The sequence below is a fragment of the Amphiura filiformis genome, chromosome 4, assembly GCF_039555335.1.
Source record: "Amphiura filiformis chromosome 4, Afil_fr2py, whole genome shotgun sequence".
NCBI lineage: Eukaryota > Metazoa > Echinodermata > Ophiuroidea > Amphilepidida > Amphiuridae > Amphiura > Amphiura filiformis.
In genome coordinates, this window is record NC_092631.1 from 2,603,115 (window position 1) to 2,675,203 (window position 72,089).

At 37.7% G+C, this 72,089-nt stretch overlaps 4 protein-coding genes across 4 annotated transcripts; all 4 read right to left on the minus strand.

The window, feature by feature from the left end:
* Positions 1-1,192: 1,192 nt before the first annotated feature.
* Positions 1,193-2,514, minus strand: LOC140149619 (carbohydrate sulfotransferase 1-like). The gene has a single exon (XM_072171699.1). It carries the CDS (start codon positions 2,462-2,464, stop codon positions 1,193-1,195), a length of 1,272 nt encoding a protein of 423 aa, XP_072027800.1. The 5' UTR covers positions 2,465-2,514.
* Positions 2,515-21,069: 18,555 nt separating this feature from the next.
* On the minus strand, positions 21,070-22,199 carry LOC140149621 (carbohydrate sulfotransferase 1-like). Its single transcript, XM_072171700.1, has 2 exons — positions 21,883-22,199; positions 21,070-21,643 (listed from the first exon to the last, which is right to left on the minus strand). Exons 1-2 carry the CDS (start codon positions 22,197-22,199, stop codon positions 21,070-21,072), a joined length of 891 nt encoding a protein of 296 aa, XP_072027801.1.
* A 7,056-nt stretch (positions 22,200-29,255) lies between these two features.
* LOC140149622 (carbohydrate sulfotransferase 1-like) lies at positions 29,256-30,470 on the minus strand. The gene has a single exon (XM_072171701.1). The coding sequence runs from the start codon at positions 30,468-30,470 to the stop codon at positions 29,256-29,258; it is 1,215 nt and encodes a 404-aa protein (XP_072027802.1).
* Positions 30,471-63,774: 33,304 nt separating this feature from the next.
* Positions 63,775-67,657, minus strand: LOC140149623 (GTPase IMAP family member 9-like). The gene is made up of 5 exons (XM_072171703.1): positions 67,532-67,657; positions 67,100-67,154; positions 66,337-66,405; positions 65,598-65,952; positions 63,775-63,922 (listed from the first exon to the last, which is right to left on the minus strand). The coding sequence occupies exons 1-5, from the start codon at positions 67,652-67,654 to the stop codon at positions 63,775-63,777; spliced, it is 750 nt and encodes a 249-aa protein (XP_072027804.1). The 5' UTR covers positions 67,655-67,657.
* Between the last annotated feature and the right edge of the window lie 4,432 nt (positions 67,658-72,089).

Below are 72,089 nucleotides of genomic sequence, written 5' to 3' on the forward strand. Positions count from 1 at the left end.
AACAAAATCATACTGACAACTTCGTGAAACCAAGGATTTTGAACTATGACTTCTTGAAAAGGTTGTCACGAAAAAGATGTTTCGTATTCCACACTTTTAACATTTTTTTTAACAATTGGAGCATTCGTTTGTTATGTTTTACTAAATAAAATCACCAAAAACCATGTCTCAAAAACTTGGTTAAATTAGTAATATTATTATGTCGTATTTGCAAAACGTTGAAATTGCTGTATCACATAACGACGTATTTGCCGATCATCTATACTGCGCAAACCCAGTATGTCAATTAGAAGAATTGCTGTTTCACATAGTGACGTATTTGCGCGACTTTATCATTGCACGGTAAAATTGCTGTTTTGTCCTAGCGCATCTGTTTCACATAGCGACGTATTTGCTCGACGTATTTGTCATTTGAACGGCGAAATTGACATTAGTCCTTTTCACATAGTGGCGTATTTTATTTAATATTGACTTTTTGCAGAATAAGTTATGCTCTAATAGTGATAAGTGAATTACATTGAAAATATGGTATACATGGTATATTTGCATTACTTTTAACCAGGCTTTAATCGACAACAATGTTTTAATCAAGAGAATGCAGCAAATGAAAATCGCTAAATTTTCACATTTTTTGGCTTTTGGCAGATCGCTTCCTTAACATTCCTAAAAAGAGGTTTAAAAAAGAAAAAAGAAGCTTAAAATCAACAACAGGTGGCAACACCAAATTGTCACGGGTAAATGAACAATTTTGCTCCGATACCGCAGCGATCTATCAATAACCCTCACTCAACAGGAGGAGGAGGAAGAGGAGGAGGAGGAGGAGGCCTTCACCCTATGGGCAGCAGAGACATACAATTATGTAATCAAAAAGTTTATCTCAAAATCAACACCATTTTAACAGTTCAATGACCAATTGTGACACATCTTACACATTTATGGAGGACAGCATTAATAATAATCACTCGTTTCATGCAGTGACGGATGTTTGACGTATGGTATACAAAAGACGTTAAAAGTTCCGTATAATACAGAGTGATTTCACACCATTAAATAGAAATACTGTTAAGTCCACGCTAATTAATAATTATTAGTCATAGGGTATTTTATTTAGGACATCGGTACACATCACAACGTGGAAATCAGGAAATGTAGCTTACTGTTGTTGCCTTGCAACCCGCCTTGCAACTGCTGTCTACTGTATAGTTATATCTCTTCCTAATGTGTTCAATCCTTGTGATGGAACTGTAAAATCAAGTAAGAATTTTTCTTTAGCTAAAAGTTTGTAGCCAAGTAACTCCATAACATCTGCGCATACAGATTGTACCTGCTGTAATTCTTCATTGTTCAAGTAGCGACGCCAATTTGATGCGGCTTTTACGGAGTTTTTAGAAAGTCCCATGTTGTTATCATTCTGGTATGAAGCATTTGTATTGGTGTTCAGCCATTGGATGACAACCTCTGGGGTCTGAAGTCCAAGAAAAGAGTAGAGTTCTTTAGCGATACGCTTCGGGTTAGCAGAAAAATCCTCGTACCTTATCAATTTATATCGATTTCTAAGTACATTCGGCTGAAGAAGTGCAAGTTGAATGTCGTCATGTAATTGATCACAATACTCATTAATTGATCCTGTCCGACCGATTCGCTTCAAAATATTCAAACTTTTCAATTGAGGCCTTACTTTCAATTCACCCCGTAAGTATGATTCAAAGTCCATGACAGCAGATCGCCCATAACTCATCATTCGTCGCGAGTTTGCCACACCCCGCGGGTCTCTCACATATTGGATGATCTTCACATTTTCATGGTGATCGGTGTTCTCTAGAAACTGTACGACATCTTTTAAAGTAGTTCGAATGGTTTTCGTAGCAACATAACCCTTGTAACTTAAACACATTTTTCTAAGCATCTGTGCTTGGCTATCAAATTTGGTGTCAGCATTAACTCTAACGACAGAAAGATTTTTTGTAAAATGAACTCCTACATCAAAGTTAAGAAAAGAAGAAGTAAACCGCTCGGAAAATTCACAGCGAAGAATCCGCTCTAGTAATTTTGCACTTGTATTTTCATAATTCTGATGTTGTCCGTTGATATCTGCTAAATTATTAAAAACTTTCAATGGTTCGAAAATATAAAACATGTCAGGATTCTTATTGAATAATTGTCCGATGAATGTTGAACCAGTTCGATATTGTGCCAAAATGATGACAACTGTCGAGCTGTTTACCAAACCTCTGCTGCTTGGCGTTGCGGATGTAGTCAACCTATCATGTGAAGATAAATGTCGCTGTAGATTGATGTCGTCATTATCATACCGACCCTGAGTTAGTGTCATTTTACCCAATTCTTGATTCTTGGAAATCCACCATGTTGCAGATATGAGAAAGAGTATAATTAAGATGGGAATTACCTTTTTTGCCCAAATCATTTCGTAGTTTGTAAATTTCGCAGACAGTTTACTTTTCATGTGGTTTAGCCTGTAGCGAAGTCTTGATGTGTTATCAGCAACAATTATTGTGAAATTACACCGTAGTGCGGATACGACACACACGGCAACGCAAACCATCAATCGGTTATAATAATGAAAATAATTATCGACCTAACGTTGGTGGCCGCCGTCAGTTTTGCGAATTGTGCCTGTTTTTTTTTAATAATAGGGCAAAGCGCCACCATACGAGTTTGACAAAAACCGGAAACGGCGAACTTCTGTGTCCCGTAAGCCATTATATTGGTTGTCGAGAAACTGTCTCCTAATTATTTGATACGGGAAATACTATTTGAAATAGTAATGTCGAATTACGACGGAAATGGGTGAAAAAGTATAGGGTCCAAAATCATGATGTGCACGAAATACTTAAAGGACCCAAGGCCCATTTATCCCTAAAGTGTAAAAGTGTGAGATAAGTCATTAAAACTTTCATCAGATATTTTTAGAATTAGAGAATAGGTAAAAAACAAGGAAATCTGTAGTTTTGACAAAGTTGAAGACCCATTCAAGAACATCTGGCTAATTTCTCTACTTCCCAGCAAACACAAAACGTTTTCGATACCATTTGCAAAAGGTTATAAAATGTTGTCAGAAAACGTTTAAATGTCGGGTTATATAAAGGGTATATAAAGGGTGCAAAACATTTTCATAACATTAAAAAACATTTGTTATAACCTACTGCAAATTATGTTATTTAAGTGTTGACAAAATATTTGGCAAAAACTGTTTGCAAAAAATAGTTTACAATAATATTTTGAAAACATTTAAAAAATATTGTTGCAGTGTGTTTTCGTCTTTGTGTATGCTGGGTTAGTACAGATATTACAGTTACATGTCATCATCATCAATCGGCTGCGGAGCAGGCGACTACAAGCCTTTTCCAACTATTGCGATCTTTGGCAAGTGCAGCATCCTTTCTCCCAGGTATCTCCCAGGTGTTGCTGGACATACTGTAAGAACAGTGTGCGCTGCCGTCCCGGTTTCCTCTTCCCATGTGGTGGAATATAAAGGGCATATTCTTTCACAGGCTCGTCGTCTTCAAGACGCAGTATATGGCCGAGAAATTTGAGTTGATGAATCTTGACTCTGGCAACCAGTGGAGTGGTGTTGGTCAAATTGTAGATGGTTTCATTTGGAATCCGATCCACACGCTTGCTGTTTAACATGACTCTGTAGCAAGATGCTGCAAATGCATTGATCTTGTTTTCCATGTCCTTGGTGATTATCCATGACTCACACCCGTACAGAAAGACAGTAACACATGTTGTCTCAAACAGCTTGATTTTATGATTGGCAGGAATGGACTTCATCAAAGGCGTTCCAGTTTCCAGAAAGCTGCCCAGGCTAGTGTTTCTTCTTTTTAGGCCTCCAGCACTAGATCCCATCTTGGAACCCAAGTACTTGAAGTCTGTGACATGGTTGATGGAAATGATGGTACTACCATAGACTTCAAGTGTTGGTTGGACGTTACAGTTTGCAGTCAGTCATATGTTTTGTCTTAGGTGCGCTGATGACATGGCCTAGATCTGTTGCTGCAGTTGCAGTCCTAGTAAGTTGCGACTGGGCCCGGACTGTGGAAGATTCCAACAGGGCAATATCATCAGCAAAATCCAGGTCATTCAGCATCCTAGCAGGATACCTGCTTGACCGACGTGGGTAGGTAACAATTTCAGCGTCAATTCCAGAAATTGATTTCTTCAGAAGGTAATGTATCAGGATAATGAACAGGAATGGTGCTAACACATAACCCTGAAGCACTCCAGTTGTTACTTGGAAAGGCTCTGAGATACTTCCATCTACCATAACGGCACTATCGGAGTCCTTGTAGAGCACCTGGATGGCATTTACCACAACCTTTGGTATTCCATAATGCCGCAACACTGAAAACATGACGGACCTGTTGATGGAGTCGAAGGCTTTTTTGAAGTCCACTAGAGTGAATGTCAAGGGAAGTTGGTACACCTTGAAGCCTTCCATGATCCTCCTCCTCAAAATGTGTATTTGCTGAGCCAAGCTGTGACCTGATCTAAAGCCGGCCTGATTGCTTCTCAGTAAAGGATCAATGTGAGTTCGGATCCTGTTCAAAAGGATCTTGTTGTACACTTTTGCGGCAATGGACATAAGCGAAATATCACGGTAGTTTGTCATGAGAGAGAGATCGATTTTCTTTGGTAGAGGAATGATTACATTTGTGACCCATTGACGTGGCGGTGTCAGCGTTGAGAATACTTCCATGCAGAATTCGAGAATCACATCAATCATGCTATCCCCTCATCCTTGAAGTGCTTCAGCAGTTATAGCACAGTCCAGTGCTGTTGCTATTGCTTAGACTACGTCTTCACGAGTTGGGGGCTCAGTGATGATAGGAAGATCTTCAACAGCTGGTGCAGGAAGTTCTGAAGCTGTTGTTCCACTGTCGTTGTTAAGGAGTGAGCTAAAATATTCCTTCAATTCCTCAAGCAGTTCATGTGGTGGTGTAATTCCCCATCTCGTCGGCCAGGTTCAGGTCTTCCATCTACTTATTGAGGGTAGCAAGCCTGTCAGCTTTATAAGAGTTGTTAAGGCTGGTGTTCAAATTCCTCCATCTTTCTCTAACTTGACGAGACTTTGAAATGGAGTTCCGCTTTTTGGCCTCATCCCTTTCAAGTTTAAGTCTGATGGTTGTCTGATACCCAACTTGGCAGTCCGCATGGCTCATGTTTTCCAATAACTTTCTCAGCAACTTCACGGAACCGCTGTTTCAAAGGTCTCATATCTATCAGAGATAGGTGTGGCGTCATCCATGCTCAAGACCTGGAATCTGTTTGATAGCTCCAGCTGAAATTCCTCCTTTGTATCAGGATCTTGCAACTTCTTCCAGTTGAATTTTGGTCTCTTGCAAGGTTTTCCTTTGCTTGTTTGCAGACTGGCAGCTTGACGGACGCTCACAATACGATGATCGGAGTCCACTTTTACTGAGTTGTATGCTCGACAGTTGCGGAGAGAATTTACCCACTTGCTGTTTATTAGAATGTGATCTAACTGTGCATGGGTTGATCCAGCTGGATGGGTTCAATTCAGAGACGGTTCCTGGGTTGGGGATCACATCTGGGCCGGTCTGAGATTGTACTCCTTGCAAGTGTTGACCAGACGCTCACCATTGTCATTGGTTGAATCATGGTAGCAGTATGGACCAATGACCCAAGGATAGGAAAGATGACTATCTGTTCCTATTCTGGACCTTGAAACTAAACTAGCCCTACCGGAAAAACAGCACCCGATCTTACCGCACTGTTCTCCAACAGTTTAAGGACAAAGTCCGGCCGGAACATAACTCACAAGAGCTCTTAAAAGACCTGGTATTAAACCTAACCTAACAAATGCCATGAACACCATGATATGAGTAACTATCTACCAAAAAAACGTTGACAACGTAAAGAAAGCAGCAAGTTTAAAAAAGCCCCACCTCGGCTCACTTTTTGAAACTTGGTCCCATTTGTAAAACGTACTGATTTCCTGGGACTGATTTAAACTTTATCATAATATTATCAACTTCAAACATTTCCAGATGTGTTATGTGTCTTTAATGTGCCGATGCGATATTAATTTGTAAGATCAGAAAGGTTATAATCTTGCTCTTGCATGGTAAGCCAACATCCTATATATGTTTTGTTTTATAATATTAATTTCATGATTAATGATCGAATTAAATGAATAACAAGTAGGCATATAATGCCAGTCATGCTATTATTAAAACGTTATAACTTGTTGGAAACGCTGTATTCTGTATTTAATAAAATAAAATAAAAACGCCGATTTTGCTGTTGATGTTCAAAATGGGACCAAGTTTCAAAAAGTGAGCCGAGGTGGGGCTTTTTAAACTTGCTGCTTTTTGTGTGTGCGGGTGGAAAATAATTATGTGAAATTAGGTAAAAAACATGTATTTGACTAAATTAATATTCAGCAGACTGTTTGCCCAAATGTTGAGCAACATGAAGTTGACTCAACTGATTTAGTCGAAATGTTTATTCATCATTTAGCAGCAGGTTATTCCTTCCCTTTTAAGTAAAATGTCGTTCTTGAACCTCTGCTCCGGATAGTTTCAATTTTAGTTTGACTTTATATTCCTCACCCTTCAAAAGAATGCAATCAAGATTCAGGTAATTGTGGTGTTGTTACCATTTAATTCACATAAAAGAACACAGCATCTTCAAGAACAATTTTTTGTCTTCTTTTCGTTCTCTGGTTTGTCGAGGAATCCAAGTGATACCACTTTATATGGTATGGCCCCGAAAGTGACATGTTCAAAAATCAGAAGTCCTCTAATGTCACTGTCACAATATGGTTATTGTCAAGGGTACAAAATTAAATTGCTCCAAAACTGTCTTACAAATGGCTACAAATTCTTCATCTATCATCAGAATTAAACTACTCAAGAAAAGTTTATCTGCAATATTACGTTACCAGAATATGGAGTGACAAAGATCAATACTAGCCATTAGCTCTTATGTGAAATTTAGATCACAAAGCACACTTAAACCAGACATCAGCGATTGTGCAAACTTTTTTAAAACAATTTGCATCATTTTCTATGCAAATCAGAGCAAATTTTATTTTCTGACCTTTGTACAATTTGGTTATTTACTTTTCATCTAAGTATACATTTGATAATGTTCATCATGTCCTCTACACCACAGATACCAGGTAGTCCACTTTGTTCCTTTCCCCCTCAGATCCCAGGTAGTCCAACTTGAGTGTCTAGAGTTACAAAACTCTCTTCCTGTATAAGATCAAAAAGGATAAAACAAAAAACTCACTGTGAGAACAGGGCTCTTGAGAGAAAAACATGTGAGTATAGATGAGTTGACTTCTGACGTCAATGCCTGACAGTATGCGCACACATCATCACAATTTCCATTGTTTTTTGCCTGGCAGTATGCGCGCGCATCATATTTTGTTCAGGGCTTGTGTTTTCAAAACTCCCGCCACATCACAATAAGGCTATTGAACATTGCAGTGGTTGCCTTGGGTTCACTCAAGTATATCGATATACCAGTCCCTTGTCTTTGTTGATAAACATTTAGGTCATCTCATCTATAGAGTGCTTGCACGAAAGGTCATTAGTTCAAATCATCCTCCAGACACGTTCCATAAGATATGCTAATGCATGGAGTACAAAAATTACTTTGATCAATGCCATTTAAACAGATGATTGGTATTGTACTACATGCATTTGCATGTGTTCTGGAGCGTGTCTGTATGATGATTTGAACTTTTATGATCTTCCGTGCAAGCACCCTATGTACTAAAATTGCCCCCCCTTTGACCGGCCAAAAATGCTTGCCCCCCCCTGGCTTGCCAAAAAAATCAAAGCCCCTCCCCCACCATTTTTTTCACCCCTGAGAGGGGGGGGTATAATTATTGGACAGCCCAACACGTACAAGTAGGTACTGCTGCATGGGCACAATTGGCTTGCCAAACAATCAAAGCCCCCCCCCCCCCCTTAATCCAGGGAAGGGGGCATAATTATCGCACAGGCCCTACCACATGTACATTGCATAATATGTGGCCTATACATATCTAAATGTTCAAGTAGCTATAGAGGGTAGTGGGCAAGTCGCATGATAATACAATAAAACAGGTGATAGGTATGAATGGTTGTGGAATCGATCTAGAGACCTCTGTCATCTTAAGCTATCTTAGAACTGTCACTTCAATTGTTATACCGTTCCGGTTGGTTTATTACATACACTCTGGGTCCTTTCATCTTTTCTGTTTCGGTTTCGGTTTCCGGTTTCGGTTTCGGATCTCATTGTTATTTTGAAGTGTTAGCATGGTACGTGTGAACAATCCTTTTATTCTAGTCTTTTGTTGACTACAGAAAAGTTGAACGAAGATAACTTCTGTTTCGGTTTCGGGAGTTATGTTAATTTCTGGCAGGAAAAAAAGTGAGATGAGAGGGTTGATGCTAATCTAGACAAAAGAAGTGTCTAAATTTTACGGTCGTAAATTCGCGATAAATTGTACGGCTTCAATTGACTTGCGTTGGGTGTATAGGTACTCCAGCCTAAGCGGGAGTAGATTGTGAAAATTGCCCAACGTAGAAATATATACATTAACACGAGTAATCAGTGTTGCTAAGAATTACGTACTTGTTCGTGCAATCGCGCAAAAATCGGTTATATTATGATTATGTAGCGATTAAACGGGGAATTGTTTTCGTCCCAAATACACCTTAAAACTTGGTAATATGCAACACCAGAGAAGTGCGTTGAAGTGAAACTAATAGGATTTCTTTCATTGAATTGGTAATCTGATAATTGCTTCAGGCAAAATTGCCAGACTCAAAATCTATTTTAAATGTATATTATATGAGAGAGTGGGGATGCTAGACGAGGAGATGATCTGGTGGAGGGGAGGAGAGGAGAGGAGAGGAGAGGAGAGGAGAGGAGAGGAGAGGAGAGGAGAGGAGAGGAGAGGAGAGAGGAGAGGAGAGGAGAGGAGAGGAGAGGAGAGGAGAGGAGAGGAGAGGAGAGAGGAGAGGAGAGGAGAGGAGAGGAGAGGAGAGGAGAGGAGAGGAGAGGAGAGGAGAGGAGAGGAGTGGAGATCGAGAGAAGAGAGGGGGCGAGCAGAGCAGGGAGGAGTTTATTCCGTTTATTTTGATTTTTCCACGTTGACCATAGGCCTACTGCTAAAACAGTGAGAGGGGGATAAGGGTAAAGGAAATACAACATCCAATATAATTCAGATATCCACATAATTCAAAAGATGGCACAGGTGAGAGTTGGGGAGGGGGAGAGACAGACAGACTAGAAAGAGAAGAAAGCGAGAGGAGAAGAGGCAGGGGTCCTTTTTTTTTTTTCAAGTAAGAGTGAGTAAGATTGCCCACTTGAGACGCCAGTGTTGCATATAATTGACTTATCCAACCTTTATTGACAGTCATAAGTGTGATTGACAGCACCTATTATTACCTCTTCAAATGAGAAACATGATGCCCCAAACGTAACAATGAAGTCAACTTACACACCATCCTACTTAATCCCTTGCGTTTTCGTTTCTGAACAATAGAGCTCCCGAAACAGAAAACTTGAAACGAGGGTCTATATTATAATATCAGCATGCTCGTATGCAGGGTAGGGTAAGTGCATTATATTAGCATACCTGACGAAGTAAGCTTAAATTCAGTTGCACTACGTTCACCAAACATGAAAAGACACACAATGACACAATAAGGTTCAATGTATCGGTACCGCGTGAACGTTGTAGTGCAGGGCGGTATAGTCAAAATTGTATTCATCTAGTGCTATGGTAATTAATCCGATTAACTACGTCACTTCTACGGCGTATAACAGATCAAAAACAAGTCTTTCAACTCGGCTGGACGCACGTGGTCGACAACGCAACGTTACATACGATTGAAATCAACGCGGAGTAACTCCACACCTGTCACTGCGTGCAACGTAGCAGTTAACGCAGCGTTGAGCTAGACTTCCAATCTGCTTTACTCAACATGATTTTTACTTTGCTCGGGCGAGGGGTTATACGGAAATTCGTGATTTGCACTTTGTTGACTAAACCTTTACTCAACTTACTACTCAACACGCTTTACTCCCAACCATGAGTGAAATAATTTTTGGAGTGTAGTCGAACTAGTGAAGTGAAAAATAGTGTAGTGTTGAGGTTAAACTCTTCAATTGCCTTCAGAGTCGTTTTCGTTAAGTTGTTTTTATTACACAGCCGTCACGTCACGGCTGTGTCTTTTTTCTTACAGGTTCTTACACAGCCGTGACGTTAGTCACGGCTGTGTCTTTTTTCTTACAGGTTCTTTCTTTGTTTCTGTCAACCATTACATTTGCTCTAGCACTCACATGTTTACATCGATTTTGACCTAACTTGGTCACAATGATCATTGACCGTGCCCCTACATGTCACATGAAACTCGTGGGGTCAAAGGTCACGCAGGGGTCAAAAACGTGATTTCAACTAAAAATGCATCTTCTCCCACAACTTACGTAGGACAGCGACCCCACTTGCACACATGCATTGTTATTACCCAGTGTCTATGTGGTGTACACAGATTTGGGGTCAAAGGTCATTAAGGGGTCACTTCGGTATAAAACGAAAAACCTTCAAAAATTTTATTAGCTAAGTAAAACATAGCACAGTAACGGTATGTTCACACATGATCTGCAGTCACCCAATGTATATGTGGTATTTTTTTTATTTGGGGTCAAAGGTCATTAAGGGGTCACTTCCGGTATAAAAAGAAATACCTTTAAAATGCATCTTCTTCCACAAATTATGTGGGACAGAGACGCCACTTGCACACATGCATTGCTATTACCCAGTGTCTATGGGGTGTACACAGATTTGGGGTCAAAGGTCATTAAGGGGTCACTTCCGGTATAAAACGAAATACCTTCACAAAATTTTATTAGCTAAGTAAAACATGGGACAGTAACGGTATGTTCACACATGATCTGCAGTCACCCAATGTATATGTGGTATTTTTTTTTTTTTGGTTCAAAGGTCATTAAGGGGTCACTTCCGGTATAAAACGAAATACCTTTAAAATGCATCTTCTTCCACAGATTCTGTAGGACAGAGACGCCACTTGCACACATGCATTGTTATTACCCAGTGTCTATGGGGTGTACACAGTTTTGGGGTCAAAGGTTATTAAGGGGTCACTTCCGGTATAAAACGAAAAACCTTCAAAAAATTTTATTTGCTAAGAAAAACATAGGACAGTAACGGTATGTTCACACATGAATTGTGGTTACCCAGTTTATATGTGGTATTATTTTATTTGGGGTCAAAGGTCATTAAGGGGTCACTTCCGGTATAAAACGAATACCTTTAAAATGCTTCTTCTTCCACAAATTACGTAGGACAGTGACGCCACTTGCACACATGCATTGTTATAACACAGTGTCTATATGGTGTACACACATTTGGGGTCAATGGTCAGTAAGGGTCACTTCCGGTATAAAACGATATACCTTCAAAATGCCCCTTCTGCCACAAAAAGCATAGCAAAGTGATGCTACGTGGACACGTGCATTGACATTAGCCAATGTCTATGGGGTTTTCATATATTTTGGGGTCAAAGGTGATTAAGGGGTCACCACACGGCTGTGTTCGTGGTCTTAGACCACAGCTAAGTCTAGTTTCTTTCTTCTTCTTCTTCTTTCTTCTGTCAACCATTACATTTGCTTTGCACTCACATGCTTACATCGATTTTGACCTAACTTGGTCACAATGATCATTGACCGTGCCCCTACATGTCACATGAAACTTGTGGGGTCATAGGTCATGCAAAGGTCACAGGGGTCAAAAACGTGATTTCAACTAAAAATGCATCTTCTCCCACAACTTACGCTGGACAGTGACCCCGCTTGCACACATGCATTGTTATTACCCAGTGTCTATGTGGTGTACACAGATTTGGGGTCAAAGGTCATTACGGGGTCATTTCCGGTATAAAACGAAAAACCTTCAAAAAATTTTATTAGCTAAGTAAAACATAGCACAGTAACGGTATGTTCACATCTGATCTGCAGTCACCCAATGTATATGTGGTATTTTTTTATTTGGGGTCAAAGCTCATTAAGGGGTCACTTCCGGTATAAAAAGAAATATCTTTAAAATGCATCTTCTTCCACAGATTATGTATGACAGTGACGCCTCTTGCACACATGAATTGTTATTACCCAGTGTCTATGGGGTGTACACAGATTTGGGGTCAAATTTCATTAAGGGGTCACTTCCAGTATAAAACGAAAAACCTTCACAAATTTTTATTAGCTAAGTAAAACATGGGACAGTAACGGTATGTTCACACATGATCTGCAGTCACTCAATGTATATGTGGTATTTTTTTTTATTTGGGGTCAAATCTCATTAAGGGGTCACTTCCGGTATAAAACGAAATACCTTTAAAATGCATCTTCTTCCACAGATTATGTAGGACAGTGACGCCACTTGCACACATGCATTGTTATTACCCAGTGTCTATGGGGTGTACACAGATTTGGGGTCAAAAGGTCATTAAGGGGTCACTTCCGGTATCAAACGAAAAACCTTCAAAATGTTTTATTTGCTAAGAAAAACATAGGACAGTGACGGTATGTTCACACATGAATTGTTGTTACCCAATTCATATGTGGTATTTTTTTTGTTTGGGGTCAAATGTCATTAAGGGGTCACTTCCGGTCTGAGACGAAAAACCTTCAAAATGCCCCTTCTGCCACAAGTAACATAGCAAAGTGGTGCCACGTGCACCCATGCATTGACATTAGCCAATGTCTATTGGCGTTTTCATATATTTTGGGGTCAAAGGTCATTTAAGGGGCCACAACACGGCTGTGTTCGTGGTCTTAGACCACAGCTAAGTCTAGTTCTTCTTTCTTCTGTCAACCATTACATATTTGCTCTAGCACTCACATGCTTACATCGATTTTAACCTAACTTGGTCACAATGATCATTGACCATGCCCTACATGTCACATGAAACTCGCGGGGTCAAAGGTCACGCAGGGGGCACAGGGGTCAAAAACGTGATTTCAACTAAAAATGCATCTTCTCCCACAACTTACGTAGGACAGCAACCCCACTTGCACACATGTATTGCTATTACCCAGTGTCTATGTGGTGTTTTTTTAATTTTGGGTCAAAGGTCATTAAGGGGTCACTTCCGGTATAAAACGAAATTCCTTTAAAATGCATCTTCTCCCACAAATTACGTAGGACAGTGACACCACTTGCACACATGCATTGTTATTACCCAGTGTCAATGTGGTGTACACAGATTTAGGGTCAAAGGTCATTAAGGGGTCACTTCCGGTATAAATCAAAATATCTTCAAAAAATTTTATTAGCTAAGAAAAACGTAGGAGAGTGATGGTATGTTCACACATGAATTATGTTTACCCAATGTATATATGATATTTTTTTATTTGGGGTCAAAGGTTATTAAGAGGTCATTTCCGGTATAAAACGAAATACCTTTAAAATGCATATTCTCCCACAAATTACGTAGGACAGTGATGCCACTTACATACATGCATTTTTATTACCCAGTGTCTATGGGGTGTACACAGATTTGTGGTCAAAGGTCATTAAGGGGTCACGTCCGGTTTAAGACAAAAAACCTTCAAAATGCCCCTTCTGCCACAAATAACATGGCAAAGTGATGCCACGTACACACATACATTGACATTAGCCAATGTCTATGGGGTTTTCATATATTGTGGGGTCAAAGGTCATTAAGGGATAACAACACGGCTGTGTTCGTGGTCTTAGACCACAGCTAAGTCTAGTTTTGTTTTGTTTTTCGTCTCTGGATTAAATTTAACTAATTTCTCCAGTTTTTTTTTTTTTTCAGATTAGGTTTGATTTATTATAGGTAATGTATCCTGTAAGATTTATCCCAAACGGTGGCCGAATGTTACAGAAAATCAAGAAAGTGATCATCTGACAGGGCGGTTTAGAAACCTGGGTCTCTCGCTTTCGCAAAAACTCCCGTTACTCAAAACCTGTATAACTATTCAAAAGGGTTCAGACGGTATGCAGTAAACAAGTGTGACACTCCCCATGTTTATCAAGACCCAGAAATAAATGTTGGTATTGATCATATTTTTCAACTCAAACCCCAGAAAAGATAATCTTACCCTTCGCAGAAACCTTAGCAATATGATACATCCCCAGTGGCGGCGCCAGGGGGGGGCATGGGGAAATTCCCCAGTCTTGCCCCCCGTATCTGAAAAAAACCCAAAATTACGAAAATGTCCACTTTTTGAGTAATTTTACGCAAAATTTGTACGCTATACGCCACTATGGAATGCAGCCGACGAATTAGCTATTTTAAGCATACAACCCAAAACGGAAGGGCCGCACTGAAAAGACAAATCATGATGGAAATATCAAATATTCAAATTCAATATGAACAAATTAGGCAGCTCCATTAGAATTTCGTACAACATCTGAGAAAGATTCAACATGAATCTTCCACAGAGGGAGGGTGAGCTAATGAAGCTGCCTAATGTGTTCATTCCATTTGAAATTTATACATCTACATAAATACTCAACAAAGTTGCATGAAAGCAATATCTAGTTGAGGTGATCAAAGGCGCCAGTTGAATACAACATGGCTATAAACAAAACTGAAGAAAAAATACATTAAATTACATATTATTAATACAACTCTTGAAGCAGTCAACTGATTTGGCAATATACACGGAAGGAGGTAGGGCGTTCCATTCTATGATTGTCCGGGGGAAGAAACTGTATTTGTAGGTGTTTATGTGAGGTGTCATAACTCTAAACCTTTGGGGATGGTATTGACGAGTTTTAACTGTCTGTGCTTGAACATATTCAGGAATGGGTATTGAAATTTCACCATTTTGAATTTTATACATTGTTGTTAATCTATGTTGTCTTCTTCGCTGCTCAAGGGAAGGCCACTCTAGATTTTGAAGGATACCAGTGACCGTACCCTCGGTTCTCCGGTAGTTGTTGGATACAAACCGAGCTGCCCTGCGCTGTATTGCCTCAATTCGTTGGATGTCGGACACATTATGGGGGTCCCATACAGCGCAAGCAAACTCAAGGTGCGGTCTTACCAATGCGAAGTACATTTGCTGTTTTACGTACTTTGGGCACCTCCAGAGATTCCTGCGAATAAACCATAGAGCATTGTTGGCTTTAACAGTAATATTGTTGATATGATTTGACCACTTTAGATTACTACTGATTTCAACCCCCAGATATGGGTGATGAGATACGGTTTCCAGGTTATCAGTGCCCATGCTATATGTATAAATGATAGGATTTTTCTTTGTAGTTACTCGCAATGTCTTACATTTACGTGTATTAAATGACATTTGCCACTTGTCAGACCATTCAACAAGTGAATTGAGATCTTTCTGCAGGGCCAGTGAGTCATGCTCAGATGTTATTGACCTATACAACAAGCAGTCGTCTGCAAAGAGGCGTATTTGCGTGGAACTATCAAGGTTGTTTGCTATATCATTAATGTAAATTAAAAACATCAAAGGTCCCAACACCGTTCCTGAGGTACACCAGACTTGACGGAAGTTGGTATTGAACATTCTCCATCCACAACGACCCGTTGTGTTCGGGTCGTTAGCCATTTTTTAATCCAATTCAAGATGGTGCCACGTATACCATAAAAATCAAGTTTCTGGATCAATCGCTGGTGGGGAACGGTGTCAAAAGCTTTTTGGAAGTCTAATATTAACATGTCAGTTTGGAGTTTGCTGTCAAGATTTTTAGCCAAGTCTTCCACAGTGATGACAAGTTGTGACTCACAAGAGTGCTGTGCTCTGAATCCGTGTTGGAAGGTGGATAATATTTGGAATTTCTCCAGGTGTGACATAATATGAGAAAATAGAATGTGCTCGAATAATTTACAAGATACTGATGTCAACGACACAGGTCTATAGTTGGCAGGGATACTCTTGTCACCTTTCTTAAAAATAGCTGTTATATTTGCTATGAGCCAATCACAGGGGTTGATGTACATAGACCGCTCGATCACTTGTTCAAAAAAGTTCAAAAAAAGATAACTAAGTCGAAGCCAATCAATTTGCATGTACTATATGAACGATGATTGTACAAGGATTACTTAGCGACTTCAAAATTTGAAGAAAAAATTCGCCTTCGGCTTAAAAATCCGGAAAAACTTGAAAATTTATGAAAATTCAGCTCAAAATCCAAGATGGCGGCCGTAAAGTGAAAATTGTCAGAAGAAGAAAACTAAATCAAAGCCAAGCCATTAACATGTCTCACATGATAGGTAATTGCATACAGATTAATTGGGGACTTTAAAAAATGAAGAAAAAATTGGTCTTTGGTTTCAAAATGCACAAAATGGCAAAAATCCAAAATGGCGGATATACGAACAAATGATCAGGGCCAACACCTGTGCAATCGGCAGGAACATCACCTGTATCAAGGGATTGTTGAAAAATGTGACTCATGATTGGTGCGAGTTCTTTGCTTAACTCTTTCAAGATCGTAGACGGAACACCATCAGGGCCACTTGCTTTCTTTGGATTTATATTATGAAGCAATTTTTCAACTCCCTCGGTATCTACTCTGAGATCATCTATGGTAGGTATAGGGTCACCTGCTACAGTTGGTATAAAAGACAGATTTTCTGTGGTAAATACACTACAGTACTGATTACTAAGAGCATTTGCCTTATCTTTCCCACTCACCATTTCTTTGCCATCAACCTGAAGTGTAGCAACGCCTGTGCCATCACGTTTCAGGTTTTTTACATGTCCCCAGAATTTTTTGTTGACAGATGGTTTTGAGTTTTCTTGATTGTTGTCTTCAAGAAGACCCATTAAATAATCATTTTTGGAATGCTTTAATTCTGTCTGCACGGTCTTTCTAAGCTTTGTGAACTTCTCCCAAGTTTGGCTGTTTTTATGACTCTTATAAGCATTGTATACCCTTTTCTTTTTACGGATGAGTCTACGAATTGGTTGAGTCATCCAGGGAACGTCCCATCTCTGCTTAACTACTTTCTGAGGCACATGAGTAGTTAGCAACTCATTGATATGTGATTTGAACAGCACCCAATTGTCACTGGCAGGACGTGTATTTTCAGACGCAGATTGTAAAAAACTATCCTGAAAAACCTTTGCATCGTTCTTGATACCTTCGACGTTCATTTTCCTAAAAATGAAAATTCTACGAGGAGGTTTCCTGCTTAACTTAGCCTTGATATTAACTGTGGCTGTTACAACAGAGTGATCACTCATACCAGAGGAGACAGTTACTTTTTCCACAAGATCAGGGTTAGTGGTAAATAGAAGATCCAATATATTATCTAAGCGAGTCGGTTCATGAACATGTTGATGTAATCCATGCTCGTTCACTGTATCTAGCAACAACCTATTGACAGCATAGCCATATTGAGGATTAGGTAATACAATATGATCATCCCAGTCTATGCTGGGACAATTAAAATCACCCGCAAGAATTACATTTGGCAGACCACCATTTTGTGATAACTTGCTAAGAGATTCATTAAGCTCATTTAAGGGCTCAAGTCTGTCATTAGTTGGCCTATAAAAAGACCCTATATACAATGGTTTACTTCCAACTACACTGATTTTACACCAAATGATTTCACTTTTGGAATCAAGGGTATATTCGGTTGTTGATACGAGCTGATCTGTAATTGCTACAAAAACACCCCCACCATGCACATCTCGATCTTTACGCGAGATAGTGTAACCCGATGGAAATACTTCAGAAGAGGAAAACGAAGCATCAATGTGAGACTCCTGCCCACATATTACATCAGGCCTGTGGGTTTCAACAAGATCTAAGAAATCATGTTGCTTTCTTTCGCTTTTAAGACTTCTGCAATTAACCAACATTACTTTGATAGATTTTGGTTTTGTGTTTGTACCTTGATCTTTTTTAGCTCTAGTATTTGGTGGTTTAGGGCTAGATGTTATCATCTCGTCCGCTATGAATATACAGGAGCTATCCATTGAATCATCCAAGTTTGAAAACACATTTGACAGTTCAAAGTCAGAAATAGTAAATAAGGAGTTTGAGACATTTGGGAGACAGCAGGCTGGACACTCCCAATAAGTCATTTTACCTGTTAGGGATTGATTGGTGAGAAAGACTCCTCCTTCGCAATTAGCATGAGTCCATTTATGGCACTCATAACATTGCAATGATGTATTTTCAGACTCGATATTGCTCGAACATATTGAGCATTGAGGAGTATTAGGTCCTGGATTGCATTGTATATCACCAGATATCATCAGAAACAACATCAAGAAGATTCGCTTTATCACAGGTTTCTGATTGATTTGCAAATTCCAATTAACGAATCTGGAATTTGAGCTCTTCAGTGGTATGGACATGGATATAATACAAAGACTTGGCCTTTGATTGATGAAACTTGGACATAATGTGGAGAGGCAATTGATCAGCGAATGCTGCAAAAACTCTAGATTTGAATCTATACACGTAGGCCTATATTTGTTCCTTTACATGAGGAAACATTTCTATACGCTGATTGATGATGTAAAGAGGCCCGGATATAGTTGACAAATACCTCATTGGTAACTTTACATGGTTCTTAGTACTACTACTACACAGCAATTTGCTGTTCAAGTACAAAAGAGTACAGTTTTTGTTCATATGTTGTTGGCATCCATACAAGTTCAAGTCACTGTGATTTCCGTTCATTGTTTGTTGGTGATGCCATGATTGTTTGTTCAAATAACTACAGTTATGGTACGTAGTATCTTGGGTAGATGACAACCAAAAGGCTAGTATGCCCAGTGAGGCTAACACAACACAGTGTTGTAAATTTGTGATCCTTCCCATGATGTATTAGGAACTGCTATACAAAATTACAAACGATCCTACCTCAATTATCTGTTGAAAACGTGCTTTTTAGAAGACTATAATACTCCAAGAATTGGTTGAGCCATTCACGGGTGTATCTTAACATGGATTGGTAGACGATTGGTATTGCAAATAACATGGATTGGTATAGAGAGATAAAAATTAAAACGATCTCACCTGTACTATCTGATGAATACGTGCTTTGTATAGGACGGCCTTGAAGAACGTGTACTGGGTGCGTGTACTGTAGTGTTGTTTGTACATCCCGCCACAACGAGCCAGTCACTCGTTTCCAAAATCTTCCACAGGAGTAGTGTTACAGTAGATCTTAAATGGAATAACCCATTGCTCATGAAATTTTGGTACCAAGGTCGATACACTTTGGGCAATATTTGAGCATTTTTATTCCAATTAGCTAATTTACAAATAACTCAACACGGGAAAGGGTCTAATGAAAAAAATAAATTGATCATGAAATTTGCCACATGTTGGTACCAGTGTCGATACACTTCGGACAATATATGTCAATTTGCATATACCTCCAAAACTGAAGGGCCCAATGAAACAATGAAGACAATAATATTACCAGTGTTTACATGTTGCTCGAGAAATTTGCCATTTTAGTACCAAGGTCGATACACTTTGGACAAGATTTGACAATTTTTATGCTAATTAGCATGAGGGCCTGTGGCCCATAATTAGATGACATAAGGCAAGAAAAAGCAAAAAAAAAAAAGCTTGTTTCCAGTAGCAGGTCCGAAAAGTGGAATGCACAATGTGTTTTTTATTTTTCATTTTTAAATATAAAACACTGTAATGCGCAATTTTCTAAAAAAAATAATACAAGAAGGAAAAATATAGCAAACTTAATAAATCCAATGTACTTAAAGTGTATGAAAAGCCGAAGTATGAAAAATGTTGACCTTTTGTATTGAAGATATACACGCGGTTTCCCAAAAGATCTGAAAGTTTAGGTCTATAACTAAACACAACAAATACAAATGCCCTGTTGCCTGGGCATAGATAAGAAGAAGGAAAAGACTAAACACAACAAATACAATATCTATAGGCCTACATATACCCCGTTGCACGGGCAAAGAAAAATAGTAAATTGTCCAATCAAGTAAATGTGTTTCTGTCATAATTTGTACCACGAGTACAAACGTATCAACAACCTTAAATGCAATATTTATTGGCCTGATGAGACAGATGTCAATAAAACTAATAATGCGATTTGACTAAAATAAGAGTACACTTGCTTTGTATTTTAATATGATAATTAAAATGAGAATTATCATACACTTTTTAGAACCATATGCCCAAATTTGATATTTATCTCAGCATATTATCATCAAACCATGACAAGTAGTAAATAATTATGCGTGATAATAGCACAAGCCGTATACAAAATATGAAACAGGAGTATGCAATATTTGGGAGGAAATGCATTATTTTTTGTCATTTTATCCAATTTTGACCCCCAAAAAATTACATGCTAAATCTGTAGAAATATAAGATATTTGAAATAAAATTACACCAATGTATTGATATGAATGCGTTAAAAAGTCATACTGACAACTTTCTGAAAGCAAGGAGTTTTGAACTATGACTTCTTGAAAAGGTTGGCATAAAATAGATGTTTTTGGTAGATCGCATCCTTAACATTCGTAAAAGAAGTTTGACTCAAACTCAACAACCTATTGCAACACCATTTTGTCACAGGTAAATGAACAATTGCTCCAGATCAACATTCGGCCTGAAGATGTACTAAGGATAAGAATCGATACCGTAACAATAACCCTCGCTCAACACGGGGAGGCCTCGGCCTTCGCCATAATTTGGCAGGGGCATACACCGGGGCATACAATTCTGTAATCAAAAACATTCTGTAATCAAAAAACGTTTGACTCAAAATCAACACATCTTAACAGGTCAATGACCAATTGTAACACATCTTACACATTTATGGAGGACACCTTGACGTCATACAAACAAAATTGTATACAAAAGATGTTGAATATGTTGAAAGTCAGAACCCGTATCATACATAGTGATATGCGGGAGTGATGTATGTCGGATTTCACACGCTAATTATATATAGTCATAGAGTATTTTATGACATCGGTGTACATCACAACGTGGAAATCAGGAAATGTAGCTTACTGTTAGTTCTACTGTTACCTTGCAACTGCTGTCTACTGTATAGTTATATCTCTTCCTAATGTGTTTAGTCCTAGTGATGGAACAGTAAAATCAGGTAAGAATTTTGCATTAGCAAAACGTTTGTAGCCAAGTAACTCCATAACATCTGAGCAGTAAGCTTGTATCTGGTGCAATTCTACATCATTCAAGTAGTGACGCCAATTTGATGCGGCTTTTACGGAGTTTTTGCGAAGTCCCATGTTGCTATATCCCTGGTTTGAAACATTGTATGAAGTATTTTCGTCCAGCCATTTCATGACAACATCTGGGGTCTGAAGTCCAAGAAAAGAATAGATTTCTTCAGCGATACGCTTCGGGTTAGCAGAAAAATCTTCATACCTTATCAATTTATATCGATTTTTCAGTACGTTCGGCTGAAGCAGTGCAAGTTGAATGTCGTCATGTAATCGATCGCAATACTCATTGATTGATGCTCCTTTACCATCAAATTTCAAACGTGTCAATTGAGGCTTAACTTTCAATTCACCCCGTAAGTATGATTCAAATGCCATAACAGCATCCCGACCAGAACTCACCATCCGTCGCGAGTTTGCTACACCCGCGGGTCTCTTACATAGTGAATGATCTTTACATTATCTTGGTGATCAGTGTTCTCTATCAATTCTACGACATCTTTTAAAGTAACTCGAATGGTTTTAGTCGCAGTATTACCCCTGTAACTTAAACACATTTTTCTCAGCATCTGTGCTGGACTATCGAATTTGGTGTCAGCGTTAACTCTAACGACAGAAAGATTTTTCGTCAAAGAAACTGATACACCAAAGTTAAGAATAGAAGATGCAAACCGCTCGGAAAATTCACAGCGAAGAATGCGCTCTAGTAACTTTGCAGTTGTATTTTCGTAATTCTGAAGTTGTCCGTTGATATCGTCTAAATTCTCAACAGCTTTCAATGGTTCGAAAATATAAAACAGTTCAGGATTCTTATTGAATAATTGTCCGATGAATGTTGAACCAGTTCGATATTGTGCCAAAATGATGACACTGACTGCAGAGCTGTTTACCGAACCTCGGGTGCTTTGTGTTGAGGATGTTTTCATCTTACCATTTAAAGATAAATGTTCCTGTAGATTGATTGGATTTCGAGCATGAGTTACTGTCATTCTAAGCCATTCTTGATTCTGGGAAGTCCACCACGTTGCAGATATGAGAAAGAGGATAATTAAGATGATAATTACCTTTTTTGCCCAAATCATTTCGTAGTTTGTAAATTTCGCAGACAGTTACGTTTTCATGTGGTTTAGCCTATAGGTAAGTCTTGATGTGTATCGTCAACAATTATTGTGCAATTGCACCGCAGTGCGGATATCACAAACACGGCGACGGCAAACCATCAATCGGTTATGATAATTAAAATAATTATCGACCTAACGTTGGTGGCCGCCGTCAGCTTAATAATAGGGCAAAGCGCCCCAGCCGAGTTTGACAAAAACCGGAAACGGCGAACTTCTGTGTTCCATAAGCCATTATATTGGTTGTCGAGAAACTGTCTCCTAATTATTTGATACGGGAAATACTGTTTGAAATAGTAATGTCGAATTCCGAAGGAAATGCGTGAAAAAGTATAGGGTCCAAAATCATGATGTGCAAGTACTTAAAAGCCCCAAGGCCCATTCATCCCTAAAGTGTAAAATAATTTTAAAAAAATTGTGCATAAATTGCTTAAGAGTGTGAGATAAGTCCTTAAAATTTTCATTAGGTATTTTTAGAATTAGAGATTAGGCTAAAGAAAACAAGGAAAACTGTAGTTTTGACAAAGTTGAAGACCCATTCAAAAACATCTGGTTAACAAAACGTTTTTCGACATCATTCGCAAAAGGCTATAAACCTGGGGTCATCAGTGGACTTCGGTTGTATATATAAATGCGCATATATAAATGCGCACGTGACCAGATGGCCAGTGCCATGTTCGTGTTACCTCACTGTCAATCACTGAAATTGCGACCACAGTTCCAGGTGGTGGCCGCATTGCATTCTCTAAATTCAGTAAATTTTCATCGTCAACCGTGTAATTGATTGGGATTATTTTGAAATTTTAAAACGCTTGAAATATCACAAACAAATAGGCCTATGTTGATAAATAATATAAATACAAGCTAAAACCGTTGGGGTTCGATGATGAACCCCACAAAATTAACCGACTATATTGGAAAATGCCATACGGCCGGGCGGTTTCACAAGTTGCCGGCTCGATCATGTCGTCCGCCGCCTGCACAGTTCTGACCTTAAAGCCAATCATGTCCCCTTTCATACTTTCATGCCGTTGCGACAAGAGGCATGACTTATCAGCGATTCACAAGTCTTGATTGTGTCTGTTTGTCTACAATGCGCGTGTGTCACGCCGCTCGGCGGCAAGCAGCATGATAGTATGAAACCAGCACTACGTCATAGATATGGCCAATTGGCACGCCCATTTAGCACGGAAATTATGAAATATAAGTTTGTAAATCAGCTATATCTAGCTTTTCCGTAGTTAATTTTTTTTCCGTGATGGAAAACGTTAATAAAGAGTTTATGTTTCGGGTCAAGTTATTTTACCCTTTGCAATCAATGCCACTATTTTGCAAAAGCAATTTTCCTTGCGACCTGTCATTTTCCCCTATACTTTTGCACGGGGAGTTTATGTACATCCGGGTACCTTATATCGTTTAATACGGTATGGCGACTTGTAGATGTCACGTGCGCATTTATATATGCGCATTTATATATACAACCGAAGTCCACTGGTCATGGATGTCTGGCATCAGCTGGTATAACAACTCAGTGGCTTTCTTGTAGAACACGCGATAGAAGAGGGTGGCTGCTCCAACTGCCCTTCGGTGGCTCAATGGCTGAATACGACGATCTTTATTCGTTGGCAGACCAATGACACGATTAGCTCTATTTTGGATGGAGTCTAGCTGAGCTAGTGAGGTGGGACCAATGCACCAATCCAAGCACTGCTAGTATATTCCATTTTTGATCTATCGTGGCCTTGTAGATGATGGCTCTCTGGGCAGGTAGGTAAAGGGCGAAGCTCTTCTGATGAGTCCCAGTCGCTGACCGGCTGTCTTAGACATTTTTGTGACTACTTGGTTCCAGGACAAGTTGTTATTCAATGTAAGACCTAGAAGGTCCACGCTGTCAGCTTCTTTAAGAGTAACATCGAAAAATTGGTATATGTAAAAATTGGTCAGTGTTTACTTTTATATACTTATCATCATTACTTTTAAAGATACAATACAAAACAATGTCTAAAATTTCCCACTTTGAGTGATCCTGCGTGCCACCTTAAGTTGTTCCAATCAGCCTTTTTATACATCCATACATGTCTTGCAGGGGATGGTCCAGAGAGAGGTGAAACCTCTAAGGCAGTTTTGACAAGGAAGTGGTCTGAACAGTGGCACTTCCCTGGTCTGAAGTACTCATGTTGCACCCGATCTTGGTTGGTTTGAATAGGTTTGGTGCATTAGTCATGATGAGGTCAAGACGATTTCCCAGTTGGTGGGTAGGTCCATTGACAATTTCGAATTTTTTTTTTCGATTTATATGGTGCAGACCGGATAAGGAATAGCAGAAAATTACAAAGCGCGGAGAGCAACTTTTCTAGGCATTGTTGACATGATGCATTCGGGAAAGAAAGTTTCCTACAATAAAGACTTTTGAGATGGTCTGTATGTTTGAAGGTACAAAATTACTAAGGCGACCGGTTTTACCGCCGCGTTCAGCAACTAATCATCACGACACACTTGTAAACAAACTGTGCTCGAGTTTGATTGACAGATGACGTCAGACGCATTGTAGTCTTTTTTTTTTTATCTCTGTCTTCATTTATAGGTTGTTGCTAGTCTTATTGCTTGCAGGTCATATTTGAACAAAACTGTTACAAAACTGTAAAAATCTGATTTCTGATGATTTCTTGATTTAGCGAATCAGCTCCAAATCAACGCCAGCTCCAAATATACTGCCAGACTGTCCCTAGCACACGTTTACCCATACCAGCAAGACTGTGCACGAGGGACACGATTTAACCGTTTCACGGTAAAAATCATCTTTCAATAAGTCATATTTATTTATTTCTGTGCTTTCACAGTGTCCATTTCAATGTTTTTCTTATCTTTTTTCCCCCATAGAGTACTTTGAGAAAAAAACCATCAGATCCACAACCTCCGCGGCTGTGGCTTTTCTTTTTTTCCCTTAGAGTACTTTGAGAAAAAACCCATCAGATCCACAACCTTCGCGGCTATGGCTTTGTTATGTCGACGACACATAATGTGCTGAGCACACACATGGAAAAGTTCAGTGTATTAGTATACCAAATCTCTTTGTCGGATTGTAACACCACTTTCAATGGAGAGTCAAGTAGGAAGCTCGAAAAAAAGGCTTGCCGAACATATAAAATAAAAAGCTACTCTCTCCAATTTGGCGGTACAAGAACAACCGCAAGGACACGCAATAGACATGGAAACGCAAAAGTACTGAAGAAAGAAACCGCTATTAAACAGAGACACGGGATTATAACTGGACACTGTGGACGACAACCTTATCAACCACAGTGACTAGAATCTGAATAGGTGGCTCCATTATAGCTATTCCAAGAACCTATCAGAGTCACCAACATCCCGAAAACGTTACAACGACGGCAAGCGAAATTGAAAGTAATAAAGAAGTTTAATCTAAAGTCTGCACAAAAAGTAACGCAGCTGTTATAAATACGCCTATAGCTTCAGAACTAATAATTGTTTTCACAATATTTTAACATAAAAAGAAGGATGATTTATTTACGCGCATTTTGATACCCAATTTGTCCAATTTTGTTCAATATTAACAATACAGCAGTGTTGTGAAAGAAAAATACCCGAATTAAAAAGTTGCAGTTATTTGTATTGATTTGAAGTAAACGGGAAGATAATGGCAGGCTTTACGTGCTACAGTGTTGGCATAATAACCATTGATCGCTGTAAACTGCAACTTTTTAATTCGGGTATTTTTCTTTAAAAGCACTACTGTGTTGTTAATATTGAACGACGTTTGACAAATTGGGTATCAAAATGCGCGTAAATAAATCATCCTTCTCTCTATGTTGAAATATTGTGAAAACAGTTATTAGTTTTGAAGCTATAAGCGTATTTATAACAGCTGCGTTACTTTTTGTGCAGACTTTATATAAATGATCAAGTTAATTACGGAATAAACTTTTTATTACAACAGTTACTCATACTCTTATTTAAACCACAAATACCAGTAGCGACATAATACAATGCACTCTCCTCAACAAATCAATCCCGTGTCCGCTCCGTTAATCTCACTCCCCCTATGAACCCTTCAACCAGTCCACTACCCACTCATCTCTCATATTCATGTTCTATTCTTGTGCTTTTTACTTTTTCTTTTCAATTTTTCTCTTTTCTTTTTGCCATTTCTTCTTCTCTTTCCTTTCTCGCGTTTCACGTTCGGTTCTTTTTAGGTTTTCATGGTTTTTTTCAACCGTGAAATTTACTCCTGCGATTTCTGTTCTTGGTTATTCAGCTGAACTTTGACCTTTTCAATCTTTTTTTATGCTGTTCGTTTTGATTTTGCAAACGTTCCATCTTTTGTTCCATCTTTGCCATCTTTGGAACTATGGGATCGACCTTACGACGACATTCTTGTTCAATTTCCTACTGACGACGCTTTTCCTCCTCTCTAATTTTTGCTCCGATGACTTCATATTGCTAGGAAGATAATCTATCATTATTGGATGTTGCTAAATTCTCTATCATACGTAAAAGCCTTCCCGTCTGCTCGTCTGCCATATAACGCCTGTTGCATTCTTCCAGCAAGTTTATTATATCTATGTAGATGGGATGAGCATCCTTCAAAGCTCAATGGTAATTATTATTGTAGTCGAGATCATCCTTGGGAGTAATATTACAATAGTGTACCTGACAATGAAGAATAGAAAGACAATTTGTTCAGCTACCAACTTTCATTGTCATGGGTGTTGTTCAAATTTGGCGTTTTTTACTATTTGTCTATTCTACATGTTTAGCAGATCGATACCAACTATAACAATAAGTTAATCTTTAAGACGGATTGGACTAGAATGCTTTCTCTTTTCGAATCTGACCACTGTAAAAAGAAAAATGTACATGTATGACTCTCTGTACATGGGACCAACAGTTTTAGCCTCCCCCAGAATGACGGAATACTATCATGCTACTCAAATCTAAATGTACCATTGTTTTAAACATGTGTCTCTTTGGTATATATCAATACTTCATTCTCTTGGTCGGACTGACGTCACAAAGGGGGAATAGCCTTGTAAAACCAGTGTGCGCATGTGCAGTTCCCCTTTCTCGAGCTGGTTCTTATGCGCGCACTTGTTCAAAGGGGACGAAGGGGACAATGTTCCCGGATGTCCGACCGAGTGAATGTTCATCGCAAACGGTACACGCATATTGCGGTGATTTTCGTATAGTGCCGAATACCGAAAACCCCCCAAAAAAAAACCGGTGCCGTCTGTAGTCATTATAATACAAAGGGGTGCGGACGCGGACGGTTTGTAAATAATGTCTGCTATGAGGTTTTTGTCGTATTACTTAGTTGTAATATGTGTTGATAATGATCATTCATTACTTGATGTTGCTTTATAAATTTTGCTGGGATTACCAACTCTCAGTTACACTAGGTCTTACTTCAGCACTTCTTCGCCAAATGTTTTCCTCAGAAGTCTGACGCTAGCTTGTCATTATTTTCATAGTGAACCTTTGCTCTGCAAATACGGAATGCGTTTGATAAACTTCAATTTACCCCATGTGAGACAACTTTGAGCGAAATCGGAGCATTTTTGGTTTTTTTACCCCTGTACATAATCATGGAGACCAAAATTGAACATTTCACCTTTATGCCTATAATTCAAGAACTATAAATCGTAGATAGGTCAAACTATACTTTTTCTGAATCCTAATAAGACCAATGCAATTATATGATTTTTATCCACATTCTCCCAATTTTGACATTTGAGGCCTGCATTAGCGGCCATTTTAGAAATATTCAAATGAATATTTTCCCATATGCCCTTATTTGGCCTTTTTGGATATGTTGTTCAGTATATATTAAGAGTCACCAGTAGCAAAAACATTGGTGTTCCATTTTTGTCTAGCTCATACGTAAATTATCTCGTTTATAGGTGAAGGTATAAAATACAAATCTCCACAGACCGTACTGTAAACGCCTTGCAACTGTTTATTGTTGTATACGCGTTCCTTCAGAAACTTCTCGAAGTCCGGGCTAGCGTTTGGGAGGATTACCGTAAGAATAAATAATTCCATAAAATAACTTATAACTATAACTAGTGGCGCACCTGAATGGGCTGTATCGATGAGTGTCTAATTATTAAACGTCCTCATGAGGGCTCAGTCACCACACGTTAGGACCATGGTCTTTAATCTTCGTGTACCCAGGACGAACAAGGCTGCCGGGGACAGGGCCTTTTCAGTGGCTGTACCTAACAAATGGAACTCAATCCCCCTGCTAAATATCCGTAGTGCCCAAACTGTCACCGGGTTCAAATCCCTTCTCAAAACATACCTTTTTTTCATGAAGTTGCTTTTGTTTGTGTTGTATTTGTTTTCCGTGTTTTCTGCGCTTTGTATCCTCTGGCATTAGGCGTATTATAAATGCCGAGTTACTTTACCGACCGCCGAAATATCATGGGTCTGCTTTATTTGCTGAGATATTATCCGGGCATACATAACTTAACACAACAAATATAATATCTATGCCCTATTGTCCTGTTGCCCGGGCATATAGATAAGAAGAAGGAGAAGACTAAAACAACAAAATATGCAATATCTATATGTCCCGTTTGCACGGACATTGATTAGTAGTAAATAATATGTTTGATACTACTAATAGTATCACAAATACTAAGGTATGCAATATTTGGGAGGAAATGCATTATTTGTAATTTAAACCATTTTTGACAACAACAAAAATAATTTACATGCTTTTTAAAAATATAAGATATTTGAAACAAAATTATACCAATGTATTGATCAGACCTGATGACTGTGTTAACAAAATCACACTGACAATTTTCTGAAACCATTAAAGGATTTTCGAACTATGACTTCTTGAAAAGGTTGGCATAAAGCTGCAAAAAATAGATGTTTTTGTTGTTACCTTGCAAATGCTGTCTACTGAATAGTTATATCTCTTCCTAATGTGCTGAATCCTAGTGATGGAACAGTAAAATTAAGTAAGAATTTTTTATTAGCTAAAGGTTTGTAGCCAAGTAACTCCATAACATCTGCGCATAAAGCTTGTACCAGCTGTAATTCTTCATTATTCAAGTAGCGACGCCAATTTGATGCGGCTTTTATGGAGTTTTTAGAAAGTCCCATGTTGTTATAATCCTGGTATGAAACTTTCGTATTGAAGTTCAGCCATTCGATGGCAATCTCTGGGGTCTGAAGTCCAAGAAAAGAGTAGATTTCTTCAGCGATACGTTTCGGGTTAGCAGAAAAATCCTCGTATCTTATCAATTTATATCGATTTTTCAGTACGTTCGGCTGAAGCAGTGCAAGTTGAATGTCGTCATGTAATCGATCACAATACTCGTTGATTGATCCTTTCTGATCAATGTTCAAGCTTTTCAAGTGAGGCCTAACTTCTAATTTACCCCATAAGTATTTTTCAAATGCCATAACAGCATTTCGCCCAGAACTCACAATTCGTCGCGAGTTTGCAACACCCCGCGGGTCTCTCACATAGTGAATGATCTTTACATTTTTATGGTAATCAGTGTACTCTAGAAACTGTACGACATCTTTTAATGTAGCTCGAATGGTTTTCGTCGCAACATTACCCCTGTAACTTAAGCACATTTCTTTCAGCATCTGTGCTTGGCTATTAAATTTAGTGTCAGCATTAACTCTAACGAGAGAAAGATTTTTCGTCAACCGAACTCCTGTATCAAAATTAAGAAAAGAAGAAGCAAACTGCTCGGAAAATTCACAGCGAAGAATGCGCTCTAGTAACTTTACAGTTGTATTTTCGTAACTCTGAAGTTGTTCGTTGATATCTTCTAAATTATCAACAGCTTTCAATGGCTCGAAAATATAAAACATTTCAGGATTCACATTAAATAATTGTCCGATGAATGTTGAACCAGTTCGATATTGTGCCAAAATGATGACACTGACTGTAGAGCTGTTTACCGAACCTCGGGTGCTTTGTGTTGCTGATGCAGTCAACTTATCATGTAAAGATAAATGTTCCTGTAGATTGATGTGATACCGAGCACGAGTTACTGTCATTCTATCCCATTCTTGATTCTTGGAAATCCACCATGTTGCAGATATGAGAAAGAGTAAAATTAAGATGAGAATTGTCTTTTGCGTCCAAATCATGCCGTAGTTTGTAAATTTCGCAGACAGTTAAGTTTTTAAGTGGTTAGACTGTAGCGAAGTCTTGTCGTGTTATCACCAACAATTGTGCACTTGCACTGCACTGCGGACAAGATAAACATGGCGACGGATCGATCGGTTATAAAATATTGACCTAACGTTCGTATGATAAACCCCCGTTAGTTTAGCGAACTTTCTTTCAACTTTGCCTGTTTAATGAGAGCTAAAAGCGCCCCAAACAAATTTAGCAAAAACTGGAGACGGCAAACTTCTGTGTTCTATAAGGCAGTATGCTTGTCGGGAAACGGTCCCCTAATTGTTTGATCAGGGAAATACTATTGGAAATAGTAATGTGGAATTACGAAGGAAATATGTGACAATTATAGGGTCCAAGATCATGATGTGCATGAAGTTTTTAAAGGCACAAGACCCATTTATCCCTGCATAAAAAAAAAAAAAAATTGTGTATAAATTGCTTAAAAGTGAGGGATAAGTCATTTGGGTATTTTTGAAAGTAAAAAACAAGGAAAACCGTAGTTTAGACAAAGTTAAAGCCCCCATTTAAGGGCTCGGATAGCAACTTTGGCAAAGTATTTTTGTGGGACATGAGAGCACATCAGACATTCTGAATACGAAGAATGTCTTTCTGGTATCATATAATTCAAATTTTATGGCAAATTATTAAAAATTGATATTTTTGATATCTAACAGTCCTCGAAGTATATATATATTATTAAATCTAAATATATTTACTTAAAGTGTATGTAGCTGGGACAATGTGGGAGGAAAAGGCGACGATCATTTGAAAATTTTGACTTTTCGTATTAAATATACACATTTTTTTTCCAAAAAGGCCTGAAAAATGTAGGTCTTTTTTAGAAAAAATATGTATCTTCAATACGAAACGTCAAAATGTTCAAATGGTCATCGGCTTTTCCTCCCAGCTACATGCACTTTAAGTACATATCATCATATAATAATATGAAAAATAAAAATATATACATTTTTGATAATTTGCCATAAAATGTGTTTTGTATTGCCAATTTCAAAAAATCAAAATTACTTGATATCAGAAGGACATTGCTCGTATTCAAAATGCAATTCGATATTTCTGATGTGCTCTCATGTCCCACAAACAATACTGTGCAAACGTTGCTATCCGATCCCTTAAATACATCTGGCTAATTTCTCTACTTATTAGAGTTTCATGTATACTGTCCTATTTCGACTCTTAGCATGAGCAAATCTCTGAATAGGCCTTTAATAAAGTCACAAAACCTAATAGTCAAACATATCGGTGCTTGGCGACCGGCATTTTTCAGAGTGTGAACAAAGGGGGGCAAGGTAACTTTCAGGGAGGGCAAACTTTGACAAAAATGGTCAAAAATGGACGGTCAGCATTTTATAGGGGGCAAGAGAGGGGGAAAGACTTCTCAGCTGCCCCTCTTTTCCCCTGGCTACGCCACTGGGGACACGGATTATTGCTTAAGGGCTGTGCAATAATTATGAGCCCTGGGAGGGTAAAATTGGGGGGATTTTTGGCCAGCCGAGAGGGGGGCAAGGGATTTTTGGCACACATTCATGGGGCGCCTTTTAAATAAAACGCTCTAAAAAGGCTTAGGAAACAGTACAGAAACGCTTTAATATGCCAATGTTCCTGCTCGCTCCGCCCGCAACATGTATCTAGACCATTTAATGTTTGCAAAATGGGATCCAAAAAATTTGTAAGGGGCAAAGATTTTTTGGCAGGCCGAGGGGGGGGGGTTGCAAGCGATTTTTGCTGGGCCGATCGGGGGCTCATAATTATTGCACAGGGAACACAGGGATATCTATGCCCGTGCCTTCCACCCCAACGCCCTTTAACCACCAAGACACCCCTTAACCCATCCCAACATCCCTTCACTACCTAAACCCATCCCATCCTGATTCCTGATACGGTTTATATGAACCCTGAGGGCACTGTCATGCATGAGCTAGAGCTATTTGTAATTTTACTGCTTAGTCCATGGGGTCTGGACTCGAGACTAAGATAGGCTAGCTCTCATCACACACTATAGGTGGCGCTATTCGTCCATAGGGAAGTGGAATGTGCATGTACGGTCCAAAAATGGCTTTGCTGTGGGGCCGGCTCAGTGGAGAAAATCACTAAAAATTAATTTTGACAACCAAAACCTAAGTGATGTTGACTTATGTTGGTACTGGCATGATACTGGATTCATAAACTATCCCATAGTGCAATCCATGTTCCACCAAGTCGACGCTCGATTTAGCTCAAATGCAATTTGTGTGTAAATCAAGACCATCCAAAACAGCTTTCTTACAGTAAAGAATAGGAGGTCATCTGGGGTCACATACAGTAGTGTGCATTGTACATGTGCCTGCTGTCACAATTTCACACACAAAATTTTGGGCAATTTGATGACACTATTTTTGTCTGTAACTTCAAAAGTATATGCACTAGAAACATGATTGACCCCTTATAGTTTAGGTAATTTAATTCTCTTTCAAATGAAAGAACTTTCAGCCAAAAATATTGAACTTCAAAATTTTATGAACATCCCCAACTTAGACAAGGATTATCTAGGTGGATGTGGGTCATCATTGTACCAAGTACGGATCCGAAAGTTATTTTAGTTCTTGAGCTATAAAGAGGAGAGCATGTTTTGGTAAGAATAAGAAGATAGGAGAGGAGAAGGTGCCCGTGGCTTCCACCCCAACGCCCCTTAAACCACCAATGACACCCTTTAACCCATCCCAACATCGCTACCTAAACCCATCCTGATACGGTTTGTATGAACCCTGAGGGCGCTGTAGTTGGTGAGATAGAGCTGTTTGAAATTTTACTGCTCCTTGTAGTCCATGGCGTTTGGGGTCGAGACTAAGACAAGGATCATCTAAGTGGACGTGGGTCACCATTGTACCAAGTACGGATCCGAAAGTTATTTTAGTTATTGTGCTATAAAGAGGAGAGCGAATCTTTGGTAAGAATAAGAAGAAGATGGGAAAGGAGAGGGTGAAAACTTAACACAATGTCTTTACCCCGTTGCACCGGCATAGATCAGAAGGAGAATACGAATCACAAAATATGCAATAAGCTGCAATATCTTTGGCCCGTTCCACTGGCATAGACAATATTGAATCCAAAGTACTTTGACTTACTGTTTATTTTAATTTTACACGATCTGGTCCAATCAATCCAAAGGAGGCAATGTGAACAATTGTGGTTATCATTATTAACTTGACCGGTCATCAAGCATGCTTTTGCTTAAATCCTTACATTCTATATATTACATTATTGGTTTCAAACATACTACATATAGGTATGAGCTTTAACAATGCAAACTTTCTTATATATTGGGTTGCTTTTGATTTATATTTTATCTATAGCTGAAATTCACAATAATGCTGTCTTTCACATGACTGGATTAGATCGCGTGACACATTTATAACCCCTCGTAATCATTGGTAATAATTGACACATCTAAAAGAAAGAAAGTCCTCACTACCATTATTTTGAGTACAATTAACTTACATAAAGATCTCATTCCACTCTTTGGTTTTCAAAATAAAGGATATTTTCAAATTTTTATCTATGTGTATGTATAAATATTCCATGGGACTGCTTCTATCTATATTCAGTAGATACTTCAATTTAATGCGAAACATTCATAATTACAGTACAAGATATATCAATAATTACCAACTGGCTAAAAATAACACCACTTTTTAATCTAAAGGTCAAATCACACTTTAGAAATGCGATTATCATGTCTTACTAGATTTAAAAGTCAGGAGAAGTATATATTTAGCAATTTTTCGTGGATCAATGTTCCACTTTCCCTATCAAACTTCCAACCATACCAGCAAAAACTGTGCACGAGGGACACGATTTTACTTCACGGCGAAAATCATCTCTCAATAAAATCTTATTAATTTCTTTCTTCTCTGCTTTCTCAGTTCCCTCTTCAATATTTCTCTCTTCTTTTCCATATTTCCATAATCCCCACCATTCACAGCTGCAGCGTCGTTATGTCGATGACACATCATGTGTTTAGCACACACATGGAAGTGTTCGATCTATACCACTTATTGGAGAGATAAGTAGGAAGCTCGAAAAAGGCTTGCTTAACATCTATAATATAAATATATATAAAGGCTGCTGGCTCCAAATCGGCCGTACAAGAACAATACTAGGAGCAAGAACACGCACAAAGAAAGAAAGAGATCGCCATTGAACACAGGAATAACACACTGGGCCCTATGTATAAACTATCGGAGTTACCAACAGCCCACTGATACGTCCACGAAAGCGTTGCAACGTCGCGTCGGTAAGCAGTAAAATTGAAAGTAGTAAAGAAGTTAAATTAAATTAATCTACACGAATTATCAGTTTATTACGTACCGGTAATAAACCTGTTATTGCAACAGTTCACTCTTATTAACCAAAAATCCCAGTAGCGACATAATACAATGCACTCCCAACAACAAATCCCGCGCCAGCTCCAACGAGTGGCATAGCCGAGAATCCCACTGCCCCTACCAAACCTCCAACCACTCCACTACCGACTGTGCACGTGACACACGATTTTACAGTTTCGCGGCGAAAATCATCTCTCATATACATGTTCTCTTCCTGTGCTTTCTTCTTTTCCTTTTCATATTGTCTCTTTTCTTTTTCCCATTTCTTTTTCTCTTTCTTTTTCTTTTCACGCGTTTCACGTTCGGTTTTTTTTAGGTTTTCATGTTGTTTTTTCAACCGTGATATTTCCTCCTGCGATTTCTGTTCTTGGTTATTCAGCTGAACTTTGACCTTTTCAATTTTTTCTTTATGCTGTTCGTTTTGATTTTGCAAACGTTCCATCTTTTCTTCCATCTTCGCCATCTTTTCTACTATGGGTTCGACCTTACGACGAAATTCTTGTTCAATTTCCTGCTGCCGACGCTTTTCCTCATCTCTAATCTTTGCTTCGATGACTTTATATTGCTTAGAGGAATAGAATTTATTACTATGGGATGCTACTAGATTCTCTATCATTCGTAAAAGCTTTCCAGTCTGCTCGTCGCTTTCACTTCCTTCAAGTCTGTTGTTAAACGACACGTAACGCCTGTAGCGAGGTGAAGTTGGCTCGAGATTAGAGATTAGACATTCGCAATTGAATAATTCTATACGTTCAATATAAAATTTTTGAAATTCCTTATTTTTGTGAATTTCGTCCTACAAACAACTTATATGTATAGTTCAAGTCTTCTACAGTTTTTTGACACTATTTTTGGACATTGGAAAATTTTTGCCAAAATATTCAAAATTTTACATCTTCGTTATTTGGCCAAATTTCGACCTAAAATCAAACTCTTGTGTATAGTTTAAGTCTTCTACAATCTTTTGACACCATTTTTGGACATCCGAAAAATTTGGCCAAAAATGTCAAAATTTTGCATCTTCGTTATCTGAGCAAATTTCGACCTAAAACAACTCTTATGTATAGTTCATGTCTTCGTAAGTCTTTTGATACCATTTTTGGACATCCGAAAATTTTGGCCAAATTACTCAAAAAATTGGTATCTTCGTTATCTGGCCAAATTTCGACCTAAAAACAACTGTAATGTATAGTTCAGGTCTTTGTAAGTCTTTTAACACCATTTTGGGACATCCGAAAATTTTGGCCAAAATACTCAAAATTTTGTATCTTCCTTATCTGACCAAATTTCGACCTAAAATCAACTGTTATGTATAGTTTAAGTCTTCTTAAGTCTTTTGACACCATTTTGGAGCATTCAAAAAATTTGGCCAAAAATTTCAAAATTTTATATCTTCGTTTTCTGGCCAAATTTCGACCTAAAAACAACTTATGTATAGTTCAAGTCTTCTACAATTTTTGACACTATTTTTGGACATCCAAAAACTTTTGCCAAAATATACAAAATTTTGGATCTTCGTTATTTGGCCAAATTTCGACCTAAAATCAAACTCTGAAATGTATAGTTTAAGTCTTCTACAATCTTCTGACACTCTTATGTATACTTCAAGTCTTCTACATATATTTGACACCATGTTTGGACATCCGAAAATTTTGGCCAAAATATTCAAAATTTTGTATCTTCGTTATTTGGCCAAATTTCGACCTAAAATCAAACTCTTGTGTGTAGTTAAGTCTTCTACAATCTTTTGACACCATTTTTGGACATCCGAAAAATTTGGCCAAAAATGTCAAAATTTTGCATCTTCGTTATCTGACCAAATTTCGACCTAAAACAACTCTTATGTATTTCAGGTCTTCATAAGTCTTTTGACACCATTTTTGGACATCCAAAAATGTTGACCAAAATTTTGCATCGTCGTTATCTGGCCAAATTTCGACCTAAAACAACTGTTATGTATAGTTCAGGTCTTCGTAAGTCTTTTGACACCATTTTTGGACATCCGAAAATTTTGGCCAAAATATACAAAATTTTGTATCTTCGTTATTTGGCCAAATTTCGACCTAAAATCAAACTCTTGTGTGTAGTTTAAGTCTTCTACAATCTTTTGACACCATTTTTGGACATCCGAAAAATTTGGCCAAAAATGTCAAAATTTTGCATCTTCGTTATCTGACCAAATTTCGACATAAAACAACTCTTATGTATAGTTTAAGTCTTCTTAAGTCTTTTGACACCATTTTGGAGCATTCAAAAAATTTGGCCAAAAATTTCAAAATTTTATATCTTCGTTTTCTGGCCAAATTTCGACCTAAAAACAACTTATGTATAGTTCAAGTCTTCTACAATTTTTGACACTTTAAGTCTTCGTAAGTCTTTTGACACCATTTTTGGACATCCGAAAATTTTGGCCAAATTACTCAAAAATTTGGTATCTTCGTTATCTGGCCAAATTTCGACCTAAAAACAACTGTAATGTATAGTTCAGGTCTTCGTAAGTCTTTTAACACCATTTTGGGACATCCGAAAATTTTGGCCAAAATACTCAAAATTTAGTATCTTCCTTATCTGGCCAAATTTCGACCTAAAATCAACTGTTATGTATAGTTTAAGTCTTCTTAAGTCTTTTGACACCATTTTGGAGCATTCAAAAAATTTGGCCAAAAATTTCAAAATTTTATATCTTCGTTTTCTGGCCAAATTTCGACCTAAAAACAACTTATGTATAGTTCAAGTCTTCTACAATTTTTGACACTATTTTTGGACATCCAAAACTTTTGCCAAAATATACAAAATTTTGGATCTTCGTTATTTGGCCAAATTTCGACCTAAAATCAAACTCTGAAATGTATAGTTTAAGTCTTCTACAATCTTCTGACACTATTTTTGGACATCCGAAAAAATGTGGCCAAAAATGTCAAAATTTTGTATCTTCGTTATCTAACCACATTTTGACCTAAAAACGATTGGTATGTATACTTAAAGTCTTCTTAAGTCTTTTGACACAATTTTGGACATCCGAAAATTTTGGCCAAAATACCAAAATTTTGTATCTTCGTTATCTGGTCAAATTTCGACCTAAAACAACTCTTATGTATACTTCAAGTCTTCTACATATATTTGACACCATGTTTGGACATCCGAAAATGTTGGCCAAAATATTCAAAATTTTGTATCTTCGTTATCTGGCCAAATTTCGACCTAAAACAACTCTTATGTATACTTCAAGTCTTCTACATATATTTGACACCATTTTGTCATGGAGTCATTTGACATAATTTTCAGACATTGGACACCACTTTAGACATTCGAAAATTTTGACCAAAAATCTCAATTTTTGACATTCGTTATTTCGCATATTTCCGATCTGAAACATATTTTTAGTCATATGACACCATTTTTGACCTTCCTGAACATTTTTGACCCAAAATTTGCATTTTTAGACATTCGAGAGTAGAAATTAGACATTCGTGATTTCCGAAAATTGCCATATAAAACCACTTTTCCTCATCGATCGAGTGCCATGGAGTCATCTGACACCACTTTTGACATCAAAAATTTTTGACCCAAAAATTGCATTTTAGACATTCAAAATTAGAAATTAGACATTCGTGATTTCGCAGAATTTCGAGCTAAAAATCACTTTTCTACCAAGATCACGTGTCCTGGAGTAATATGACACCATTTTTGACCTTCCCGAACATTTTTGACCCAAAAATTTGCATTTTTAGACATTCGAGGTTAGAAATTAGACATTCGTGATTTCCAAAAATTGTCATATAAAAACCACTTTTCTACACCGATCAAGGGCCATGGAGTCATCTGACACCACTTTTGACATCAAACAATTTTTGACCCAAAAATTGCATTTTTAGACATTCGAGACCACTTTAGACATTCGAAAAATTTTGACCAAAAAATCTCAATTTTAGACATTCGTTATTTCGCAGAATTTCGATCTAAAACCACTTTTCTACACAGATCACGTGTCCAGGAGTAATACGACACCATTTTTGACCTTCCGAAAATATTTGACCCAAAAATGCATTTTTAGACATTCGAGATTAGAAATTAGACATTCGTGATTTCCGAAAATTAAAAACCACTTTTCTACACCGATCAAGGGCCATGGAGTCATCTGACACCACTTTTTGACATCAAAAATTTTGACCCAAAAATTGCATTTTTAGACATTCGAGATCTGAAATTAGACATTCGTTATTCCGCAGAATTTCGATCTAAAATCCACTTTCCTACACCAATCACGTGTCATGGAGTCATTGGACATCATTTTAGACATTCGACACCACTTTAGACATTCGAAAAATTTTGACCAAAACATCTCAATTTTAGACATTCGTTATTTCGCAGAATTTCGATCTAAAAACCACTTTTCTACACAGATCACGTGTCCAGGAGTAATACGACACCATTTTTGACCTTCCCGAAAATATTTGACCCAAAAAAATTCATTTTTAGACATTCGAGATTAGAAATTAGACATTCGTGATTTCCGAAAATTGTCATATAAAAACCACTTTTCTACACCGATCAAGTGTCATGGAGTCATCTGACACCACTTTTTGACATCAAAAAATTTTTGACCCAAAAAATTTTTGACCTAAAAAATTGCACTTTTAGACATTTGAGATTAGAAATTAGACATTCGTGATTTTCGAAAAGGGTCATATAAAACCACTTTTCTTCACCGATCAAGGGCCATGGAGTCATCTGACACCACTTTTTGACATCAAAAAAATTTTGACCCAAAAAATTGCATTTTTAGACGAATATTCGAGATTTGAAATTAGACATTCGTTATTCCGCAGAATTTCGATCTAAAATCCACTTTCCTACACCTGTCACGTGTCATGGAGTCATTGGACATCATTTTTAGACATTCGACACCACTTTAGACATTCGAAAAATTTTGACCAAAACATCTCAATTTGTAGACATTCGTTATTTCGCAGAATTTCGATCTAAAAACCACTTTTCTACACAGATCACGTGTCCAGGAGTAATACGACACCATTTTTGACCTTCCCGAAAATATTTGACCCAAAAAAATTCATTTTTAGACATTCGAGATTAGAAATTAGACATTCGTGATTTCCGAAAATTGTCATATAAAAACCACTTTTCTACACTGATCAAGTGCCATGGAGTCATCTGACACCACTTTTTGACATCAAAAAATTTTGACCCAAAAAATTTTATTTTTAGACATTCGAGATTTGAAATTAGACATTCGTTATTCCGCAGAATTTCGATCTAAAATCCACTTTTTTACACCAATCACGTGTCATGGAGTCATTGGACATCATTTTTAGACATTCGACACCACTTTAGACATTCGAAAATTTTGACCAAAAATCTCAATTTTTAGACATTCGTTATTTCGCAGAATTTCGATCTAAAACCACTTTTCTACACAGATCACGTGTCCAGGAGTAATATGACACCATTTTGACCTTCCTGAAAATATTTGATCCAAAAATTGCATTTTAGACATTCGAGATTAGAAATTAGACATTCGTGATTTCCGAAAATTAAAAACCACTTTTCTACACCGATCAAGGGCCATGGAGTCATCTGACACCACTTTTTGACATCAAAAATTTTGACCCAAAAATTGCATTTTTAGACATTCGAGATCTGAAATTAGACATTCGTTATTCCGCAGAATTTCGATCTAAAATCCACTTTCCTACACCAATCACGTGTCATGGAGTCATTGGACATCATTTTTAGACATTCGACACCACTTTAGACATTCGAAAAATTTTGACCAAAACATCTCAATTTTTAGACATTCGTTATTTCGCAGAATTTCGATCTAAAACCACTTTTCTACACAGATCACGTGTCCAGGAGTAATACGACACCATTTTTGACCTTCCGAAAATATTTGACCCAAAAAATTCATTTTTAGACATTCGAGATTAGAAATTAGACATTCGTGATTTCCGAAAATTGTCATATAAAAACCACTTTTCTACACCGATCAAGTGTCATGGAGTCATCTGACACCACTTTTTGACATCAAAAATTTTGACCCAAAAAATTGCATTTTTAGACATTCAAAATTAGAAATTAGACATTCGTGATTTCGCAGAATTTCGAGCTAAAAATCACTTTTCTACCAAGATCACGTGTCCTGGAGTAATATGACACCGTTTCTGACCTACCCGAACATTTTTTGACCCAAAAATTTGCATTTTTAGACATTCGAGGTTAGAAATTAGACATTCGTGATTTCCAAAAATTGTCATATAAAAACCTCTTTTCTACACCGATCAAGGGCCATGGAGTCATCTGACACCACTTTTTGACATCAAACAATTTTTGACCCAAAAAATTGCATTTTTAGACATTCGAGACCACTTTAGACATTCGAAAAATTTTGACCAAAAAAATCTCAATTTTTAGACATTCGTTATTTCGCAGAATTTCGATCTAAAAACCACTTTTCTACACAGATCACGTGTCCAGGAGTAATACGACACCATTTTTGACCTTCCCGAAAATATTTGACCCAAAAAATGCATTTTTAGACATTCGAGATTAGAAATTAGACATTCGTGATTTCCGAAAATTAAAACCACTTTTCTACACCGATCAAGGGCCATGGAGTCATCTGACACCACTTTTGACATCAAAAATTTTGACCCAAAAATTGCATTTTTAGACATTCGAGATCTGAAATTAGACATTCGTTATTCCGCAGAATTTCGATCTAAAATCCACTTTCCTACACCAATCACGTGTCATGGAGTCATTGGACATCATTTTTAGACATTCGACACCACTTTAGACATTCGAAAAATTTTGACCAAAACATCTCAATTTTAGACATTCGTTATTTCGCAGAATTTCGATCTAAAACCACTTTTCTACACAGATCACGTGTCCAGGAGTAATACGACACCATTTTTGACCTTCCGAAAATATTTGACCCAAAAAAATTCATTTTTAGACATTCGAGATTAGAAATTAGACATTCGTGATTTCCGAAAATTGTCATATAAAACCACTTTTCTACACCGATCAAGTGTCATGGAGTCATCTGACACCACTTTTTGACATCAAAAAATTTTGACCCAAAAAATTTCATTTTTAGACATTTGAGATTAGAAATTAGACATTCGTGATTTTCGAAAAGGGTCATATAAAAACCACTTTTCTTCACCGATCAAGGGCCATGGAGTCATCTGACACCACTTTTTGACATCAAAAATTTTGACCCAAAAAATTGCATTTTTAGACGAATATTCGAGATTTGAAATTAGACATTCGTTATTCCGCAGAATTTCGATCTAAAATCCACTTTCCTACACCGGTCACGTGTCATGGAGTCATTGGACATCATTTTTAGACATTCGACACCACTTTAGACATTCGAAAAATTTTGACCAAAACATCTCAATTTTTAGACATTCGTTATTTCGCAGAATTTCGATCTAAAAACCACTTTTCTACACAGATCACGTGTCCAGGAGTAATACGACACCATTTTTGACCTTCCCGAAAATATTTGACCCAAAAAAATTCATTTTTAGACATTCGAGATTAGAAATTAGACATTCGTGATTTCCGAAAATTGTCATATAAAAACCACTTTTCTACACCGATCAAGTGCCATGGAGTCATCTGACACCACTTTTTGACATCAAAAATTTTGACCCAAAAAATTTTATTTTTAGACATTCGAGATTTGAAATTAGACATTCGTTATTCCGCAGAATTTCGATCTAAAATCCACTTTTTTACACCAATCACGTGTCATGGAGTCATTGGACATCATTTTTAGACATTCGACACCACTTTAGACATTCGAAAAATTTTGACCAAAAAATCTCAATTTTTAGACATTCGTTATTTCGCAGAATTTCGATCTAAAAACCACTTTTCTACACAGATCACGTGTCCAGGAGTAATATGACACCATTTTTGACCTTCCCGAAAATATTTGATCCAAAAATTGCATTTTAGACATTCGAGATTAGAAATTAGACATTCGTGATTTTTGAAAATCCAAAAAATTGCAAATTTATATAGGTGCTGGAGAGAAATAGCAATGTGATCAGTGAAAGCACACATTTTGTGGAAAATATAATAAGAATCTATTTGATATGCAAATCGCACGTTAATACTGCTTTAATATGAGTAGACCTAATATATACGCAGCTTTGATCCAACATTATCATGATCATATGCGCAAGAGATACTACTTTTATCATGTTTAGGCTTTATGCTGAACACATAATTTTAGTGCCCTTTACTACATGTATTATGTAACACTATTAAACATGTTTGGACCAGACCTTCAAAATGATGTAATTGTAATCCACTATGATCCCACCATGGTCCGACAGAGACAAACTTGACCTGTATGGCCTTGTGTCTTGTATTTTGTACTTAGATATGGTGGTGCACAAGAGTGCACTATGTAGGCCTAGTGTGTATTTGATATGATAAAGGCCAAGTAAAATAAAAAAACATGTTTCACATCCGGATTTTTGAAGAAAAAAAAAGGTTGAGGAGGGGGCTTTTTATTTTTTATTGCAAAATCGGTGTAAATACCCATAATTAGAGCTGTTTTAGCGTACACAATAATGCCTGGAAAAAGGAGGAGGTCTCTTTTTATTTGTTGTTCTGAGAGGTAGGCCCCTCTCATTGAAGAAACCTCTAGGCCCTAAATATAATTGAAGAAATCTCAAAAAAGGAAGCGGGAGGGGACGTGAAACATGTTTATTTTATGTTTTATTTGCCCTAATATATATGAGGATGAGAGGAAAACATCTGGGAAAGTATCTTATAGTGCCTGATATTTTGGCTTATTTTCAATTAAAATTAAAGAAGTTTTTACTAACTGTTACCGTCTGTTATTTTCCACCAAGTTACGGGGCTGTGCCCCGGGGGGCTGTACAATAATTATGAACAGGGGGGCAAGATCCGGGGGGCACAATAACACAAATGACCATATGTGTATTTCCCCGGAAAGTTCCCCCCTTTTGGATTTCACAGCTCCGAAAGACCCTTTATATTTGACCAAAATGACAGCTCTGAAACACCCTTGATTTTGATAATTTCAGCTTTAAGAGACTCAACAAAATTGCTCATTCCTCAATCCTCATATTTCTGTATTTTCAGGCGATTTTTAACCAGAAAGCCAAGAAAGATCCTTAATTTTGACTGGTCGCAGCTCCAAAAGCCCCCATTTTTAATTGTTCGCTGCTCCAAAAGACCGCCTTTTACCGGTACGCCGACTTGAGGATGCCTCCTCCCTCGATGATGAGCATTTTAACATCACAGACTTATCCTGGGTGGAGCCGAGGGAGGGCGTTCCCCAATTTTACCCTCCGGGATCATAATGCAGACGTCAAAGGAAGTTTTGCACCTACCCTCCTCAAGCCGTTCACCTTGGATTATACTCTTCAAAAATTATTTTTAGGCAACAAAATTTTCTGTAGTTTCCTGCATAACCCGTCCCCTTGGCCCAATTACTGATAATTACCCCCCTTTGGTCAATTACACTTCCAGCTAGACAAGCCCACCCCATATGATAAACCACAGCAGACAATCCAAAAGATAGGAAATTGTTATGTAATAATGTTATTATGATACCTGTTGGCACACTTTTTGATAAATTTAGTTCTATAATGGGAAATCAGCAGGAGCTAATTGGAGGGATTAGTGGTTTTGAATTTTATTCCTTTTTCATAGAGTAGGGTTAAGGTTAAGTTTAGGATTAGGGTTAAGGTATAGGTTAGAGTTATGGTTACGGTTATGGTTAGGCTTAGGGTTAAGTTTAGGGTTCGGGTTTATGTTCGTGTTTGGGTGAGGGTTAGGATTAGATACCAGAACAACTACTAAGAACCTAGGATTAGGGTAAGACTTAGGGTTAGACTTCGGTATAGGATTAGGGTTAGGTTAGGTTAACTTAGGCTTAGGTTAGGCTTAGGTTAGGATTAGGTTTAGAGTTATGATTAGGGTTAGGCTTAGGATAGGGGTAGGGTTAAGGTTAGGGTATAGGTTAGGGTTAAGGTTAAGTTTAGGATTAGAGTTAAGGTTAGGGTTAAGGTATAGGTTAGAGTTAGGGTTACGGTTATTGTTAGGCTTAGGTTAAGGTTAGGGTTAGGATTCGGGTTCTTGTTCGTGTTTGGGTCAGGGTTAGAACAACTCCTAGTAGGAGGGGGGGTGATCTCTGAACCACTTTGTGAGATATTATTTCAAGACTTGTGGACATAGTTGTAGTGGCATTGTATTAGTGGGAAAATGCCTTTTGTTTCATCCGATTCGGTTATTTTACCCCCTGGACATGGGGTCTGAAATTCTGATTATATGACTATAAGGCCAATTACAACAAGTTAACCATATATTCTTTCCATGTTATTTTTTGTAACATAACTTATCATTAAATCTTTTACAAAATTATATTAATGTATATCATAGAGTATTTTCATTTTCAAAAAAAAAAAAAAAAAAAAAAGCTCCAACACCCCCATTTGACGTCACAATGACGTCATAATAAAGATGTCTTTTGTGGGTTACACCAACACGCATGGAAGGTGGTACTTAAATGTTTTGGGTTTTTTTCGCCTTAAGGTTGGTCTGAACCCTGGAATTATGGAAACTTTCAGGTCTCATAACTTCTAAATTGTTTGTCTAAAGTATATAAAAGTATACATATTTAGAATGGCAAAGACTGGATAAGTTCATCTGTGAGGTCAAATTTGGGCCAAAATGGCACTTTTGGCCTAAAATCCCAAAAATAACGGTTTTTGGCCCACTTCTTTTTTGTGCACCGTAACAAAAAAATTCTTGGGCCAAAATTTAATTTTTATTAATTTTTAAAACTAGATCAAAATATCTAGGACCCGTTTTTCATTTTTTGAATTTTGACCAATTTCACCAAAATTTTTTGAAATTTGTGCCAAAAGCGGGCTTTTTTATGATTTTTTTGAAAAATCAACATTTTTTGACCATTTTTGGCGCAAATTTCTCAAAGTTAGTCGAAATTCAAAAAATGAAAAAACGGGTCCTAGATATTTTGATCTAGTTTTTAAAATTAATTTAAAAAATTTTGGCCCAAGAATTTTTTGTTATGGTGCACAAAAGAAGTGGGCCAAAACCGTTATTTTTGGGATTTTAATAAAAGTGCCATTTTGGCCCAAATTTGACCTCACAGATGAACTTATCAAGTCTTTGCCTTTCTAAATATGTATACTTTTATATACTTTAGACCAACAATTTAGAAGTTATGAGGCCCGAAAGTTTCCATAATTCCAGGGTTCAGACCAACCTTAACACTTAATTTGGGTGTACTGTGTCTTGGATCATGTCTATAGCTTTAAAAATTTAAAGATTAGAATTAGGATTTTATATCCCATAGGCTATTTGAAGCAAACAATTTCAAGTGCAATATTTTCGAGACCATGCACCCAAACTGGGCGATATACTTTGACGACATTGTGCTACTGACTCCCTACACTGATTTTCTTCATTTAGGAAGTGCTTAATAATACTCTAGGGCTTGGATTAGGGAGCCAAGATGTTTTAAACCTTTTAAAATTCAGAATGCAAGCAACCCATCCCATAAAAACATCTCTGAACACTCCCTTATATCATCAGTAACAAAGTTGTTCAATTTCTTTTTATAAATGATGTGCTGATTCTTGTTATTCATTAGTCTCAGAGCACTGAAAACAATAATCATAAGTTCACATAATTTATATGGAGGGCTTCAGAACTCATCCGCCAGTTGCGCACTAGTGACGCCCGGTTCTACTCTGTAAGGCGAGTATACACATTATCGCCGCTCACTTTCGTGGTGACCACGAAGCTTCGCCGTTTAAGAACATAACGGTCACTGACTGACAATGTATCGGCGACCAGAAATGCATGACTGAATACTCACAGCATCCTTCACAGCGAAGACTAGCGGTGGTCACGACGAACCACTCTAATTGGGTCAATAAACTTTCTTGAAAATCGCTGATTGCACTATCTTACGTGGTGTTATCAAGTTTACAAGCGATCGTTTCATCTTGATCTTGAAGTGTGTTGAGTAAATTCACTGGTTAAATAAAATTCCCTGGGTGTTTGATATCACATTATCAAAACAAAGCAACTGATAATAATTATGTACATATTATTTTAATTACCTTTGTCTTATTGCTTAAAACATAAAGTGTACGGGTGTCCAACAGAAGCGAAAACAGGCACATGTTTATCCATATGTATAGGGTGTCTGAGGGGATGTTCCCCTGAGAAGTTGGAAATCTGTGCAAAATGAAGGTCCAATTGAAGCTATTTGGTGCATTATTTTTACACTTTTATCATTGCTTTCAACTAAAAATATAAGGGCCCGCACACAATGTGCAATTTTGTTAATAGTACACTGGTCCACTGACACTTTATAAGACTTGAGACTCACAATTACAAAGCATGCATGGATTGATATTGTCTGATAATGCGTGAGGTCAATTAGTGGCGGATTTAAGCTGTCAGCAAGTGCTGACAAGGCCCCCTGTTACTTTGGCCAAAGTTTTGTTTTTTTTTTTGTTTTTTTTTTGGCTTTAATTGTTTCTGCAAGGTTCAAAGGTCCGGTGGGTAGAATAGTACTGAAAAGGCTATATATGCCCGTGCATGCAGAGGACATTCTATTTATGCCTGCATTTATGATTCTTGAAAAGTTTCATTAAATTTTGCCCATTTTGGCCACAGATCAAAAGTAGCTAAAAGTCAAGGGCCCTAGCTGTCCAAATTTAATATTTGGGAACACAATTTCTATAGAATCAGGACTACGAATTGGTGCATTACACATTCTCAAAATACAAGTAAGTCATCTAGTATGGGTCCATGATATAAGCGTACCATCAAAGCTGGCTCTAAAACTACAAAGGACTCCGTATGTGGACCGTGATGCACTTTGAGCCTGAAGGTCTTTCCCCTTAGATGAAACTTTTGCCAATTTTGGCCCGGATACCCAAGATCAAGAGTTCCCGGGGGCCCAAAATGTCAATACAAAGGGTATGTCGTTTCTCAATAACTATTCATGAGTTCCAAAGGTCAAACATTATAGGTCCCCGGGTTCTAAAATGTTTATAAAAAGTAATTTAAAGCAATATCAGTTCATGGTTCAGCACTTGGGCAGTGTACCTTTACATGGGTATATGAGCCTCATAATGTCAAATATTATTGGGTACAGAGCCCAAATGGGCCCAGACCCAGGGCCCCCAAAATGTGCCTCCCTCCCAATTGCCCTGTGCACCTTCATTTTTAGACCTAAAACATCATGTTTTGGGCCAAAATAGGGTAAAATTGCATAATTTTGCCCGCGCGAAGCGCGCACTGGCCCTATATTACAGCAAAATTCACCTTCATTTTTTTCGTGCTTCGATCACCCGCAAATGTCATAGTAAAATCGAAAACAAAATATGCCCGACTCTCTCTAAATTGTTATGCTTCTGCCGCAATCTTATACGTAAATCAAATTAAACATACGCGCTCGTATATGCCCTCCTTACAGTGAGTTTGGGGCCCTCCAAATTTGGCCGGGCCCAGGGCCCCCAAAAGGCAAATCCGGCCCTAAGGTGCATAGGCGTAGATCCGGGGTGTGGGGATGGGGATAAATCCCCCTTTTGCACCATATTTTAACAGTTTTGTTTCAAAATGGCAACATTTTTCGGGCGCTTCGCGCGCATTTATGTCATAAATTAAATTTTTCGCCAAAAAGCCCTGGATTTAAGATTTTTTCCAACCCCATCCCCCCTAATGTCAAAATTCACGCGTACCAACGTATTGGATTCGTATTCCTTGAGATCAGATTATGACCATTAATCTGGGATTTTGCTTGCTTCTTGACTATCAAGCAAAAAAATAGAAAAGGAAATATTCCTTGTTCTTTAGTACCGTTTACATGATGCAGTCATGTCTACAGTAGAATTCACCACGACCTTTGCAGGACTTAAACCCCATTAAAAGCTATTAAACCAAGATAACACTCATTGAAAACAGCTCAACTGATTAAATCATATCTTCTCTGGTTAAATCCACACAACATATGTGTCTGCTTTACATGTACAATGGAGCAATGAGCTGGTATTATAGTTTCAGTTGGGTGAACGATTATAAAGCGAACGCTAGAGAACAATTCTGTGTGGGCTTTTGTTTACGAAATGAGACAATACTCTGCTTATTGTTAACCAGCGTTCTTGAAAATGAGAAGCATGGTGGTTTGCAGACTTAACACGGTTTGGAAATAATTTCTTCATATTTTTTGGTGTTATCTGTCGTTTACATATCCTTCCTAAAACACCAAAGTACGAATATTTCCAAACACGTAAATTAGCTAAAAATTTAGGACATGTTACAAAACTATATTTTCTAGAATTTTAGAAGAGTACTTTTAATATTGGCCGGTTATTTTTCACACAGCGACGTTAACTAGGCAATTACCCATACTTCTAACATACGCTATTTGTAGAGGTTACGCGTCAATGGTAAGAGCACTGTGTATTGTGTATAGGAAAAAGGACAGTAACTGCAGTATGAAACACTCACAAATCTGATAAACCCTCGAATTGGGTATAGAATAGTGTGAAATTGCAAATTTTCGCGCGCTTCTTGCGTAATTTACCGAAATAATATAGGCCTACATCAACTTTTACTTCAAATAGTATGAAATGGAATGAATGTTTGCGCACTACGCGCACGTATCTCATAACATTGGGCCGAACTAATGATCACTATCAAATTGTTGTTACTCTCCTCCCGACAAAATTCAGGTACGTTCCTGATTTCAACTCTTTACCATTGGGCCCCGGGCCCCGGGATATTTTGCTGACAGGGCCCTTTTCCTTAAATCCGCCTCTGAGGTCAATGTCAAGCAGCTCTAGTTGTAATTATGCTCATGACTGGAGACAGTTTTGTTAATACAAGAGCATTGCCTCTATCATATATATATATATATATCACACTGTAACTACTCAATAAAAAAGTAACTTTACACACAAAATTTTTTAGCCAATTGGCACACAGGAGAGTAGACACACCTACATTGGTTCTTTTGTCTGATTGCTTCTGACCTCGAATGACCCCAATTTTCATTCAACTGGTATGAAACTTCTGTCCATTAGTTTTTCAAATTTTTCAAATTAGATTCAAGCTTTATATCTTATCTTTCTAACAGTACCAATCATATAGGTCGACTGTTACCTCAAATCGTCGACTTTCTTGTTAAAATTGTGCATGTAGAAAAGTTAAAAATATCACATGAGACCATCAACTGCATCTCTGACAGTATTGATTTATGCAAATGTTCATTCACAACAATATAAACTTTATTGACTAAGTGGATTAAGTCATGGTCATAAACGCGTGGAGCTATTGATTTGACTCAACCGCTGCAAGGTCGTGACCTACTGTTCACTACATTTATATTTTAACATTTATAATAATGTAATAAATATTTATTTAGTTTTATTTAAGTGCTTTGACAGTATATTAAAAATAATTTGAGTTTATTTAAATATTATTTAAAATATTATTTAAAAACTCATGCAAAATTGAGAATTGTTTTGTAATAATTATTATAAATACAAGTGTACGAGCCTCTTGACTTAATTACAGTCAGTATAGGGACTAGTTACACACTGTGCATGCCACATGCATCTGTTTTCCATAATTTACATAAATTCGATTTTTTTTATGTTTCTGTTTTGTAAATGTGAAACTGCTTGTGAATTTTTGTCATTACTAACAAATAATTTCCAAATGTTTGCTTATCGGTTGATCTACTGTAATTCTGTATACGTATACTGACATGAAATTTGCATTTTGACAAAACATGGAGGGATTTGATATTGTGTCATATATCTAAAACATGAGGGATATCCACTCCCTTGTCCCCGGGATTTATGTCTCCCTGTCTCCCGGGATTGATGCCCATGTTTGCAGTTATTATCTCACCATTTGAGGGAGGAATAGTTATTTTAAATTTGGTAAATTTGATTCGCTATAAACAGCAGCCGTAGCGATAAATTAAAGATAATCGTCAAAGATGTACTTAAAATTCAGCAAATTTACTATAATATAGCCTAAACACGCTCATATTGCCACGATTCAGATCTACACATCACATCATTGCAAAACTCTTTGTACACAGCTGGTCCGAATGACGTTTTCTACACGTCAGCATAAGCTAGCATAGTCGACAATACAAACTCAACAACACGGATCTTACATTATTTAACATTTACATTAATTTATCCATAAAATAGACATTATCAAAGTATTTAATTGATCGTTTATGTGAATATTTCTACATGTAACAGTTGTTTGAAATGGTCTTTGATGTCACTACAGCATCATTTAAACAGAATTAATGGTCAACATCTGTTGCGTGTTATTGTCAAAAAGAACGCACGTAGATATTTGTTGAAGGGTTAAATGTTTTCCCTTTCAACGTGCATGGGTTCATGTAATAATGTAATATTTACATATTACATGAGTCTTACATATTGAGTCAGGTCTTTTTAACAAACTGTAACGGTTATCACATTATCATTACTGTATAGCATTAATAATTAAATCAAAAAATAAAAAAGTTACAAAACTCACCAGAAATATGTCAGATTTATAATAAGTGGCTAGAAAACCATAGAATAAATAATAGTAAAAAAAACACCACAATTTTCTCATGTACTGTATACTTCTTACCAGTTTAATATAATTAAAAGACATAAAGAAAGCTTTATAAAAAATTATATAATTATTTTAGCATAGGCATAATTATTAACTAATTTGTTGTATTAAAAAAACAATGATAACCGTCAGTCCAGATATTTGTTTACATTAATTAGTGTCTTCCTAAATTTATCAAAAAAGTTACAGCTGAAGAACAGCCTGGAAGTGTAGGGCCTACGACAGTTCAAACAAGTCAATTAATGCAATAAAAAACGTTCATTTCAGGCAATTATCACAAATCAAATAAAGAAAAACCAACCATATTATTCTCAAGTTTGCCATGCATAGAATATTTTATCATGATAATGCTCATCACAGACGGGATAATTATAATTTAATTTCAGTTGACAATAGTCGACATATCAACACCAACGAGAGTCGTAAGTTTTCAAGTACCAGTATTTCAGGTTGTGTAAGCCGGTGAGGAAAGCATAGCTTTCTAGCACACCACTCTTCGTCATACATAACTTCTCGCAGCCATATTTCCCTAACATAATATGAAATTTAAAAAAAAAGGAAATTAAATTTCGGCAGAGGTGGGGCTTGAACCCACGCTGCACTGCGCCGCTATCATGTATGCAGTAACGTACCATATTTTGGAATTGTATATGTTTAAAAACATTAATGTGTATAGCGCTCAATTCAGGCGGCGGATGACACGATCGAGCCGGCAACTTGTGAAACCGCCCGGCCGTATGGCATTTTCCAATATACTCGGTTAGTTTTGTGGGGTTCATTATCGAACCCCAACGGTTTTAGCTTGTATTTATATTATTTATCAACATAGGCCTATTTGTTTGTGATATTTCAAGCGTTTTAAAATTTCAAAATAATCCCATTCAATTACACGGTTGACGATGAAAATTTACTGAATTTAGAGAATGCAATGCGGCCACCACCTGGCTCAATTGTTGATAACTGCGTGTTCTACATACAGAAATCCGACAATAAAATGGGCAGCTATACATGCACAATACATTATCGATTTGAACGCACGTGCTATACTCCAATATTATACCGGGTCAGTATGGAGCCTACCATTTTTCGTACGGTCTGGATTTTTGCAATTTATAGGAGAAGTCCTTGTAGGTCCTCAAAATTTTCTCCCAGATATTGGCGATTAGATTCCCATAAAGACGAAACAGTAATTTTTAGTGGAGACTTTACATAGTTAATTTCCACTAAATTCAGAAAATATTTTGCGTATATAAAATTGAAATAAAATTCTCTGCTTTCTAAACCACATAAACTGTAGCACCATTGGGTATCATGAATCGTCATACATGATGTACAGTTAATATTCAAATATTTTTTATACATATGATGCTTCAGTTTTTACACACAAAATATTTCATTGAAAACCCTCCCACTCGGCTATTTTAAAAAGGTAATCAGGCTTCCTCAGCATGTGCAAGAAAAGAGCATCAAAATGTTTTCTTATTCTAGCAGCCTTTTAGATATACTGGTGAACGGCGTCCACTGCTGTAGCTTTCTAGTAGTTGCTAGTGGCCAAGCATACAACTCGACGCGGTGGCAAGCTAACGACGAAGGGCTCGTGGTCACCACGAAAGTGGGAGGCGATAATGTGCAGACTCGCCTTATAGCCGGTTTCTATTGTTCTAAACATTATGGAATGCAGTTCAACCGCCACTAACTGCCGGTCAACCGGCTGTTGAGTTTTGAAGCCACCCATAAACTATTATCAGCTAACACACTATGCATTACAATGTACTAAAATGAGCAAAAACGCAAGAAGCCATGTCCAGGGGGAAAATGCCCGAATCAAACGAAATAAAGGTTATTTTCCCACTCACACAATGTCACTACAATTATTTCCACAAGTATTTTAAAACTTTGGTCAGAGATCACCCTCTACTCCTAGGGTAGAGAACCTAGGGTTAGGGTAAGACTTAGGGTTAGACTTCGGTAAGACTTAGGATTAGGGTAACTTAGGCTTAGGGTTAGTTTAGGCTTAGGTTTAGGATTAGGGTTAGGGTATAGGTTAGGGTTAGGGTTAAGTTTAGGATTAGGGTTAAATTAAGGTTAGGGTATAGGTTCGAGTTAGGGTTAAGGTTGGGGTTGGGTTAGGGTTCGAGTTCTTGTTTGGGTTTGTTCAGGGTTAGGATTAGACGCGAACACCTCCTGAGAACCTAGGGTTAGGGTAAGGCTTAGGGTTAGGCTTCGGTATAGGATTATGGTTAGACTTAGGCTTAGGGTTAGTTTAGGCTTTAGTTTAGGCTTAGGGTTACGGTTATGGTTAAGTTTAGAATTAGGGTTAGAATTCGGGTTCGGGTCAGGGTTAGGGTTAGACACGGGAACAACTCCTAAGAACCTAGGGTTAGGGTAATACTTCGGTTTAGGATTAGGTTTAGGGTTAGGGGTAGGCTATGGGTTAGGATTATAGGCTAAGGGTTAGGCTTAGCGTTGGGGTAAGGGTTAAGATCAGGGTCATGGTTAGGGTTCGGGTTTGACCCCGGAAGAACACCTAAGAATCTTAACCTGTTGTCAAAACTTGACCTTAATACTGATAGCCTTATAATTGGCGCTATAGGCACAATTATACTCGATGGTGCCTACGTTAGGCTCGGGTTAGGGTAAGGGTTCGGGTAAGGGTTAGGATTAGGGTTAGGGCATGAGTTAGGGTTAGGGTTAGGTTTAAGGGTTAGGTTAAAGATTAGGGTATGGGTTAGGGTTAGGGTTATGGTTATTGTTATGGTTAGGCTTAAATTTAGGACTAGGATTAAGGGTAGGGTTTGGCTCATTGTTGGACTTAGTATTAGGGTCAGGATATAGGTAAGGGTTAGGGTTAGGCGTGGGGTTATGGTTATGGTTATTGTTAGGTTAAGGCTTAAGTTTAGGATTAGGGTTAGGGTTAAGGTTTGGGTTAGGGTTCGGGTAAGGGTTATTTTTAGACGCCGGAACAACGCCTAAGAAACTAGGGTCAGGGTAAGGATTAGGGTTACGGTTAAGGTTAGGGTTCTGGTCAGGTTTGGGGTTAGACGCCGGAACAACTCCTAAGAACCTGGAGTTAAGGTAAGGCTCAGGGTTAGGGTTAATGTTAGGGTTAGGTTTCGGCTTATCGGTTATGGGGGTCTCCTTGTCAGTCCGAAACACCGTTAGTCCGACCCACCGTCAATCCGAATTTTTTGGGTCAGTGTTAGGGTTAGTAATCCTAAAAAATAGTACTGACGGTTATTCGGACTGACGGTGTTTCGGATTGACGGGTGTACCCTGGTAATGGTTAGGGTTATGCTTAGGCTTAAGTTTAGGGTTCGGGTGACGATTAGACGCCGAAATAACTCAGGGTTAGGGGAAGGCTTAGGGTTAGGGGTAGGCTTCGGTTTAGGATTAGGCTTAGGGTTAGTATAGGCTTGGTTTAGAAGTTAGGGTTAGGTCTAGTGTTAGGGGTCGGGTTCGCGTCAGGGTTATGGTTAGGCACCGGAACAACTCCTAAGAACCTAGGATTAGATAATGCTTAGGGTTAGGGTTAGGCTTCGGATTAGGGTTAGGGTTAGTTTAGGGTTAGGTTTAGGGTAAGGATTAGGGGCAGGGTTAAGGTTCGGGTTAGGGTTAGGGTTAGGTTTAGGGTAAGGATTAGGGGCAGGGTTAAGGTTCGGGTTAGGCTAATGTTTCATATCTTATCTGTGAACTCAATACAAAAATTAAGCGAGGATTCAATTTTGTTTTCCATTTATTTTATTTTATTTTATTTTATTTTATTATATTGACGTGGCTGTCAAATTTGGACTGATGCTGTGCTTTACAGATTCGGACTGACGACGTGCTTTTCAGATTCGGACTGACGACGTGCTTTTCAGATTCGGACTGACGACGTGCTTTTCAGATTCGGACTAAAGACGCGCTTTTTAGATTCGGACTAAAGACGTGCTTTTCAGATTCGGACTAAAGACGTTTCGGACTGAAGACTTCGGACTGATGAAGTGTCGGACTAAAGATGTGTTTTTTATTTTCGGACTAGTGAAGCTTTTTTTCGGACTGACGAACCTAAAATGACTTTCAGACTGACGACCCCCAGATATAGTAAATTTGCACTTCGGACTGACGACGTTTCGGACTGAAGACGTTTCGGACTAAGGACGTTTCGGACTGACACCCTGCACCCGACTCCATGACACGTGATCGGTGTAAAAAAGTGGATTTTAGATCGAAATTCTGCGGAATAACGAATGTCTAATTTCTAATCTCGAATGTCTAAAAATGCAATTTTTGGTCAAAATTTTCGAATGTCTAAAGTGGTGTCGAACGTCTTAAAATGATGTCAAATGACTCCATGACACGTGATCGGTGTAGAAAAGTGGATTTAAGATCAAAATTCTGCGGAATAACGAATGTCTAATTTCTAATCTCGAATGTCTAAAAATGCAATTTTTAGGTCAAAATTTTTTGATGTCAAAAGTGGTGTCAGATGACTCCATGGCCCTTGATCGGTGTAGAAAAGTAGTTTTTATATGACACTTTTCGAAAATCACGAATGTCTAATTTCCATTCTCGAATGTCTAAAAATGCAATTTTTTGGGTCAAATATTTTCGGGAAGATCAAAAATGGTGTCATATTACTCCTGGACACGTGATCTGTGTAGAAAAGTGGTTTTATATCCAAATTCTGCGAAATAACGAATGTCTAAAAATTGGTCAAAATTTTTCGAATGTCTAAAGTGGTGTCGAACGTCTAAAATGATGTCAAATGACTCCATGACATGTGATCGGTGTAGAAAAGTGGATTTTAGATCGAAATTCTGCGGAATAACGAATGTCTAATTTCTAATCTCGAATGTCTAAAAATGCAATTTTTTGGGTCAAATTTTTTTTTTGATGTCAAAAAGTGGTGTCAGATGACTCCATGGCCCTTGATCGGAGTAGAAAAATGGTTTTTAATTCAGAAACTAGGCGTGGTAAACACCTTGTTCCACAGAGCTGATTCTATCATTACCAAGGACTCCGACAAGATCACGGAATATCAGCACTTGCGCAAAGCTCTGGGTAACTGTGGTTACCAGGACTGGGCTATAAATAAGGCCCTGAACAAGGACAACACCAAAACAGCTGCCACGAGCTCGAATCAGACGGGGAAAACTACGAGCATCACTATCCCATACCACGGTGACTTGTCTGAGAAACTCAAACGAATTTATCGCGACCACGGGATCACCACTCATTTCAAACCTACAAACACGATCCGCCAGTCCTTAGTGCATCCCAAGGACAAACAGCCTAAGGGCAGGATCAGTGGAGTGGTCTACGGGGTACGCTGTTCGGAGGAATCAGCCTGTCAGGACTCCTACATAGGAGAAACCGCCCAACCTCTTCACAACCGCATGCTACAACACCGCAGAGCCAGCTCAGGTGGTAACGACTCAGCGGTTTTTCTACATCTAAAAGCCAGCGGACACCATTTTGACACCAAGGATGTCCGTATTCTAGACCGTGAGCAGCGTTGGTTTGAGCGGGGTGTGAAAGAGGCTATCTGGGTTAGAGCGGAGCAACCATCTCTCAACCGTGGAGGAGGCGTCCGGGCCAAGCTGTCACACGGCTGGGACCGAATCATAAAGGACATTCCTCGTCGATTGTCATCAATACCGGAAGTGTCCGGTACTCAAGGTCATTTGCATCACAACCCAGCTGAAGACTGAAGGTTTCAGTCGCAACGTCGGTTCGTCCGTCAAAAATAGGTATGTCTGGTTGACCAGATTTAAATCAAATCTTAGTTTTTATATGACACTTTTCGAAAATCACGAATGTCTAATTTCCATTCTCGAATGTCTAAAAATATTTTTGGGTCAAATATTTTCGGGAAGGTCAAAAATGGTGTCATATTACTCCTGGACACGTGATCTGTGTAGAAAAGTGGTTTTTATATCGAAATTCTGCGAAATAACGAATGTCTAAAATTGAGATTTTTGGTCAACATTTTTCGAATGTCTAAAGTGGTGTCGAATGTCTTAAAATGATGTCAAATGACTCCATGACACATGATCGGTGTAAAAAAGTGGATTTTAGATCGAAATTCTGCGGAATAACGAATGTCTAATTTCAAATCTCGAATGTCTAAAAATGCAATTTTTGGGCCCAAAATTTTTGATGTCAAAAGTGGTGTCAGATGACTCCATGGCCCTTGATCGGTGTAGAAAAGTGGTTTTATATGACAATTTTCGAAAATCACGAATGTCTAATTTCCAATCTCGAATGTCTAAAAATGCAATTTTTGGGTCAAATATTTTCAGGAAGATCAAAAATGGTGTCATATTACTCCTGGACATGTGATCTGTGTAGAAAAGTGGTTTTATATCGAAATTCTGCGAAATAACGAATGTCTAAAATTGAGATTTTTTGGTCAAAATTTTTCGAATGTCTAAAGTGGTGTCGAATGTCTTAAAATGATGTCAAATGACTCCATGACACGTGATCGGTGTAAAAAGTGGATTTTAGATCGAAATTCTGCGGAATAACGAATGTCTAATTTCAAATCTCGAATGTCTAAAAATGCAATTTTTTGGGCCCAAAATTTTTTGATGTCAAAAAGTGGTGTCAGATGACTCCATGGCCCTTGATCGGTGTAGAAAAGTGGTTTTTATATGACAATTTTTGAAAATCACGAATGTCTAATTTCCAATCTCGAATGTCTAAAAATGCAATTTTTTGGGTCAAATATTTTCGGGAAGATCAAAAATGGTGTCATATTACTCCTGGACACGTGATCTGTGTAGAAAAGTGGTTTTTATATCGAAATTCTGCGAAATAACGAATGTCTAAAATTGAGATTTTTGGTCAACATTTTCGAATGTCTAAAGTGGTGTCGAATGTCTTAAAATGATGTCAAATGACTCCATGACACATGATCGGTGTAAAAAAGTGGATTTTAGATCGAAATTCTGCGGAATAACGAATGTCTAATTTCAAATCTCGAATGTCTAAAATGCAATTTTTGGGCCCAAAATTTTTGATGTCAAAAGTGGTGTCAGATGACTCCATGGCCCTTGATCGGTGTAGAAAAGTGGTTTTTATATGACAATTTTCGAAAATCACGAATGTCTAATTTCCAATCTCGAATGTCTAAAAATGCAATTTTTTGGGTCAAATATTTTCGGGAAGATCAAAAATGGTGTCATATTACTCCTGGACACGTGATCTGTGTAGAAAAGTGGTTTTATATCGAAATTCTGCGAAATAACGAATGTCTAAAAATTGAGATTTTTGGTCAAAATTTTCGAATGTCTAAAGTGGTGTCGAATGTCTTAAAATGATGTCAAATGACTCCATGACACATGATCGGTGTAAAAAAGTGGATTTTAGATCGAAATTCTGCGGAATAACGAATGTCTAATTTCTAATCTCGAATGTCTAAAAATGCAATTTTTTGGGCCCAAAATTTTTTGATGTCAAAAAGTGGTGTCAGATGACTCCATGGCCCTTGATCGGTGTAGAAAAGTGGTTTTTATATGACAATTTTCGAAAATCACGAATGTCTAATTTCAAATCTCGAATGTCTAAAAATGCAATTTTTGGGTCAAATATTTTCGGGAAGGTCAAAAATGGTGTCATATTACTCCTGGACACGTGATCTGTGTAGAAAAGTGGTTTTTATATCGAAATTCTGCGAAATAACGAATGTCTAAAAATTGAGATTTTTTGGTCAAAATTTTTCGAATGTCTAAAGTGGTGTCGAACGTCTAAAAATGATGTCAAATGACTCCATGACACGTGATCAGTGTAGAAAAGTGGATTTTAGATCGAAATTCTGCGGAATAACGAATGTCTAATTTCAAATCTCGAATGTCTAAAAATGCAATTTTTTGGGTCAAAATTTTTTTGATGTCAAAAAGTGGTGTCAGATGACTCCATGGCCCTTGATCGGTGTAGAAAAGTGTTTTTTATATGACAATTTTCGAAAATCACGAATGTCTAATTTCTGATCTCGAATTTCTAAAATGCCATTTTTGGGTCAACTATTTTCAGGAAGGTCAAAAATGGTGTCATATTACTCCTGGACACGTGATCTGTGTAGAAAAGTGGTTTTAGATCGACATTCTGCGGAATAACGAATGTCTAATTTCTAATCTCGAATGTCTAAAAATGCAATTTTGGGCCAAAATTTTGAAATTTTTGGCTAAAATTTTTGAATGTCCAAAAATGGTGTAAAAATATTCGAGAACACTCGACCGATACATAAAAGTGGTTTTAGGTCGAAATTTATCAAAAATAATGAAGTTCAAAAATTTTGACATTTTTGGCCAACATTTTGAATGTCCAAAAATGGTGTAAAAATACTCGAGAACACTTGCCCGATACATAAAAGTGGTTATTAGGTCGAAATTAGCCCAAATAACGAAGTTCAAAAATTTTGAAATTTTTGGCTAAAATTTTTGAATGTTCAAAAATGGTGTAAAAATACTCGAGCACACTTGATCGATACATAAAAGTGGGTTTTAGCTCGTAACTTATCAAATATAACGAAGTTCAAAAATTTTGAAATTTTTGGCCAACATTTTTGAATGTCCAAAAATGGTGTAAAAATACTCGAGAACACTTGCCCGATACATAAAAGTGGTTATTAGTTCGAAATTCGCCTAAATAACGAAGTTCAAAAATTTTGAAATTTTTGGCTAAAATTTTTGAATGTCCAAAAATGGTGTAAAAATATTCGAGAACACTCGACCGATACATAAAAGTGGTTTTAGGTCGAAATTTATCAAAAATAACGAAGTTCAAAAATTTTGACATTTTTGGTCAACATTTTGAATGTCCAAAAATGGTGTAAAAATACTCGAGAACACTTGCCCGATACATAAAAGTGGTTATTAGGTCGAAATTCGCCTAAATAACGAAGTTCAAACATTTTGAAATTTTTGGCTAAAATTTTTAATGTCCAAAAATGGTGTAAAAATACTCGACAACACTTGACCGATGCATAAAAGTGATTATTAGGTCGAAATTAGCCCAAATAACGAAGTTCAAAAATTTTGGCTAAAATTTTTGAATGTCCAAAAATGGTGAAAAATACTCGAGAACACTTGACCGATGCATAAAAGTGATTATTAGGTCGAAATTCGCCTAAATAACGAAGTCTAATTTCAAATCTCGAATGTCTAAAAATGCAATTTTTGGGTCAAAATTTTTTTTGATGTCAAAAATTGGTGTCAGATGACTCCATGGCCCTTGATCGGTGTAGAAAAGTGTTTTTTATATGACAATTTTCGAAAATCACGAATGTCTAATTTCTGATCTCGAATTTCTAAAAATGCCATTTTTTGGGTCAACTATTTTCGGGAAGGTCAAAAATGGTGTCATATTACTCCTGGACACGTGATCTGTGTAGAAAAGTGGTTTTAGATCGACATTCTGCGGAATAACGAATGTCTAATTTCTAATCTCGAATTTCTAAAAATGCATTTTTGGGCCAAAATTTTGAAATTTTTGGCTAAAATTTTGAATGTCCAAAAATGGTGTAAAATATTCGAGAACACTCGACCGATACATAAAAGTGGTTTTAGGTCGAAATTTATCAAAAATAATGAAGTTCAAAAATTTTGACATTTTTGGCCAACATTTTTGAATGTCCAAAAATGGTGTAAAAATACTCGAGAACACTTGCCCGATACATAAAAGTGGTTATTAGGTCGAAATTCGCCTAAATAACGAAGTTCAAATTTTGAAATTTTGGCTAAAATTTTTGAATGTCCAAAAATGGTGTAAAAATACTCGAGAACACTTGACCGATGCATAAAAGTGGGTTTCAGGTACAAAATTCGCCCAAATAACGAAGTTCAAAAATGTGGAAATTTTGGCTAAAATTTTGATTGTCCAAAAATGGTGTAAAAATACTCGAGGACACTTGACCGATACATAAAAGTGGGTTTTAGGTCGAAATTTATCAAAAATAACGAAGTTCAAAAATTTTGAAATTTTTGGCCAAAAATTTTGAATGTCCAAAAATAGTGTCAAAATGATCCGGAACACTTGATCGATACATAAAAGTGGTTATTAGGTCGAAATTCGCCCAAATAACGAAGTTGAAACATTTTGAAATTTTTGGCTAAAATTTGTGAATGTCCAAAAATAGTGTCAAAATACTCCGGAACACTTGATCGATACATAAAAGTGATTATTAGGTCGAAATTAGCCCAAATAACGAAGTTCAAAAATTTTGAAATTTTGGCTAAAATTTTGAATGTTCAAAATGGTGTAAAAATACTCGAGCACACTTGATCGATACATAAAAGTGGGTTTTAGCTCGTAACTTATCAAATATAACGAAGTTCAAAAATTTTGAAATTTTTGGCTAAAATTTTTGAATGTCCAAAAATGGTGTAAAAATATTCGAGAACACTCGACCGATACATAAAAGTGGTTTTAGGTCGAAATTTATCAAAAATAACGAAGTTCAAAAATTTTGACATTTTGGTCAACATTTTGAATGTCCAAAAATGGTGTAAAAATACTCGAGAACACTTGCCCGATACATAAAAGTGGTTATTAGGTCGAAATTCGCCTAAATAACGAAGTTCAAACATTTTGAAATTTTTGGCTAAAATTTTTTAATGTCCAAAAATGGTGTAAAAATACTCGACAACACTTGACCGATGCATAAAAGTGATTATTAGGTCGAAATTAGCCCAAATAACGAAGTTCAAAAATTTTGGCTAAAATTTTTGAATGTCCAAAAATGGTGAAAAATACTCGAGAACACTTGACCGATGCATAAAAGTGATTATTAGGTCGAAATTCGCCTAAATAACGAAGTTCAAAAATTTTGAATTTTTGAATGTCCAAAAATGGTGTAAAAATACTCGAGAACACTTGACCGATGCATAAAAGTGATTATTAGGTCGAAATTCGCCTAAATAACGAAGTCTAATTTCAAATCTCGAATGTCTAAAAATGCAATTTTTTGGGTCAAAATTTTTTTTGATGTCAAAAAGTGGTGTCAGATGACTCCATGGCCCTTGATCGGTGTAGAAAAGTGTGTCTAATGTCTAATTTCTAATCTCGAATGTCTAAAAATGCATTTTTGGGCCAAAATTTTGAAATTTTTGGCTAAAATTTTTGAATGTCCAAAAATGGTGTAAAAATACTCGAGAACACTTGACCAATGCATAAAAGTGATTATTAGGTCGAAATTAGCCCAAATAACGAAGTTCAAACATTTTGAAATTTTTGGCTAAAATTTTTTAATGTCCAAAAATGGTGTAAAAATACTCGACAACACTTGACCGATACATAAAAGTGGTTATTAGGTCGAAATTCGCCTAAATAATGAAGTTCAAAAATTTTGAAATTTTTGGCTAAAATTTTTGAATGTCCAAAAATGGTGTAAAAATACTCGAGAACACTTGACCGATGCATAAAAGTGATTATTAGGTCGAAATTAGCCCAAATAACGAAGTTCAAAAATTTTGAAATTTTTGGCTTAAATTTTGAATGTCCAAAATGGTGTAAAAATACTCGAGAACACTTGACCGATGCATAAAAGTGGGTTTCAGGTCAAAATTCGCCCAAATAACGAAGTTCAAAAATGTTGAAATTTTTGGCTAAAATTTTGATTGTCCAAAAATGGTGTAAAAATACTCGAGGACACTTGACCGATACATAAAAGTGGGTTTTAGGTCGAAATTTATCAAAAATAACGAAGTTCAAAAATTTTGAAATTTTTGGCCAAAATTTTGAATGTCCAAAAATAGTGTCAAAATGATCCGGAACACTTGGTCGATACATAAAAGTGGTTATTAGGTCGAAATTCGCCCAAATAACGAAGTTGAAACATTTTGAAATTTTGGCTAAAATTTGTGAATGTCCAAAATAGTGTCAAAATACTCCGGAACACTTGATCGATACATAAAAGTGATTATTAGGTCGAAATTCGCCCAAATAACGAAGTTCAAAAATTTTGAATGTCCAAAATGGTGTAAAAATACTCGAGAACACTTGACCGATGCATAAAAGTGGGTTTTAGGTCGAAATTCGCCCAAATAACGAAGTTCAAAAATTTTGAAATTTTTGGGCCAAAATTTTTGAAAGTCCAAAACGGTCTCAAATGACTCCAGTACCCTTGATCGATGCAGAAAAACGATTGAAAGTGTAATATTCAACGTAATAACGAATGTCTAATCTCTAATCTCTAATCTCGAGCCAACTTCACCGTGCCACGCCTGTTGCATTCTTCTAGCAGGTTATCTATGTAGATGGGGGCGTCCTTCAAAAACTCTTCAATGGTAATATTATCGTAGTCGAGATCATCCTTGCGAGTAAATATTACAATAGTGTACCTGATGAAAAATATAAAGAATAATGAACCTTACTACAAAAACAGAAACATTGATAACCTTAGAATATGACCGTAAAGATATTGAAGGACTTATTACGCAGATATTTGTTCAGCTAGCAACTTTCATGTCCAGGATTCAAGTTTGGCGTCATTTTACTTTTTGTCTATTTTACAGATTTAACAGATCGATAGCATAACAATACGTTAATCTTTAAGACGGATTATAGATATACACTTCTCTTTTCCAATCAGACCGCTGTATAGTACATGTACTGTATGACTCTCTGATATGGTGTTCCCCCGAATGACGGAATACTCTCATGGTTATTTACTCTATTTTAAATGTACATATTATTTTAAACATGCGTCTCTTCGGTATATATCAATAGACCTTTTCAAATCAAGATCGGAAAACCGCAGTATTTATTCAGTAAACTAGGGGGTCAAATTGGTACACAATGAATCAAGCGGAATCATGTACCCTTTTGAGTGAAAATACAACGTATTTAGCCAAAATCAACATGAGTCATAGAGAAATATTTTCTAAAGGTATTGAACTAACACTTCCATTATTTAGCACTTCACAATGTGACAATATAAGAAAGAAAAATGCAAGTTTTTGTCGTCTGCGGCACATTTCATTTTGTCTCCGTGTGGTCTTCGCAATATAAATACCAATCTCTTGCACAGGCCATACCCAACGCTTGACCGTGTCTTTCACGCAGATTAGTGTTGGCGTAATAGTTGCGTAACTTGCGTTTGCGTCAGCGTCGCTGACCCGGAATTGTAAATGGGGTCATCCATAACAAACTTCGGAAAACTTCGATTTGAAAAGGTCTATACTTCATGTTCATCGCAAACAGTACAGAAATATATTGCCGTGATTTTCGCATAGTGCTGAATACCCAAAAAAAAAAAAAACAATAACGTGGCCCTCTGTAGTCAATATAATACAAAGGGGTACGGACCCGGACGGTATATTGAGTCTGCTATTCGTCAGTATGCGGTGTTTGTTGTATTATTTGTATTGTAAAGTGTGCTGATAAATGATCATTAGTTCTCACAGTGGCTGTGCTTTAGCTTGTAAGCGCCGAATTTCATTGGTTCCTGCATGTCGTCTATCACACGGTAGACTACATGTAGACTGAAGTGTCCGCATCGTCACGGAAAACGCGTGCGAGTATGTAGCGTTTTCATGACAGTAACTTTTTTTCCAAAATAAAACTATAGTTTTGGGTATTAAAAATACTTAACTGACTAAGAATGAGAATAAACGATATAAATTTTTGTTTTTACTATCCTGTACCGTGTGATAGGCGACAGACAGGTCCAATATATTTTATCGTAGTGCATACCGCCCCTGTGCCGGCACGCTTAATTTTTTTCTGCAACCATAACGGGACGCAAGGGTTAGGGTTATGGTTAGGGTAAGTGTAAGGGTTAGGGAAAGTGTTAGGGTTATGGTTAGAGTTAGGGTTAAGGTTAGGATTTAATAAATTTTGTGTCCCGTTATGGTTGCAGAAAAAAACCGCTGCCGGCACCCACTAATCAAAATATTGGCCCTGCCTAGCGCCTGTAGTCTATCACACGGTACAGAATAGTAAAAACAAATTATATTACTTATTGGCTTTCAAATAATATGCTGCCCTTACAATCTCTCAGGTTAATACACTTACTTCAGTACATCTTCGCCAAATGTTTTCCTCAGAAGTTCGACGCTTGTCATTATTTCCTCAGTGAACCTTTGCCCTGCCGACAAAACTAGCAAAAATGCATGAGGACCAGGCGCAGAGACTAACAAACTCTTGGTAATCTCGAGAAGTGTGTGGTTATTCTGCTCCTTGGTATCAAACAAGCCAGGTGTATCGACAACTAACAAAGTCCTATTCTGAACATTCTTCTTAACAAAATCACAATGTTTGGTAACTGATGATGCTGTTGCTCTAGCCTCAAAATGTTTATTTCCAACAATGCTGTTCGCAGTAGATGTTTTACCTTCACCAGTCCGTCCAACAAGGACTAATCGCAATTCTAGAAAGATTAAAATAATCATGCAGATCATTGTTGAATAATTTTTGCAAACTTTTCTTTTCTCAAAATTTGTGGGCTCCAATATTGTCCTATGCATCTTTCTTTTAACCCCAATAAAAGCATGTTTTTTGGCCAAAATAGGGCAAAATTGTGAAATTGTGAATTTTTTTTTTCGCGTGCTTTGCGCGCAAATGTCCTAGTAACATCGGAAAAAATATGTTAGTCCCCCTTCTATATTATATGTAAACCAAAAATGTTGGCCTGGCCCAGGGCCCCATAAAGGGACCATACTGCACCTTGTCCATGGGCCCCTGATGATCTTGCTACGCCCTGAGTTCCGTGCACTCATACCGTATACGTTTGATAACTATAAACAAACATTACCTGTTTCGATTACCGATGGATAATTTTGTAATTCCAAGTCAAGTAACTGTTTCCATGGTGAAACAATATCTATTGGCAAAAAGAGAAAACATTTTAAAAGGCCAAATCATATAAAATGTAAAAAAGAAAAGAAAAAAAAAGACCTGTCCCGACATGCCCGAAGCAATAGTATTCATTCCCTTCGAAATTTGCAACAATGGATAGTTTTATTTTTTAACGTATCTTATAACAGACTGAGTGAAGTATTTTGTTTTCTTTTATAAAGAAGACACTTTACAGATTTACATAATGCCAGAGGATGATTTAAGGAAGCCCCATCATGCACTGCAAACGTGTTATCAATAGAGTTTCAACTGCCACTTTACTTTTCAAATCCCATTGAATTCTGTACAAAAGATGTTGTTTAAGAATTTTGCGTGTGTCATTATTACTTGGTCGATTTCAGAACAAAAGTGATGTATGCATAAAGGATAATTCACACCTTCTGTAGGTAACATAAAATGTGAAATCGACTAGCATTTGAATGCGTTTTTATTGTAAATATATCAGTCCAAATTCAAATTTAACCATACCCGTCAATGCAATGTGCGAGCAGTGGTGTCATGTTCACTCACACAGCTGTGCTAACCGCAAGTCAACACAGTGGCGTGGTGGGAAGTGCTCGCCACCAATCATCCTCTGACATAATGCGAAACTATTTTATGTATTGTTTTTCCCTTTTTGAATTGCTTATAGTGACTCGTGTGGCAAGCGTAAACTATACCTAAGGTATTCAGTAGAGATAGCTCATCTGATCCCGCTTCTGACCCGTCCGCACACTGAATAAAAAGAAATTAAATGATTAATAAAAATAAATAAATCCAATGTATGATGTGCGTGAGGTGGGGGTGGGTGTGTGAATTTGGGTGATGGTGCTGGGGTCATTGAATGTAGGGTTTGTGAGGAGGTGTTTAAGAGAGGTGTAAACTGTAAGGTGGGGTGGGTGTGTAGGGGTGTATGCGTACGACCGTAGAAACAATAGCACAGATGTGTAGCCTCACATTCACGATTACATATTAAGGCCGATTATTTTAATTAGGGAGCCAAATGTGTGATACGCCTGCATATTTTCCACAAAATAAAGTTTCAGTCAAATCGGGAATAATTCACAATTTGAATTCCATATGGCATGCCTATAACTGAATATCTACTATACCTCAATTTCATCAATATTAGATGCGGTCTCGCATAATGGCTCTCCTTCCTGACCATCTTTTAGGCCATCAACTTTACTACCACAGTGAAGAAGAAAGATAAAAGCTATAACTAAGACATTCATCTTGCAACTGAAACAAACAGAAATGTAGTCCTCTATTAGGCGTTAAAATGTTTGATTCGTGACGTAACCCGACCGACCCTTTAACCGACAGTATTTTACAAACATAATAGGAATCTTCTTGAAGAAATTCATCAGGTTTGTTTGATACAATTAACAGAATGTTCTTCTTGTCAAAACCAATTAATTTTACTGACCTGACAGTTTCGGCCATCTTGGTCGAAGGCCATCATCGGAGTGATGGTACTTGATCCTTCCTTCTGGTTGATTGGTCACCAACAGAGGGCGCACTAGCGCCCAGAAGTGGATCGTATACGTGACTGAGAAAATGGGCCCCCTCATCTCTGTTCATGGTGTTTGGAGCTCTCTTTCTTATCCACATGGATTCTTTGATGCGGCGTGCCCCCGAATCACATTCTTTGTCGAGGATTTTGGCGCCGTCCCAGTTGATTACATGATTATGCTGAACTGCGTGGTCTGCGATTGCTGATTTGGATTGTTCGCTTTGAGATTGTTTCCTGGTTTGTCTAGTAAAGATACCTTTACTTTTTGCTACTTTGTCCGATTCCTTCTTATGTTCACCCAATCTGGTTTCAAAACGACGACCTGTCTCACCTATGTGGGTGAAACAGGTCGTCGTCCGGTTAGGATTTGGGTTAGGATTAGGGTTCGGCTTAGGACCAGGGTTAAGATTAGGCTTCGGGTTAGGGTTAAGGTTAGTGTTAGGGTTCGGGTTCAGGTCAAGATTAGGGTAAAACGCCGCAACAACAGCTCCCGAGGATTAAGACGCCGGATTGTTCCGGCGTCTTAATTCTCGGGAGCATCGGGTCTAATTTAGCATATAGCATCTTTAATAAGGCACTGGCTATCAGTATGACGGGTAAGTTTTGAGAACAGGTTCTTAGGAGTTATTCAGGTGTCTTAATCTTCGGGACCATCAAGTCAAATTGTGCCTATAGCACATAGTATAAACCACTAGTAGCCTAATCAGTATTAAGGACACGTTTTGAGAACAGGTCCTTGGGAGTTGTTCCAGTGTCTTAATCCTCGAGATCGCCGGGTCTAATTGTGCCTATAGCACCTAGCAAAAAGAACTAGCAGAGTTGTAAGAACTGGTTCTTAGGAGTTGTTCCAACGTCTTAATCCTATAGCACCCCGTGTATAGCACCTAGAATAAGGCACTAGCAATCCGTATTAAGGGTGAGTTTCGAGAACAGGATCTCAGGAGTTGTTCAGGCGTCTTAGTCTTAGACCATCGGGTATAATTGTGCCTATATCACCTAGTATAAAGCAATAGCAAGCAGTATTAAGGGTAAGTTTTGAGAGCAGGTTCTTAGCGTCTTAATCCTCGGGACCATCCGGTATAATTGTGCCTAAAGCACTTTGTATAATGCACTAACAATCAGTATTTAGGTCAAGTTTTGAGAACAGGTTAATGTTTTTAGAAGTTGTTCCGGCGTCAAACTTTTACCATGACCCAAACCAGAACCCTAACCCCAACACGAACATTAACCTCATCCCAAAACCTAAGCCTAAACTAACCCTAAACCTAACCCTAAGCCTAAACCTAACCCTAATCCTAAACCGTAGCCTAACCCTAAGCATTAACCTAACCGTAGGTTCTTAGGAGTTGCTCCGGTGCCTAACCTTAACTCTACCCCTAATCCTAAGCCTATCCTTAACCTTAACCTTAACCCTAACCCTAAGCCTAAACTAACCCGAAGCCCAAACCGAAGCCTAACCCTAACCCTAATTCTAAACCAAGGCCTAACCCTTAACCTTACCCTAACCCTGGGTCCTAAATAGTTATTTCTGCGTCAAACCCTAACCTGGACCCGAACCCTAATCCTACACTTAAGCCTAAGCCTAACCCTAACTAGGGCACACCCGCCCGTCAATCCGAACAACCGTCAGTACTAATTTTTATGATTACTAACCCTAGCATTAACCCTAAACCTAACCATAACCATAAAAATTCGGACTGACGGTGGTTAGGACTGATGGGAGACCCCCATAACCGATGACCCTAAGCCTAAGCCTAACATTAACCCTAACCCTAAGCCTTACCCTAACTCTAGGTTCTTAGGAGTTGTTCCGTCGTCTAACCCTAACCCTGACCAGAACCCGATCCCTAACCTTAACCGTAACCCTAATAATTACCCTAACCCTAGGTTCTTAGTTATTGTAACACTAACCCTTACCCTCACCCAAACCTTCACCCTAACCCTAATTCTAAACTAAAACCTAACCCTAACGCTAACATTAACCCTAACCCTAAGCCTTACCCTAACTATAGTTCTTAGGAGTTCTTCCGTCGTCTCACCCTAACCCTGACCAGAACCCGATCCCTAACCTTAACCGTAACCCTAATCCTTACCCTAACACTAACTCTTACCCGAACCCTAACCCAAACTTTAACCCTAACTCTAATCCTAAATTTAAGCCTAAGCCTAACCCTAACCTAAAGCCTAAGCCTAACCCTTACCCTAACCCTTATCCTAAACCCATCTCTAACACTTAACCCTAAACCTAACCCTTAACACTAACCCTAATCTTAAAACTTAAGCGTTACCATAATAATAACCATAACCCTACGTCTAACCCTAAGCTGAACCATAACACTAAGCCTAACCCTGATCCGAACCCTAACCTTAACCCTTCCCTAATCCTAATCCTAACCTTAAGCCTAACCCTAACAATAGCCATAACCCTAACGCATACCCTAACCCTAAACCTAATCCTTACCTGAACCTGAACCCTAACCTAACCCTAACCCAAGCCTAACGTAGGCATCATCTGGTATAAGTTTGCCTATAGCACCTATTATAAGGCAATCAGTTAAGGTTCTTGGGAGTTCTTCTGGCGTCAAACCCAAACCTTCACCCTAACCATGACCCGAACCCTAGCCCTAACATTAACCCTAACTTAAGCCTAACCCTAAGCCTAATCCTAACCCTAATCCTAAACCTAATCCTAAATAAACCTAATCCTAATCCTAAACCGATGCATTACCATAACCCTATGTTCTTAGGAGTTGTTCCGTCGTCTAACGCTAACCCAAGCCTAACGTAGACACCATCGGGTATAATTGTGCTTATAGCACCTATAATGTATAAGGCAATCAGTCAAGGTTCTTATCTTAGGAGTTATTCTGGCGTTAAACCCAAACCCTTACCCTAACCATGACCCTAGCCCGAACCCTAGCCCTAACATTAACTCTAACCTAAGCCTAATCCTAACCCTAAGCCTACGCCTAACTCTAAACCTAATCCTAAGCCTAAACCTAACCCAAATCCTAAACCGAGGAATTACCATAACCCTATGTTCTTGGGAGTTGTTGCGTCGTCTAACCCTAACCCTGACCAGAACCGGATCCCTAACCTTAACCGTAACCCTAATCCTTACCCTAACCTTAAGCCTGACCATAACCCTAAGCCTAACCCGAACCCTAACCTTGAGGCTAACCCAAACCCTAACCCTTACACATACCGATACCCTATCCCTAACCCTTAAGCTAAGCCTGATCCTAACCCTAAGCCTACGCCTAACGCTAATCCTAAGCCAAAACCTAACCCTAGTCCTAAACCGAAGCATTACCATAACCCTAGGAGTTGTTCCGTCGTCTAGCCCTAACCCTGAGACCAGAAACCAATCCCTAACCTTAACCGTAACCCTAATCCTCACCCTAACTCTAGGTTCTTAGGAGTTGTTCCGGCGTCTAACACTAACCCTTACCCGAATCTAACCCAAACCTTCACCCTAACCCGAAACTTAAACTTAAGCTTAACCCTAACCTTAACAATAACCCTAACCCTAAGCCTTACCCTAACCACAGGTTATTATAGGCCCATTCTCAGATAAAGCGTCCAAGTTTGGGCTCAGGAATTGCAAAATGCCAACCACGAAGAATTCGTGAAAATCATTCAGAATCGTAAACTTTAATAGTTTCAGAACACAAAACAATGCATGGGTGATTTATCAACAATACTTCATTTTTGAGTAATATTACTTGTACGCATTGGGGGTAACGTATCAGTGGTAACGTATCTGTGAAGCCCTTTCCCACTTTTGTCTTAATCGTGCAAGTGTAAAAACTTACCGACTTAATACCCATACTTGATCAGTCATCACCCAATGTACTAAAGTCTGGTATGGTATTTGGCTTCATTTATCACAGCGTTTTTTCCGAGGGGAGTAGAATTTAGGTAACGTATCTGTGAACGCATGAACGTAACGTCAGGATTTTTTGCCATTAATAGACCTGATTTTTTTACTTTTGAAACCATTGTGTTATGTACCACATATATAATATAACTATAGAGCCTGCTTGATCCATAACATATGGGAACATTCATATAGCCAGTTATTTTGACAGATTGCTATTCATTAGAAATATGGTAACGTATCTGTGAACAATTTTGGCGACATAGTCTCAAAG

Excerpts from the sequence above, each read along its gene's own strand:
- LOC140149619 (XM_072171699.1), bottom strand. The coding sequence starts at position 2,464 with ATGAAAAGTAAACTGTCTGCGAAATTTACAAACTACGAAATGATTTGG.
- LOC140149621 (XM_072171700.1), bottom strand. The coding sequence starts at position 22,199 with ATGACAGTAACTCATGCTCGAAATCCAATCAATCTACAGGAACATTTA. Across the intron at positions 21,644-21,882 it reads CGCTGTGAATTTTCCGAGCG|ACCCGCGGGTGTAGCAAACT; the intron begins GTTTGCATCTTC and ends ACTATGTAAGAG.
- LOC140149622 (XM_072171701.1), bottom strand. The coding sequence starts at position 30,470 with ATGATTTGGACGCAAAAGACAATTCTCATCTTAATTTTACTCTTTCTC.
- LOC140149623 (XM_072171703.1), bottom strand. The coding sequence starts at position 67,654 with ATGAATGTCTTAGTTATAGCTTTTATCTTTCTTCTTCACTGTGGTAGT. Across the intron at positions 67,155-67,531 it reads CTAATATTGATGAAATTGAG|TGTGCGGACGGGTCAGAAGC; the intron begins GTATAGTAGATA and ends CTTTTTATTCAG. Across the intron at positions 65,953-66,336 it reads TCCATCGGTAATCGAAACAG|AATTGCGATTAGTCCTTGTT; the intron begins GTAATGTTTGTT and ends TAATCTTTCTAG.